The 72,089-nt window shown below is 37.9% G+C and overlaps 1 long non-coding RNA gene across 2 annotated transcripts; it reads left to right on the top strand.

Annotated features, from left to right (window-relative positions):
- The first annotated feature begins 16,993 nt into the window (after nucleotides 1-16,993).
- LOC126934192 (uncharacterized) lies at nucleotides 16,994-42,302 on the top strand. 2 transcript variants are annotated; one of them, XR_007718866.1, is made up of 4 exons: nucleotides 16,994-17,385; nucleotides 32,947-33,055; nucleotides 37,260-37,355; nucleotides 42,110-42,302. It is a non-coding gene; the product is annotated as an uncharacterized LOC126934192 (long non-coding RNA). The 2 variants fall into 2 exon arrangements; XR_007718867.1 differs by lacking the exon at nucleotides 42,110-42,302 and adding an exon at nucleotides 39,416-40,154.
- The last annotated feature ends 29,787 nt before the right edge of the window (nucleotides 42,303-72,089 follow it).

Here is a 72,089-nt window from a genome sequence, read left to right as displayed (position 1 = left end):
GCTAAAAACAGGTAGCAATAAGGAGAAAATATTAAAAGTTACTAGAAGAAAGTCATATAAAGTAAAGATGAACAAAACTGAAAACAATCACAGTCCTCTCACCAGAAACTAAATCTAGAAGACAATAGAATATTTCTGCTGAAAGAAAAATATATTTTCATCATAGAATTCAATACCTAGTGAATAATATTCTTCAAAAATAATGGTGAAAAATTATTTTCAGGAAAGGAAAAGGTTAGCAAATTCAACTGTAGCAGATATACATTATGGAAATATATAAGAAAATTTTTAGGAAGAAGAAATATGATATCAAAGGGAACTCTAATTTATATAAAAGAATAAAGAGTGCTAGAGATATTGAGTAGACTGATAAATATAAGAAATATTTTTCTCATTTAAAATTATTTAAAATATAATTGCTTAAAGTAAAAATAATAACAGTATATTACAGGGTTTAAAACATATGTAAAAGTAAACAAAATGACAATAATAGCACAGAAGATAAGGAAAGAGGAAAATGGAACTATATTGTGGTAATGCTCTTACATGGTAAGTGAAGTGGTAAAATATTATTAGAAGCTAGCATGTGATAAATTTTATATCAATTCTGTAATCCCTATAGCAACCACTAAATAATAAACAAGATATAGTTAATAAATCAAGACAGAGATACAATTGATTACAAAAATAATGTATTCAAAAGAAGTCAGAAAAGGGGAAAAAGGAGCAAAGAAGACATGGTTTAAATTTTAAAAATTTATATATGATAGATTTAAACCCAACCACATTGATAAGCACATTGAATATAAAAGGTCTGAACACTCCAATTAAAAGACAGAGATTGTCAGACTGAACAGGAAAAGTATGACCTCTGATTTTAACTTCAGCATGTAAACAGTTTGGAAGTCATCACTCTAGTCATCAAAAGAAGAAGGAAAGCCAAGCAAACTAAAAATCCATGTCATTTCTGTGATCTGTCAGAGGATTAAGATCACAGGGCAAACTACTACCCTGACATTTGGAGAGACTGGCACATACGAAGAACCACAGCCAAGATTAGCCCAAGAGCAGAAGGAACTGCACTCAGTAACTGGTAGGACCACCTAAACAATATTTTTCGTGAATTGCTAAAGGTAGAGTGTAGACTAGCTTGATACTTGAATGCTCCGAAAGAACCCAGTGTTAGGTGGTGCTCAATACCTAACAGGAATTGAGTGGTTAGTTTGACACCAGAACACCCACCAGGTTCTCAAGGTGAGGATCAGAGTAGTATCTCCTATGTTGCAGGCAGGAGAAGTGGGTAAAAAAACATTCTGAAATACATCCAAGAAAAAAGAAACCATTTTGAAATATTACCAGAGAATTCTGTGTAGCAATAGCCTGTCCTCTAGGGCAATATACTGCTTCACACCTTGGGGAAAGGCAATTAGACATTTTTGGACCTCTCCAGGCTTCTTGTCTCATGCAAGGCAGGGAAAAAACATGCCCAAGAAATGCTTCTAAAGCTCTCAGCCCAGGAACTCAGGCCCACTAAAAAAACTGAGATTTAATCATAAGAATATACAATGCTTCTCTTTCTCAGCAGCTTACCACAACATGAACAGGACTCCAGTATAATAAAAATGAATTACAACAGAGAACAGCAAGCCATTGACTGTATTTATGAAGAAGTTCTTAGGGAAACCCAAACAACAGAGGAGAAAAAAAATATATATATATATACAAGGAAGCTGGAGGATACCAAAATCTCTGGAGCCTGAAACTACAACAAATAAACACATTGTAGCTCCTTGCCAAATTAACATTACACTACAAAGCCTAATTCACCTCATTTCCTATTACCCAATATGGCATGTCCACTTACAATTAAAAATTGCAAGGTATGCTGAAAGACAAGGAAAAACACAAGAAGAGGGGAAGCAAGCAGCAGACTTAGAGATGAGACAGCTTTTGCTATCATTGTATAGGGAAATTATGATAACTATGTTTAATATGAGGGGACTTCAAAAAGCTCATGAAAAATGCATATTATGAGAAAACTATGCATGGATTTCTAAAACTGTCTGTACCAATTGTCTTGTAATGGCTTTGTACAACATGTCAGAACAGGATCTAGCCTGAGGCACTCCAAGAAGGATAAGATATCAGTTTGAAAAGAGATCCTATTAGAGCAACATGAATTCTACTAAAATTGAAGCAAGAATAAACATCAAATCTATGGTGAAGCTTTGGTGGAAGAACGGTGAAGTCACGAGTGCTTTACAAAAAGTTTATGGGGACAGTACTCCAAAGAAAACAGTTTACAAACAGACAACTCATTTTAAAGAGGGATGCGACAATGTTGAAGATGAAGCCCACAGCAGATCATCCACATCGGTTTGAGAGGAAGCAGTTAATCTTATTCATACCCTAATTGAAAAGGACTGACAACAGCAGAAACAATAGCTGACACTACAGACATCTCAATTGGTTCAGCTTACACAATTGGGATTGAAAAATTAAAGTTGAGCAAATTTTCCATTTGATGGTTGCCAAAACCACTGCACCCAAATTAGCTGCAGAGAAGAGCAGAACATGCAATGGATTTTTAAAAAATGAGATCAAGATCCTGGATCCTGAAGCATTTCTTTGAAGAACTGTAACAGGAGAAGAAACATGGCTTTACCAGTATGATCCTGAAGACCAAGGACTATCAGAGCAATAGCTACCAAGAGGTGGAAATTGTCCAGTCAAAACAAAAGTGGGCCAGTCAAGAGCAGAGGTCATGGCAACAATTTTTTGAGATACTACGGCATTTTGCTTGCTTACTTTCTCGAGGACCAAATACTGATAACATCTACTTATTATGAGAATGTTTTGAGAAAGCCAAAGCTTTAGCAAAAACAAAACAAAACAAAAAAAAACAAATAAAAAAAAAACTTTGGGAGAGCTTCACCAGACAGTCCTTCTCCACTATGACAATGTTACTGCTCATTCCTCTCATCAACAAGGGCAGTTTTGCAAGGGTTTTGATGAGAAATTTTTAGGCACCCACCTTATAGTTCCATTTGGCTCCTGACATATTTTTGCTTCCTAATCTTAAAATACCTGTAAAGGGCACCCACTTCTCTTCAATTAAAAAAGTAAATAGACTACATTGGCATGGTTAAATTCCAAAGGCCCTTATTGATAGACTAAATGGCTGGCATCATTGCTTACAAAAGTGTCTGGACCTTGATGGAGTTTATGTAGAAAACAAAGTTTATATTTTTTATTTTTATTGTTGAATTCAAATTTTCCATAAACTTTTTTTTTTTTTTTTTTTGGAGACGGAGTCTCGCTCTGTCGCCCAGCCCAGGCTGGAGTGCAGTGGCGCGATCTCGGCTCACTGCAAGCTCCGCCTCCCGGGTTCACGCCATTCTCCTGCCTCAGCCTCCCGAGTAGCTGGGACTACAGGCACCCACAACCGCGCCCGGCTAATTTTTTGTATTTTTAGTAGAGATGGGGTTTTTTTGAAGTCCCCTCATATGCTAAGGGCTTTAATGGAAAAGCAGACAATATGCAAGAACAGATGGTTAATCTAAGAAGCAAGATTGACACTTTAAGAAAGAATCAGAAGGAAATGCTAGAAATAAACACTAACAGAAGATTTTAAACATTTCTTTAATTGGCTCATCAGTAGGCTAGACATGGCTGAAGAAAGTCAGTGAGCTTGAAAAGATGCCAAACTGAAATGCAAAGAGAAAAAAGAAATGAAAAATGGGACAGAATATCCAATAACTGTGGGATAATTACAAAATGTATCACACGAATATAATGGGAATACCAGAAAGAGAAAAAGAAGCAGAAGAAATATTTGAGTTAATAATGCCCGAGAATTTTCCAAAATTAATGCCAGACACCCAACCCCTAATCTAGAATGTTCACGGACCACCAAGCAAGATAAATGCTGAAAGATCTATAGCTAGGTATACCATATACAAATTACAGAAAATCAAGGACAGAAAACAGTGAAAGTGGCCATAAAATAAAACACCTTATTTAAAAGAAACAAGGATACAAATTGCATAAGACTTGTATTCAAGAACCATGCAAGGAAGACAACTGTGATTTTTTTTTTTTTTTTTCCGAGATGGAGTCTCGCTCTGTTGCCCAGGCTGGAGTGCAGTGGCATGATCTCGGCTCACTGCAAGCTCCACCTCCCAGGTTCACGCCATTCTCCTGCCTCAGCCTCCTGAGAAGCTGGGACTACAGGCGCCTGCCGCCACGCCTGGCTCATTTTTTTGTATTTTTAGTAGAGACGGGGTTTCACCGTGTTAGCCAGGATGGTCTCAATCTCCTGACCTCGTGATCCGCCCGCCTTGACCTCCCAAAGTACTGTGATTACAGGCTTGAGCCACTGTGCTAGGCCTGGAGTGAAATATTTAAAGTGTGACAATAACCCACCAAGCTACAATTATTATCCATAGAAATTATCCTTCAAAAGTAAAGGAAAAACAAAGACTTTCTCAGACAAACAACAACTGAGAGAATTTGTTAGCAATAGACTTGCCTTGAAAGGAATGTTAAAAGAAGTTCTTCATAAAGAAGGGAAATTATGGAAGTTAGAAACCTGGGTCCACATAAAGAATGAAAAAAATCAGAGAAGGAATAAGTGAAGGTAAAATAAAATATTTTATTTTCCTTATTTTTAATTAATGTAACAGATAATTCTTTAGAGTATTAATAGCTATCAATGTGTTGTATCATTAGAGCATATGAATACCTGAGAGAAATGACAGCGAGGGTATTGGGGATGAAAGAGAGACACTGAGAATACTCTGTTACAAGGCACTGGCACTATCCAGCAAGTGCTATAGTGATGCTTGTAATGGACTAAGATTGGTTGTGAGTGTATCCTGGAAACTCTAGGGTAAACATGGAAGAAATAACTTAGGGCTCTACCCTTCACAGAGCTACTATACCAGTCCTGGAGAGTTTATGTTAATGTGAAGGAAAAATTAATTTCTATTTTATTTAAGCCTTATTTTTTTTATCGTGACAAGAACATTTAACATGAGATTTAGCCTATTAACAAATGTTTATGTGCACAATGCCGTGTTGTTAATTGTAGGCACAATATTGTGAGCAGAGCTCTAGAATTTATTTATCTTGCATAAGTGAAACTACATATATTGAGGAGCAGGGGCCTGTTTCTTAAAGTTGTTTTGTTTTGTCATTCACAGTCAAATAAAACTAATACTAATCATAAATAATAAAAACTGGCTTATGAATATATTAAAAAAAACTGAAGGGTTTTATAACTATTAAAAAATTGAATCGGTGCTTTAGATCTTCCCACAGGGATCAAACAGGGTGCAAATGAATACACAGGTGAATTCTACAAAACTTTGATAGAAGAAAGAATTGCAGTCCCATAGCAACAATTTTAGGATGTGTAACACAGAACACTCCCTAACTCTTTGAGATCAGGATAGCTTTAATAGAAACTTCTGAAAACAACAATATAAGGAAAGAAAGTGCCGGGCCACTTCTAATGATAGAGGAAAATCCAAAACAAACTCTTGGCAAACTGAATTGGACAATGTATAACAAATTGATCATTAATACTTTGTGATAAGCTGTCTTTATTCCAAGAGTGTAAGGTTGGTTCAAAATAGGAAATCTTTTCATGTGATATGCCATATGTATTAGTTTTCCATTACTGATGTAATAGATCCTCACAATTGATCATATTATAGTTCTGAAGCTCAGAAGTCAGATGCAGGCCTCACTGCACTAAAATGAGGGTGCCGACGAGGCTGAGTTCTTTTCTGGAGGCTGCAGTGGGCAATTTGTTTCCTTGGTCATTCGGATTGTTGGCAGAATCCAGTACCCTGTGGTTGTAGCACCGAGGTCTTTGTTCTCGTACTGGCCATAAACTGTGTGCCGATTCTAGCTTTGGGAGGCCATGGCATTCCTTGGCTCATGGTTTCCTTTCTCCATCTTCCCAGCCAACAATGGTGGGTGAGTCCAATACTACATCTCTCTGACCCACTCTTTTCCCCCTCTTCCATTTTTGAGGATCATGTAATTAGATGGGGCTCACCTCTATCACCCAGGATGATATCCCCACCTCAACATCTTTAAACTTAATCCCTTCTGCAGAGTTCCTTTTGCCATGTGGGCTAACAAACTCACAGGTGCCAGGGATGAGATCATGGACGACGTGCCTACTGCATCATACTAAGAGACAGAGGGAGGAAAACTGTGGAATCATCATAATGAATTTTAAAGTAACATTTGAAGACATTAAATATTTTATCATTATTAATATCTCTTACAAATGGATAAATGATGTATTTTAAAGAATTCCTTCAGAAAATATCATGCTTAATGATAAAACACTAAAAGTATTCCCCCAAAGATATGAGGAAAGACAAGGATACCAGCTATCCACTCTTAACCATTTACTGGTTGTTCTAGCCAATAAACTAGTATAAGACAAAGCAGGAGTATGAGGTTTGGAAAGGAGAAAGTAAACTATCATTAATTTCAAGTAATATAATTGTTTTCACAGAAAAGCCAAAAACACCTATAAAAATTGTTTAAGTTAATAATTTACATTATTTTTTCTAATATTAATAAAAGACAATTGTATTTTATACACCAACCATAGTTTTAAAACACGCAGTTTCAATAAAATACATCGTTTGCAAGTGAAGTAAGGAAATACAAGGTATTCAAATCTGTATAAATCTGTGCAAAGTATGTACAGAAAAGTTATCAAATATTTTTCAAATACTTTTTTTAAAATGCCAAATAAATTGGGAGACATATGTTTATGAATAGGAACACTTTCCTTCCTTCCTGAGGTCATTTGGAGCCATGGCTGTGATTTGTCACCTTTGCTTCCAAGTGGCCTTTGTCCAATCAGTTAGGGAGGAGCAAAAATGGACTGAATGGGAGGGGGATGGAAAGCTCATGGAGCCACAGCCTCACCTCAAATTCCTTTCACTCCTGGGCTCAGAGATTTCAGAAGATGAGGCCCTGAGGTTAGAGGATATCTTGAGTTTGATTTATCCTTGTGCTTTTGGGTTTATTCCAGGAGTCAGTATACTTAATATATGCAAATTTTGTTTTTTACTAATTCTTTGTAATCTTCACTCCAGAGTGATAATTTAATTAACTTTAATCTTCAGTAACAAAGTTCTTTGAAATTATTTGCCCTGAGACTGAAAATCCCCAGCAAAGAAATCTCTGTTGTCAGAATATAGGCTTTGCTGCCCTCTGCTGTTGGATGGGGGCAACTCTTCACCAAAGAAGACTGTGGAGCCAGGAGACCCTCAAAGGGAGGCAAAGGCCAAGGACGAGGAGTCAGGAAGAGGAGAATGGCTCTTATTCTGGACACTGGCATAGGTGATGCAGCCATGCACATCTCTTCCATGGAATGAGGAGGAATTTCTGCAAACTTTCAAGGACTTCATGGATGTTTGATAAGAAATTTTGCAAAAGAATATATTTCCAACTAGAAAGTGCAACATAATTTTAAAATCTGTAATACCAGTATGCTTATTAATAGTTGTGTTTTTTCTGTATTACAAACGACCACATGCTCCATCCATTTATCTTTGGTCCACATCTTAGATCCACCTCTGACACCAACTGGATTGACTGGATTATCTGGAGATCGTTATGAAACAAAGAATAGCATATCGATGGTTTATGGGTGATTACTCTCAGAAGATGCACCTATGAAGAAGTTACACGGACAGAATTGTGCAGAAACAGAAGCCGACCAACAACGAAGTTAGAACTGATGCCTCAGCCAGTCCTGTGGGGAGCTCTGGAGCTGGGATGGCCTTTTAGAATTGTCCCAAATTGAGGGAGACTGGGCCTTTGTGTCCCTGCATTGGCCAATTGTTGGCCATGGGCGGGCTCCTGTGAGGTATATAAGCTTGGACAAACCAGTTCCCTAAAGTCAAGCGCAATTTTCTGTCAGGGTCACATTATAAATTAGCAGCTGATATTTCCAGATGCTGAGACCCAGGGTATGTTGGCCCTTAAGTGGGGATCTGGACTGTGTAACACAGTATCTATTCAGTGAGTCTTGTTACGAAACTATGGAATCTAAAAATTAATGAAATGTCTAGTTGAAGGGTGTCTATATCCCAGCGTTAGGTTTGATTTAGTGTTACTTGAACTGAGCTTGGAGAAATGGAAGTCTTTGCACAAGAGGATGCATTAGAGAAGGTCAGGCATATGATGTAAATGACATAAGGGGGCAGAGGAAGAACATTACAGAAGTCTCTGCAACAGCAAAATTCTGAACAAACAGGTAACTCTTGTGAAAAGGAACGGGAAGATGTAAGGTTGGTAAGATTCAGCCAAATCAAAGATATAAAATAAGTTTTGGAGATTGTTCATAGCTGACTGGAGACCACCACCTCACCCTACCAGAGTATGACTAGCTGTGTGGTATTAGGCAAGTTACTTAATCACTGAGAGCTTCAGTTTGCTCATCAGTGTGAACAGGGAATAATAATAGTACCTTCCTCAGACAGTTTCAGTGAAAATTCAAGACCTACATAAAGCTGGAACCCCAAAGGCTACAATTTAGTGTTAGGGATGAAGAGCAAGTAAATCTCACTCTGTGTGTGTGTGTGTGTGTGTGTGAGATATGTGCACATATTTACATATGCATATATACATCTATGTAATGTTCATCTGTGTCTATATATCAGTGGTTTTCAGTTGCGAGTGATTTTTCTTGCATGGAGATATTTGGCAATGTCTCGAGACACATTTGGTTGTCGTGGAGTGGGAGTGTTGCTGGCATCTAGTGGGTAGAGACCACAGGGGATGCTGCTGAATACCTTATGGCACACAGGACAGTCCCTGTCAGGAAAAAAAAATGACCCAGCCCAAAATGTCAGTAGTGCTAATGTTGAAAGATTTTGACCTATCTCTATATCATCTGTCTGTATTTCACATCAGGGGTCTCTAACCCTCAGGTCACGGACCAGTACCAGTTTGTGGCCTGTTAGGAACCAGGCTGCACACAGGCAAGGGAGGGAAGCATAATCTGTATTTACAGTCACTCCCCATCGTTCACATGACCGCATGAGCTCCGCCTCCTGTCAGATCAGTGGAGGCATTGGTTTCTCAGAGGAGTGCAAACTCTTTTGCAAACTGCACATGCGAGGGATCTAGGTTACGTACTCCTTATGAGAATCTAACTAATAATGCCTGATGATCTGAGGTGGAACAGTTTCATCCTGAAACCACTCACCCCCCAATCTGTGGAAAAACTGTCTTCCACAAAATCAGTCCCTGGTGCCGAAAAGGGTGGGGACCACTGTTTTGCATCAGACCTCATTTGTCACTGTGTATAACCCAGAGTAAAAAAAAAAACTATATCTATAATAATTCTGATGATTCCAGGGAATAGAAGACACTTCCAGTTTCCTACTGCAATATCTACTCCCTAATTCTTCCTTATTAACAGAGCCCATTTTTCATAATGCAACATGTCCAGCTCATTTCTCAGTTTTCTTGCACCAAGGGTGGTCATGTTGCACAATTCTGGTGAATGAACTGTCAGTTGAAGTCTTCTAGAAATGCTAATATTTTCCTGACAAAAAGGAAGATACTAAAATAATACACGTTTTTTCTTTCCATTGTCCTTTCCATGCCTTCCTGCCTGCAATGCCCAAAAGACTGTTAGAGGTATAGCAGCCACCTAAAAATCATGCAGGTAAAAGCCAAACATAGGACCAATAGAGCAGAAAGAGAAAAAAGAACCATGTGGGGCAGGTGGGAGGTGGAGGTTGGATTCTGTTTCCTGCAATATTATGCACTAGTTATCCCAAAGGCAACACCCCAAGAAAAAATAACTTTTAAAAATCCATGTAATATGTTGGAAATAAAAATCTCTTCCTTTAGCTCATTCTGCAAGAAAGTAACGATTCCTTAGAAAACCAAAAATAAGTGAGATAAGTGAATGCTGATACTAGCTTTTATTTCAGGGAATCTGTCAAGCCTTGTTGCCTTTAAACTTCCCTTTTTGTGGTTACATGTGGTTCATAAAACAGGAAGTAAACCCAAAGCCTGTTCAAGGTGGTGAGTCAACTAGGAATTGCCCACATTAAGTTGAGACCCCAGAGAAACACATTTTTTTTGTGGTAAACAAAAACAAACCTAAAGCACAGAACAAGATGGCATGAAAACACACATATTTCAATGTTAGCATTGCAGGAAAATAATGTTTAACCTAAGAATTTATAATCATAAACTATTTCTCACAAGCAGATAATTTCCATTAAAGTTGGCTTTGATTGATAGTGTTCCAGGAAACTGGAAGAAACAAACACAAATTCCCTCTGGAAAAATGCAACTTCAACCCAAGCCTTAAAGTATTCCCAAAGATGAAGTTATAAAGAATGTGAACTCATGGTGAAAATAAAATAATCTATCATGAATAAGAGCCAGCAGTCACAGATAATAGTGTTAGATCCACAAGAATTCCAGAAGCCTGTTTACATTTGTTTAACAAAAATCTTTGGAACTAGATATGTTCCAAAATTCAAATCTTTTTGGGATTACAGAAATGTAATAGAGTTTATTTAGGGTAGGTTCCAAAAGAGCTTGCGTGGGGTCTGTAGCAATACTACATAATCAAAAACGTCAGAGCAGAAGTGGTTAGAAACAGAGCCTCTAAATAGCCTATGGCAATGCGGCTAGAATTTTGCTCATGAACAAATATTGTCCACCCTCCTGATGAAAATGAAATTGTATTTTCAGAACTTTTTAATGGAAGAATCTCACATAAGGGGTTGTGAAGCTGAATTGGAATATCAGATGCAGGATGTAAAATAAGTATATTTAATATGTTTTGGTAATAAAGAAGAGACTTGAAAATATGAGCAAGAAATGAGAATATTAAAGCAGATTTGTAAAACAACCAAATAGAACATCTAGAAAAAATATAAATGAAACTTAAAATATAATAGATTAATTAAACCAGAAGGTTAGTCAAAGACTAGTCAAAGAAAAAAAACTAGTAAACTGGTTTTACTCAGGAGGAAGGTCAACTAATTAAGAGTTTGTTAAGTATGCATATGAAATTATCTAAAAATAGTTACAAAAGCATAACTACCAAATTAGCTTAGGGAGTAAAAGTATAATTAGAAAAAGCAAAAATAAAAGAGAAATATAAAAGAAGGAAAAAAATTCCCTTTCCAAACAAAAGTGAAAACTTCAAAGAACAATTTTAATTACCACAAATGTAAATGCATCTTACTTTCGCTAAAAGAAAATTACTTTCAGACTGTATTTTTAAAACCTCAACTATGTGCTGTTTAAATAAAATACCCCTGAAATATAAGGACGGAGAAAGGTTTAAATTAAAAATTTAGAGAAACAAATATACTAAATAATACTAACCTAAGTAAAACTGGTGATCCTATATTAATATCGGGCAACTGGGAACTTCAGCTTTTGGCTCTGAGGGAGCGCCTGGTTCCAGACTTTCCCTCCGCTGCAAACAACCAGACAACTAAGCTTTTAAATATATGAAATAACTATATTCACACCTTAGACAACTGGCAGAATGAAACTGGGACCGCGGAGACCAGGGAAATAAGCAAAGTAAGCCCTGATGGCGCCACCTTTCGGTACGGAGGCACTTTCTGGGCAGCAGTCCAAGGTGAGAATGATTGCAGGAGCACAGCGGACTCGCTGAGATGAGGAGACAGGTATTTGAAATCTGGGAGGCTGAGTTGGTGGTAATTTCCAGGGCAGAATACAGGACAGGAGGAAGCTATGCAGAGAAAGAGGTCCAGATATCCGCAAAGGGGCTTCCTTGAGTTTGCTAAATATTAAGCTATAAACACATAGGCTAGGCAAAGAAGGAACACCAGGTTGTAAACTGAGTAAATTACTCCACACAGGACTGCTGGGAAATGTTTAAGGTGCCACCTCTCAGTAACTGATAGAACAAGTGGACACAAAATTGATGAGGTTCTCAGACACCTGAAGATCAGTATCAAACACTTTGTTTTTATCAACATTCAGAGGGTAATACACCAACAACGAGATACACGTTCTTTTTGAGAACATATAAAACAATTATGAGAAAGATCATATGCAAGTAACTATACATTTTAAATGGCCAAAATCAAAGGGAGTATTTTCTATGACTTCAATGGAACCTAATTAGAAACCAGTAACAAGAAGATATCTAGAAAATCTCCAAATACTATTTTTAAAAACACAATATGCTTCTAAACAATCTCTGGGTCAAAATGAAAATTATAAGGGAAACTAGAAACTGTTTTGATTTGAATACTCATGAAAACACACATATCAAAATTTGTGGAATAGAGAAAATGGTGTCTAGAGAGAAATTTGTACCATTAAATATTCACATTAGAAAAAAAAGAAAGGTCTGTAATCATTGATCTAAACTTCTACCTTAAGAAGCTAGTAACAGATAAGCAAATTAAACCCAAAATAATTAGAAAGAAATAAATGATACAGATTATAGGAAAATCAATGCAATTGAGTACAGAAATTTAATAGAGAAAAAACAATGAAACTCAAAACCTGGGCTGATCAGGAAAAAAGAGAGAAGACAGAAATTACCAATATCAGGAATAAAAGAGAGAGCATGACTACAGACCCTAAAGAGATTACTCAGACAACCAGACAATAGTATGAGCAAATATATTGTGTCACAAAAAAATCTGACAACTTAGATGAATTTGACAAATTCCTTAAATGATACACAATTTAGAAACTGGTGTAAGGATAAATAGAAAATTTGACTCACTTTTATATCTATTAAAAAACTTAATCTATAAATGTTCTCCTGCAGATAAATATTTTATTGTTTCAATTTTTGCATTAAATATTCAATGAATCTTTTTGTGCAACATCTGTACAGTTTGGCAAGTTATCTCTGAACATCCTAGAATTGTCAAGGTGATTAACATTTCACATATTGATACATATTATCAATGCTCCTCTAGAAAGCTGTACCAACTTACACTCCCACCAACACCTATTGGAAGAGGCAATTTCCAATATTTTAAATTTTTCTCAGCAGATGATAAATTATGACTTTTGTGTTCAATTATGTATCTTGGATTCATAATGAGATGTAACTTTTTAATTATATTTATCATAAATTTACCTTTTATAATTCTTTTTAGTATGGACTGAGTCTTCTCCTTTTCTATTGGGTGTTTGTTATTTTCTGAAAGCTCTTTGATTAGGGATATAACTCTTCTTTCATATGTACTGCAATTTTTTTTTAAAAAATGTATTTAAATGTCAACCTCACAGGGGTGTGTGTGTGTGTGTGTGTGTGTGTATGTGTGTAAGTATGTATGTGTGTATGCTACCATACAAAAGTTTAAAAAATACGTAGACAAGTTTATCAGCCTTTTTATTTATGATTTTGGTTTTCCTAATTTTGAGTCACTTTTGAAAAACACCAGATTCTTGGACAAAAATCAGGCCTGTCTTCCATATGTGCTGATAGTGTTATAGTATTTATTTTCATGTGTCTACTTTCATCTGATAACTTTCAGTTATTTTTCAAATCAGTTTTATTTATTTAATCTCAGTGTGGTAGATAAAAGGCCCAATTTTTCTTTTTTTTTTTTTTTTTTGAGACTGAGTCTGGCTCTGTCGCCCAGGCTGGAGTGCAGTGGCCGGATCTCAGCTCACTGCAAGCTCCGCCTCCCGGGTTTACGCCATTCTCCTGCCTCAGCCTCCGGAGTAGCTGGGACCACAGGCGCCCGTCACCTCGCCCGGCTAGTTTTTTGTATTTTTTAGTAGAGATGGGGTTTCACCGTGTTAGCCAGGATGGTCTCGATCTCCTGACCTTGTGATCCGCCCGTCTCGGCCTCCCAAAGTGCTGGGATTACAGGCTTGAGCCACCGCGCCCGGCCAAGGCCCAATTTTTCTTATTAGCTTCTTCTTTTTTGTGCTTCTTCTTTGATACCTAGATAAACAAAAGAAAAAAAACTTAAAACCAGGGTCCTGGATCCCTCCCAAACTGATCCTGTGGTGTTTTTAGCCAATATTTTTTGAGTGCTGCTTATTATGTGTTAGTCCATATGCTAAGTATCATACTGGTGAGATGTTTTCCCAAACACATTATTATGTTATACTAGGAAGGTGTGTTCTGTTCTCTATGTGGGGAGTAAGGCTCCAGCTCCAATGTGTCACTTCCTGTAGGAAGCCGAATCTAAGACTCTAATACCCACTGCTTGTGGTTTTTACTCTATTATTTCTTAAGATAACCTTCGGCAATTGTCTGTATCCCCCATGAGACTGTAAGAGTATAGAAAACTTGTGTAATTTACAATTGTATCTCCTGTGCCTCATGAGCTCCTCACACACAATCGGCCTCGGTTTGTGTTGAATGAATTAGTGAATAAGTAGGTGCAGAGCCTCCGGCTGACTCACAGGTGGATGAAGGATCAGCTTCTCCACAAACGCACGAACAACTGTAATGGTTGGATTATGTCCACCCCCACCAACATCATCTGTGGAAGCCCTAATGCAGTACCTCAGAATGTGACTATATTTGGACATAGAGCCTTTAACAAGGTGATTCGGTGAAAATGAGGCCAATAGAAGTCCTACTCCCATATGCTTGATGTCCTTATATGAGGACATTTGGACATACAGGGAAAGGACCAGGTGAGGACACAGCAAGCCGGCAGCCAGGCCTTAATCTTAAACCCTCAGACTTCAGAACTGTGAGAAAATCAACTTCTGTTGTTTAAGCCACCCAACCTGTGGTGTTGTGTTATGGAAACCCTAGCAAACTAACGCCCAAGACCATCTGAGATCAGCCCAGCCACAGCCTTGTGTCCCATGAGTAAATAAAGGCGGATCATTGTAGGCCAGCAAAGTTCTGTGGCTGTTATCCCACATTTTCGTGGCCACAGTTAGCTGATAGCTACTTTATCTCTAGGAGCCTCAGCTTCCTTACATATAAAGTGGGTCTTTTATGTGTGTTCTATTGGGTTTGGGGAGTATATTTAAGAAGCCATTAAATAAGCCATGTTTTGCTTAACACTTGGCACACAATAAGCATGAAAATATTCTTATTATGGCAATATTCTTTTTCCTAATATTAATCATATTCTGCCCAATGTTTTCCTGAACTTTATGGTGGGGTTAGTCCCCACTCGGAACTGTTGACTCCTTCATAGTCTTCCTATTTCCTCCAACCAACCACTGGAAAGCCACGAACAGTAGACTTTGCTTGGGTTGGATAAAGAAAATGTGATACATATGCACCATGGAATACTATGCAGCCATAAAAAAGAATGAAATAATGTCCATTGCAGCCACATGGATGCAGCTGGAGGCCACTATTGTATGTGAATTAATGCAGGAACAGTAAACCACATACCACATGTTTTCACTTATAACTGGGAGCTAGCCACTGAGTATTCATGGGCATAAAGATAGCAACAATAGAAACTGGAGGGAGTGGGAAGGAGGGGGCAAAGGTCAAAAAACTACTGGGTACTAAGTACCTCGGTGACAGGAATTCATACCCCAAATCTCAGCATCATGCAATATACTCAGGTAACAAACCTGCACATGTACCCCTTGAACCTAAAACAAAATTTAAAAAGAAATAAATAAGAGTAGAATTAGCACTAGCAACAATAGCAGCAGTGGTGGTAATAAAGTGACAATTGTTCTGAAGAAAGTCTCAGAACAAATAGGGAGATGGGAGGGAGGGAAACATCTCAGGCTAAAGCCTTAGGGAATAATGACGGTTTTGTGGAGCAGGAAGCATTTTAGTTGAACTTTGATGGATGACTAGAAGTTTGGGAAATTAAGAGGGTACAAGTAGACAGGGTGGTGGCTATCAGTGAAATGGGAAGCAGTGATTGGCTCCTTTGGGCTGGAGGTCTTGGAGTAAGTGCTGATAGTTCTGGGAAGATTTGTCTGGAAGTGTAGCCCAGGGTCATACTGCAGAGACGATGAGTTTCAGAGAAACAAAATTCTCCTCTTCTATTTCCTGTAGGATCCTAGGGTAAGGCTGCAAAAGGAGTCTGAGAAGAAGACTTACTGAAATCAAGTTACTTTCTTAGTCATTGTGATAGTTAATTGTAGGTGTCAGTTTGACTGGACTCAGGGACACCTAGGTAGCTGGTAGAGCTTTATTTCTGAGTGTGTCTCTGAGGATGTTTCTAGGAGAGACTGGCATTTGCATCAATGGATTGGATAAGGAAGAATCATCCTCACCTAATGTGGGGGCACCATTCAGTCCACTGAGGGCTCCAACAGAAAAAAAAAAAAAGGCGAAGTAACAGTGAATTTTTCTCTCTCTCTTCCAGAGCTTGGATGCCCTTCTTCTTCTGCCCTTGGACGTCAGAACTCCAGTTTCTCTGGGTTTTGGACTGTAGGACTCACACCAGCATTCCCTGTCCCCACCACCTCCACCACCCACCGGCTCTCAGGCCTTTGGCCTCAGACTGAGAGTTACATCGACTTCCTTGGTTCTGAGGCCTTCATACCCGGACTGAGCCATGCAACTGCCTTTCCTGGTTCTCCAGCTTGCAGACGGCCCGTCGTGACACCTCTCAGCCTCTCTTACAAAGTAAGTAAATTCCCTTAATAAATCCTTTCTCCTCTCTCCTTTCTGTCTCTTTCTAGCTTATTGGTTCTATCTCTGAAAAACCTTGACTGATTCAGTCATCTTCGTAAAAGAGTTCAGCATTTAAGAAAATCCCTCTTCCACAGGCCTAGTCCTCTAGGCTGGTTGCGTTAAGGGATAGAAAGTCTGGAGAAGACTTTCCAGTCGGGTTTTGGGGCGCGTCAGTTGCATGCGTGAGACTGAAATGAGCAGGAGAGGGCGCTGTACCCAAAGCTTCAGGGTCTGCGGATGCTCAGAAAGTGCTGTCAACCTGGCCCAGGCACAGGAGAGAAGAAACAGAATTCTGGGTGAGAGGACCCGGAAGTCTGGAAACAGCCAGTGTACCCTGGGAAGGGTGGGCAGGAGGCGCAACGGCAGTCCAGCGAGCACAGAGGGACTGTTGAGGAATAACTGGGTGGGGCAGTTACTGGGGGTAGGAGGTGAAGGAGAATTGTTTGTGATCCACGTTGCACAGTCTCCTTAGAGTTTTCCAGAAGCGAGTCCTGAGAGGAGGTACATGCAATGACCAGTCATAGCCACTAGGGGGAAGCATTTGCTCGGGAAACCAACGACCTGCCCGACCAGTAACAGACTGATTCCCATCACCATACCCTTGAACTATTTCAAGAAGCGGGGATTGAAATTTTCGAATGAATTATAAACTAAGAGACACTACTGCTGACTCCCCAGGCTAGGATTCTAGTTTAGCAGCAGGATGACCACAACAGACGACCCTCGCCTTCTATTTGCCCGTGAGTAGTCACACCCTGGTGATTTGAGGTGCTTCCCGGGCACGGTCTCAGAGGTCAAGGTCTCTGAGCCGTCCTCATTACTTATTGGCTAAGAGACTGTCATCCTCCTTTTCATCCCGTGGGGCAACAACATCCAGCTGCTGTTTGAGAAATCTGAAAGGAGACAGACATAGGCCCAACTACTGTTGGGACAGCTGTTTTTTTGTTTGTTGTTTGTTTTTGGTTTTTTTTGGGGGGGGGTAGCTGTTTAATGAATCTCAATGACAAACTTCAGCACTTCGATTTAGTCCCCATCTTGGCTCTTAGGGAGTAGGGTTCACGTTTCAGCTTTGCTATTTACTAGCTACATGAACTTGGATCCATCTCTTAACTCTCAAGCCTTTGGTGTACTCATTTAAAATATAACCACGGAGCTGCTGTGAAGATTACATTAGAACCATATATGTAAAGCATCAGCACATAAAAAGAGCTCCAATGTGAGTACCCTTCATTCTTTGAATGATTTTCTCAACCAATCAGCCTTCCCTTAATGGGCTCAGCCTGGTGCTGTTGCTTCCAGTTATCGAAAGAATTATTAGGTGCTTGTGCACGTTTCAAGTTTCCCTGTGGATGAAGATCCCATAATTTTCATTAGAGTATCACCTCTCAAACTTCAGATATTTTGATACCAACTTTATAATTGTTGCTATGTTTGCTATCCATTTGCACAATTATGTACTAAATATTGTTTTAAAATCAACTCTTTTTTAAAAAACTTAATTTTAAAAGGAAACATTATATCATTTTTGTAACTGGAAAACTAGTATCACACAAGCAGTAAATAAAAGGTTAGCATAAAAATAACCATTAAAAGAAACCAAGTGATTAAATAGTGCATTACGTAAATAATATATATACCAACCAATATCTTAAAATATTCCTGAGGCTCTGCAGTAAGCTGTGCCAGCCCTAGATAATTTTAATAAGTCATTTAATACATAGATACAACAATTAGTGCATTTCAGCAATCATAACAAGTCACAAATATACTTACAGTTGTAATTAAATAAATAAATTCAAATAAAATATATATTTACTGTTCTTTCATAGCTGATTTCATCTTTTGTTTATGCCCCTCTCTGGTCAATTCTGTTCATTTGCATAATTAAAGCTGCCTCTTCAAATAACTCTGTTTCTGGTCAATAATCCAAATAGACTCTCAACTTTTGGGTGTTTTCTTTCTTCCTCTGTTTTTCTCCAAGCTGGCAGCTGAGTTTATGGCAGAGGGCTGTGTCTTTGTGATTTTGTGTTTATGGCTATGGGAGCAGGATATGTGTGAGGTATGATATTGACTCTCTGCTCTTCCTGGTTGTAAAGTAGTTGCTTGGCTGGAGTCTGGGTCCGCACTGCTTGGCTCAAGCCTCAAAGGCCTGACCCTGGCCTTTGCTCTGACCCTATACCTTTGCTGGTTCACCAGCCCTTTCTTGATATGTCTGTGTTCCTTCTTCAGAACATCCAGTGCTTGATCACTTTGCTCTCCTTTCTCCCTTTTTTGCCCAATAATCACTGGCCACAAAAGGCAAGTTCTCACCTCTTCTTCTTCTAGGCCAATGAGTCTTCCTTATGTAAAACTCTACATTGGCCAGATGAGGTGGCTCACACCTGTAATCCCAGCACTTTGTGAGGCCGAGGTGGACAGATCACTTGAGGTCAGGAGTTCAAGACCAGCGTGCCCAACACAGTGAAACCCTGTCTCTACTGAAAATACAAAACTAGACAGATGTGGTTGCATGTACCTGTAGTCCCAGCTACTTGGGAGACTGAGGCAGGATAATCGCCTGAACCCAGAGGTGGAGGTTGCAATGAGCCAAGATTGTGCTACTGCACTACTACCTGGGTGACAAAGTGAGACCCTGTCTTAAAAAACAAAACAAAACAAAAAAATTCTATATTTAAGTCACCCAGGCCAAGTTAAAGATGGAGTTTGCCATTAAATTGTAGTTTTGAGATAGAGTCAGAAGTTACCTTTTCCTTTCACTTCACATTTTTACTATAATGGTTATAAACATCTTTGAGGCAAATGGATATCCTTTGCAGACTGAAGATTGATCAGTTCAAGAAACTGTTACCCAAGTGACACTGGAGAAAAGACCACTTTTATTAATTATACATCAAGAGCTGTCCAACTTTTAAGGAGCATATCTCAAAGATCCAAATAGAAGAATACACTAAATTATATGCACATGAAGACTTACATGTTTTGCTGGGTTTCTTCTGTTGTTGTTTTACTTGCTGTCCTGTGTGTTTGGGGTGGTTCAGAACACTGGATGTTCGTCAACACATTAAAAGGCGTAGAACATTTTCTGCTTATCCTGTGACACACAACTGTACAAGATCTTTGCAAAGAGTTTTGAGAATGCATAAATGAGGAAACAAACCTATGATCATGAGAGAGGAACCAGAAGATTTCAATGCTCAACCACAAATCAGCAGAACTATGCAGAAGCAGGGGAGCTTCTCTCTGGAGGCCCCACTTCATGTCAGTCAGACTTGTAGGAAGGGACTTTATTTCATGTAGTTATATGGGAAAGATTTGGTTTTCAATCCATCTTAATTTCATCAAAAAATGGCCTTTTAGGAAAAGCCATAACTCAGTTTGTGCTAAAACCAACTAATAGTTGAATCTGAGTGGAAAATAGAAGCCGTATAGAATGTGTTACCCTAAATCAAAATTCATTCTTCATCTGAAGCCTGCAGCTTGTAAATCAGGAATTAAACTCATGTCAGTAAATCCAGGCAAATGCACACAAACCTGAGAGTTAGCACATCTGAAACAGAAGCTTGAAAGGCAAACCTGCATAAATCAAATCTCTAAATCAAAGCGGGAAACAATGATTTTTCTTGTCCTACAGAGCAGGAGAAACGAACTCTCTAAACCCCTGTATGCAGATAAAAGTTCTGGTTTTTATACAGCTTGATGTATTTATGTACGGAGGAAGCACAGCCTGAAATTAAGCAAGAAGAATGAAATATTGTAATGACCACTCCAGAGCAGCAGCCCAGCAAGTAATTCCACAGTCGAGTCATTAACAAGCACTTTGAGAAAATATGCCTTTAGCATTCAGCTGTTCTTTGCCAAGAGATGGCAGGGGGTGAAATGTTCTCAGAATCCCTAAAAGGTGTTTGTCAAAGAAGCTGCCCAGTGGTCAAGAAGGGAAAGGGCTCCTGCAGGTTTGGCATGAAGCTACTATTCCTGATAGGTTTGACCATCCCCATCTTAAGAGTGATCTAAGTATTTGCTGTGCTCTGTATAGATCCCTACCTGACTCAGAGACTCTGCAGTCTCAAGGAGGTTCTGGTGCCTTGGAATGTTAATGTCACATTTATAATGTAATTTTCTCTCATTTTAGAAATTTTTTAAATCTAATTTACTGCCCGGGGTTTCCACAATCCCCTTATTAAGGGAGCCAGATGCTCAGATCACTCTAGTTTATTGATTAAATGTTAAAAAACTATGTGCACAGAGAACTCTGTTTTGGTAAAAGGGCAGTGGAATAAGCCAATAACGTTGCATAATTTATTTGCTTTAGTTAAATTGACATTAAAGAAAAGTCTTAGTATTCTCATGTAATACATGTTTGGAAGCTGGGTCCCCACCAGTGCTTCCCATGTTGCATTTAATTTCTGATTTTGAGCTGATCTGTGCACACAAGTGTTTCTAACTTAAAATAAGAAACCATGTGTAACAGAGTATGAGTGAACACATAAACCACAGACAGCATTTCTGTGGATGCAGGTTGCTTATGTAACTGTGAAAAGGAGAGAGTTGAACTTGGGCCTCTTGCTTACCCATCACAGAAAAAAACCTTTGCAGTACATGAAAACCAACTGCAGCTTGCTAATGATTCTTCTTTGTGAAGTGGCTTGTTTTGAAGCAAAGTATTCATCAAGTGCTGCAGGAACCTGCCCCAATTGTCTGCACTTAACACCTCTCCTAGAAACCTCTAAATTACCTAGAGTGTATGAAGAAAATGTTTGTTTAATTCATAAATTTAGTCAAAAGATTTAATGAATACCGTCTAGTGACAACCACTTTTCCAGGAGCTGGAGATACACCAATGAAAAAAAAAAAAAACTAGACAAGTTTAACACCAGATCAACTTGATTTCCTGACTGAATCACTTTGGGCTAAATATCTTCTTACTATGTAGATCAATAAACGTGATTCATCACATAACAGAACCAAAGACAAAATTCACATGATCCTCTCAATAGATACAAGAAAGGATTTCGATAAAATTCAATTTCTTCATATTAAAAACTCTCAACAAACTAGTGTTGAAGGAACAAACCTCAAAATAATAAGAACTATTTATGACAAATCCACAGCCAACACCATACTGAATGGGCAAAACCTGGAAACAGTCCCCTTGAAAATCAGCACAAGACAAGGATGCTGTCTCTTACCACTCCTATTCCACATAGTATTGGAAACCCTGGCCAGATCAATCAGAATAGGGAAAGAAATAAAATGCATCCAAATAGGAACAGAGGAAGTCAAACTGTCTCTGTTTGTAGATAACATGATTCTGTATCTAGAAAATATTACAGCCTCAGCTCCAAAGCTCCTTAAGCTGATAAACAACTTCAGCAAGGTTTCAGGATACAAAATCAACATATAAAAGTCACCACCATTTCTATATACCAACAACTGCCAAGCTGAGAGCCAAATTAGGAACACAAACCCATTCACGATTTCCACAAAAATAATAAGAACACAGCTAACTAGGGAGGTAAAAGATCTCTACAATGAGAATTACAAACCACTGCTCAAAGAAATCAGAGATGACACAAACACAAATGGAAAAACATTCCATGCTTATAGATAGGATGAATCAATATCGTTAAAATGGTCATACTGCCCAAAGCAACTTATAGATTAAATGCTATTCCTATCCAACTACCAATGATATTCTTCACAGAATTAGGAAAAAACTACTTCAAAATTCATATGAAACAAAAAGAGCCCAAATAACCCAGGCAATCCTAAGCAAAAAGAACCAAGCAGGAGGCATTATGTTACCCAATTTCAAACTATACTACAGGGCTACAGTACCCAAAGCAGCATGGTACTGGTACAAAAACAAACACATAAACCAATGGAACAGAATAGAGATCCCAAAAATAAAGCCACACAACTACAATAATCTGATCTTAGATGAAACTGACAAAAGCAATGGCGAAAGGACTCCCTATTTAATAAATGGTGCTGGGTTAACTGGCTAGCCATGTGCAGAAGATTGAAACTGGACCTCTTCCTTACATCATATGCAACATCAACTCAAGAAGCATTAAAGAATTAAATGTAAAACCAAAAGCTACAAAAGCCCTGGAAGACTAGGCAATATCATTCTGGACATAGGACCTAGCAAAGATTTTATGGCGAAGATGCCAAAAGCAATGGCAAAAAAGCAAAAATTGACAAATAGAGATCTAATTAAACTAAAGAGCTTCTGCACAGCAAAAGAAGCTAACAAAAGAGTAAACAGAAAACCTACAGAATGGGAGAAAATTTTCACAAACTGTGCATCTGACAAAGGTCTAGTATCCAGCATCTATAAGAAAAACAAATTTACAAGGGAAATAACCCCATTAAAAAGTGGGCAAAGGACATGAACAGAAACTTCTCAAAAGAAGACATACATGTGACCAAAAGTCATATGAATAAAAGCTCAACATCACTAATCATTAGAGACATGCAAATCAAAACCACAATGAGATATCATCTCACATCATTCAGAATGATTATTATTAAAAAGTCAAAAAAATAACAGATGCTGGAGAGGCTGTGGAGTAAAGAGAACACTTATACACTGTTGGTGGAAGTATAAATTAGTTCAACCATTGTGGAAAGCAGTGTTTTTATTCCTTAAAGAGCTAAAAACAGAACTACCATTCAACTCGGCATTCTCATTACTGGGTATATACCCAGAGGAATATAAACCATTCTACTATAAAGATGCATTCATGCATAAGTTCATTGCAGCACTATTCACAATAGCAAAGATATGGGATGAACCTAAATGCCCATCAATGACAGATTGGATAAAGCAAGTATTGTTCATATACACTATCGAATACGATGCAGTCATAAAAAAAGAATGAGATCATGTCCTTTGCAGAAACATGGATGGAGCTAGAGGCCGTTATTCTTGGCAAACTAATGCAAGAACAGAAAACCAAATACTGCATGTTCTCATAAGTGGGAGCTAAATGATGAGGACACATGGACACATAGAGGGGAACAACAGACACTGGTGCCTACCAGAAGATGAAGGGTGGGAGGAGAGAAAGGAGTAGAAGGAAAATAACTATTAGATACTAGGCTTAGTGTTTGGGTGACAAAATAATCTGTACATCAAACCTCTATGACACAAGTTTACCTATATAACAAAACCTGCACATGTACCCGTCCCTGAACCTAAAAGTTAAAAAAAAAAACTTCTTAATAATGCTCCACCTTGTAGAAGAGTTAAGTAATTGTTATTGTGCCTCTTAGGACATCTTATCCCCAAACTCCAACAGGTCCTTTTATTTGGTGATAGGGAGTAGACTCTTTATAATTCAGAAAAATAATTAAAATGCACAAATTTCATATACTAGGATAATAACTTTGGAAAACGATAACATGCAGACAAATACTTGGGGAAAATACTTTAAAGTAAAAGTGTTAGGATAGGGCAGAGATTTTCAAAGTGTAAGCAGCAGCATCCTTATTGCCTGGAGACTCATTAGAAATACGAATTATCAGGCCCCATCTGAGAAATACTGAGTCCAAAACTGGAGTGGGGGATGAACACCAATGCTTTCACAAGTCCTCCAGGTGATTCAGATTCACCCTGGAGTTTGAAAGCCACTGTTGTGAAGAAATGCTGAAAATTCTTTAACTTTTAAAAAATTACATAGTTATAAGTACAATTTTTGTTTTGTTTTGTTTTAACAATGCTTGCGGAGTTACAGACATAAAAAAGACCCATCTATTATTTAAGGCAGATCTATACAGGCAAAATGGAATTGTTGGCAAAACCAGAAATTTGAAATGTTTTTGGTTTAGAAAGTTGCTCTTTCTGCATCAGAAATGCCTGATTCAGGAAGTCATTGATCAGCATTGACCTAGGAGTTCAGACATAGGTGTTCCTATATCACGTTCTTGGGCTGGTAAAACATAGTCTCATCTTAGGGTGATCAAGGCTTAAACTATGAAATCTGGTCCTCTGCCAGCTTGCTGATGGAATTAGAGAGAACCACTGAAAGAATCAATCAGCTAATGAAATTTTATACAACAACTTCCATGTGCTGGGCACCCAGCCTGGTGTGGTTGGCCGGGAGGGGATGGATAGGATACAGTTCCTCTGCCCCTAGAAGTCACAGACAATTTAAGACTTTCATCTATGAACAAAAGCACTCTGCACCCCAGGCTTTGTGCAGCTGGTGCAGGGTGACCCCTCAAAGGACACATCACAGTGGCCTGGGGCAGTCAGAGATTGCTTCCCAGAGAAGGTCTCATAGTTGGGCAAGGCGTTGGTAGGAATAAACCATTTGAATATGGTGTGAAGGTAGAAAAATCCATGGCATGTTTGGGAGAGAGAGTTCTGCCTGCATGTGGGAGAGAAGGCTGGAATTGTCTAAGCCAGATGGAAGTGAATATTAGATCATATCCCAAGCACAAGAAAGAATCATTGTAGGTTTTTTTTTCACAGGGGCATGGTAAGATGAAGATGGAGGTTTAAGATGTCAAGTTAAAAATAATTGTCTTCATTTTCCTCCTATGCCACACTAGGTTAATCTAGACTTCCTAAAGCAGTCATGAGTCACTAAGGCTGTGAAATGGGTCCATTTGTCAGGAAAGAGGGAAGGTGACAACAGCTAAGAAAACATAGAACTGCAGGCATCCCAGTCAGAACCTGGCCCCAGAGTGAAAATGCACACGTGTACTGCTTGAGGATAAAAAATGCTTTCCTTGGCCCATCCATCATCATCATCAGCCTCGGAGACAGTTCTCCTGTCCAGGAAACATTTCTCTTGAAGGGAGAGGCTGGGCCCTGGGGAGGCTGTGGTGCCCAGCCCTAGCCTCTGGGTGATGGATGGTCCTGGACTTCCCTAGGATGAGTGTGCAGAATGGCTGGAGGAGCGCAGGGCAGAGAGTCTTCGCTTCTCAGCCAGCAGCAGAGAAATGCAGGCACAGCCTCCAAGTCACAATGAACATGTTTGCCTCATTCCATTGGGAGCTTCTGGAAGGTGGAATCAGCATCCTAACCTTGTTAACGGTACTGTCTACAAGCCCAGCACACATTTGGCTCTCGGTTAATGTTTGTTGGATGAATGTATGAGTCTAATAGTTGGAACACAGAATGATCCCCCCTCTCCCCCCCAGTGCTTAAACCGGAAACTTTAAGGGCCAGAAGTGTCCTCAGACATCATCTAGTCCAAACCCTTATGCGAAGATGGGGAAACTATCAGAGAATGCATACAGTCCTCAGCAAACTAATAAAATTGCAAATTAGTATCATATGAGTAATACCTTGTTTTCTGTAACACCTGGACGTCTAAAAGACATTTTTTAAAAAACTGAGGTTCCAATAAGAATTGCCTCTTCCAGATCTCTGTGTAATTATCACCTTATCACTGAGACCTTCTGTGACCATGCTATTTAAGTAACACAGCCCTCCTATACTCCTAACTCCTGCCTCCCAACATGGCATTTCTTAGCTCCCTTCCTGATCTGCCCTCCTCCATTTTTCTCCATAGCACTAATCACTTTGTTACATTCTGAATATTTTATGTGTTCACCTTTCTGCTGTCTGCTCCAGACCCCAAGAATGTGAGCTCCATGAGGGCAGAGGTTTTGGCCATTTTTATCACTGTTCTGTCTCACTTATAACATGCCTGGTATGTAGCTGGCCTTCCAAACACATTTACTGAGTGAATGAAGAAAGTAAATTAGTTTTCTAGAATGCAAACCATCCCCTAAGAATCATGGTTAATGATGATTTATTTATTTAATGTGGTGATTGTACCATTACATTGATTCCTAGAGACTCTGGCTAAGAGCCCTACCCTGCAGGCTGTTCTCATGATAATGAGAGAGTTCTCATGAGACATGGTTGTTTAAAAGTGTGTAACACCTTCCTCTTCACCCTATTCCTCCTTCTCCAGCCACATAAGACTTGTCTGCTTCCTCTTCGCCTTCTGCCATGATTGTAAGTTTCCTGAGGCCCCCCTCAACCGTGCTTCCTGTAGAGCCTGTGTAACTGTGAGTCAATTAAACCTCTTCTCTTTTCTTTTTTTTTTTTTGAGATGGAGTCTCGCTCTGTCGCCCAGGCTGGAGTGCAGTGGCACGATCTCGGCTCACTGCAAGCTCCGCCTCCCGGGTTCACGCCATTCTCCTGCCTAAACCTCTTTTCTTTATAAATTACCCAGTCTCAGGTAGTTCCTTCTAGCAATGTGAGAATGGACTAATACAGTCCTGTATATTCTTCTGAGTTATGATTCTAATGAGTGCTGAGTATCGCACTTTAAAAATAGATCACATTTATTTAATCATGTCATTGCACGTTGTTAGGTGTATATGTTGATTTCAGATTTTTTGCTAATAAAAACAACAGTGTAATGCCCTTTTATGTACTCTTTGTGTACAACTCTGGTTTATTATTTGGGCTTAAATAATGTAAGTGTAGCAAAGGATATGAATGTTATTAAGTTTTCAAAAATTCCAACATCCTCTCCAACTTTCCTTGAAGAAATTATAAAACAAGGTTTTCATGGAAGGCCTTTAATTGCTGGTTCCTATGTTTATTGGCTCTTTAAGGCTCTTGCAGGAACCTCTCTTACCACTGTCCCTTCAGGATTTGCAGATGCTGTTTCTCCTATGCCTGGGTTGGATGGGTGAGAGGATAAGTTAGGGTACAGATAAGGAACACAAAATTTTAAGAAAAAGTTATAAGAAAATCTAAAACTACAGAGATTTAAATAAGAGAGAAGGATGTTTCCTTTTCATGTAAAAACCTGAAAATAAACAGGAGGCATTGCCATTCTGTAAATGTGCCTTCTAAGATTGCCCTAGCTGCTACAAAATTGTAGATAGTAGAAAGGGCTAGAGAACCTAGGATAGAAATCCTTCAGAAGATTATTTGAAAGTTACACACATTGCTTCTGCTTTCTTTTCACTGGCCTGAAATTAATTCATGGCTGCATCTGGAAACAAGGAAAAAATTATCAAGTCCTATTAATCAGATGTACTGAGTATGGTTATACCTCAAATCTATCCACTTACCTCTATTTCTACTGCCATTTCTCCCTTCACACCCTCTTATCTCTTGCTTAGATCAGTATAACTACTTTCTAGTTGGCCCCCTCATTGTCAGTCTTATCTTCCTCCAATCCATCCTCCACAAATATAGCCAGAGTAATCCTTTTGAAATATAGACCTGATCACATCTCTTCTGCTTTAATTTTTAAATGGCAGACTGCTGACTTCACAGAAAAGAAATTCAAAATGCCAAACACCTTCTATTGACATTCAAGGCTTTTCTTTTTGACCCTAACTCTCCAGCCTTATATTGCTCAATTGTCTGGGATGCAGCCAGGTTGGCACATGTTTGGTCTTTTAAGGTGGAAGAAATGGAAACTAAAAGCTCAGTCTTAGACAGATAACTTCCCTGGGACATGAAGCAAGACAACACATGTGTTTTCGATCACTCTGACGAAGTTCAGCATTTGTCCTCTCTTGACATAAATGTGGAATCTACCCATTTTGAGACCTACAGTTTCCCAGGGCTTCCAGAAGCCTGGCTTTTTATTGTTTAGGCCTTTTTGGAATTTTAGAGATTACCTATTAGGAGACATGCCTCCCATCAGAGTTCATTGCTGAGACCAGGATGTAGACCTGACATGTCCCATGAGGCACTTTCACAGAAAATGGAATAGGGTTTGTGTGTATTATTTTACATACAGAGCTCTGGTATTATTTCAAATAAAGAGGATTCTAATGGCATCAACCGGAAAGAGCCTTCATATTGCCCACAAGTGATTCTGAGTAAACAACTATTCTTCTTTAGGCCTCAGTTTCCTCATTTGTAAAATGAGGTTATGGGGCTGAGTTGATCTCAGAGGTCCATTCTAGCACCCTAAGAAACTCAGTTGACTCATTCAATACTTATTTCTGAGTCCCCACTATGTGCTCAGAACTGTTCTATGTGTTGAAGATACATAATTGTAAAAGGATGGACAAAAAACCTAGGTGAGAGTTGGGTGGTCAGATAAACATAAATACAGGCAAATAACATGAGGCTGCCATGTAGAGAATTATTAGAGGATGGTGTGATCAACACAATGGGCTATCTCTGAGTGACATCTAGGCTAAGAGGTAGCCTTGTCAAGGTCCAGGCATGCAGAAAAAGCACGAGGAACACTGAGCTTTTTGTGTTTCATGAAATGAAAGAGACTTAGAGTATGAGGTAAGGTTGCAAATAGTCCTAAAGGAGGAAAGAAGTTGGTCCAGGGCCAGATGAAGTAAGATATTTACATCAGGCTACAAGATTGATCCTAAGTGCTATTGAATGTCTCTAAAGAACTTTACAGTTGGGACAGACATAGCTTATTTAAGTTTTGAAAATAACACTCTTGGAATTGTATAGAGTATGGATTATGAGGGAGTGGGAGTAGTTGGGGATGCTATTTAGGAGGTTATTACAGTGGTCCAGGAGAGAGATGGAGGGACATGAACAAGAATGGCATCTTTGGATGGAGAAAAAAATGAACAAATATGGAACCTGCTCATGGAATGTTTGCAGAGATGAGTAGAAGAATGGTCAAGGATACCAACTAGATATGGAGGAGTCATTTACTGAGATAATAAGGATTGGGTTTAAAAGAAGGAATAAAGAGTTCTTTCTTTTTTAACATGCAAATTTTGAGATACCCATTCCACCTTTAAGTACAAAAGTCAAGTAGGAAATTCAGAGATTTCATTGCTGGAGAGGTAAGCGTAGAAGCCATCAGCAAAGGGATAGTTTTGCAAACTGTTGACTGGATACTATAGGCTGGATATAATCAACAGAACTCAAATAGAGAAGAGAACCAGTCGGTTAGCGTTGGGTATTCTTTCATTTAAAGATTTGGTAGAGGAGAATATTTCAGCAAAGGTCACTGACAAGGAGCAAGGTATGGGGTGGGGGCAAAATCAGCAAAGAGTGGCTTTACGGAAGTAAGAACAGGAAAGAGTTTCAAAAATTTATTTATTCTGAATGTTTCTGAGAGGTCAAGGCAAAAACTAAAGAAGCTGTTGGATTTGACAGCTCAGAGGGCATTGGTGATGGAAAAATGCAACTTCAGTGGTATGGCAAGACAGGATCCCAGTTAGAAGAAATAAAGGACAGAAAGTGAGGTGAGAAGGAATGAGGAGAGAGAAGTTAAGAAAACTTTCAAGAACGACAGCAGATATGAGGTGTTAGCTCCATGGGGATTTGAAGAAAAAAGACAGTTTTGTTTTGTTTTTGAAGATGGAGATATTATAGTATGACTGTAGGATGATGTAAATGATGCTATAGAGAAAGAAAAGCTGATGGTGCAGGAAAGAGATTAATTATAGGACTCTCAAGTATTCAATGGAGATGAGATCCAGTACACAAGTCAGGGTGTTGCCCTCAGACAGAGACAAGCACACTTCTTCCCAGGTGACGGGATGAAGACAGGGAGTATGGACATTGATACAGGAGGTTGGGTGGTTTGGCTTGTGGGAAGATAAATGAGTTCTGCTGTAATAACTTTCATATTTTAGTAAATCTGGAAACAAGTCATTACCTGTGGAGAAGTAGATGGGAAAGCAGGGCTAGTAGAGGAAGAGAGTCGAGGAGAGCCCATTTCAGAAACTGAGAGACTAAAGGGATTGATCATCTCTTCTCATTGTTTATTTACAAGTAAAATCAACAACATATTCAGGATCTAAAAACCTGCCTTGTCCTTTTCATATATTACATCTAATTATCCAATCACGAACCAGAAAAGTAGATGTTACCTTCACTTCAGCAGGATCAAATAACAGCCAGATCTTGTCAAGGCTTTTCTGAAGCCTCATTATCAAGTGAGAATGCCAGAGAGAGTTATCAATTCACTTCAGCAGGCGTTTCCAAACACCTATTATGTGCACAGCCTTCCTCTATTCCTCCTGTAACTTCTGCTTCTCCTATTGCTAATTACTCTTGAAGACTCTAAGCTCCAGAAACAAAGCAGCCACTATGGCACAGTTCCTCCTTTCAAGGAGCTCAACTTAAATGAACAGGCAATGTGTGTGCTATAATCATAATGAGCTCAAGGAGAGTCAGTGGGAGGGTCCAGAGGAAAATACTGCTAAGCTCCAAATCCTATGGATGCTTGGGCCCCACTAACTTTCTACTAACTTTGTAGCCCATATGTAGAGGCTCAGCACCAACCTTCCCTGGTCTTCCCCACTGATATTCTTACCCCACCCTTTAGGGAGAGACTTTCCTGAAAGCTAATTCAATCAACATACTCCCCTGCCAAAGACCTTCCAATACAATTTCAAACCCTAATTCTTTAACTGAGCATGACACTCAGGGCCCTTTGTGGGATTTCATCTCTTCCCATCTGTCTCTTCTATTTACTTTATCTTCACACCTCTTCTCTCATCTACTGCCCCCACCATCACCCCTTCCCACATAATCCAACCTCCAACCAGGACTACTTGTAATTTTTACATCCCACCAATTTTTGCTAGCTTTGGGTCATTTCTTCATATTGATCCTCTACCTGGGAGACCCTTTCCTCCCAGTTTCCACATAGCTACATTTTCTTTGTTCTTCAGGACACAGTTCAGATGCTGCATTTTCCTGGGAAGACTTTTCTTGCTGATACCAACCCCTTTCCCCTCTCCTTTCTCTTTTTTCCACCACTGAGAAAAGGACTCATTCTTTTCTCTGTCTAAATCTTAACCTACTATATTCAAATTATTTGTATGTCCATCTCTTCCGCTGTATTAACTATTGCTTGATGCCAGTTATGTAATGTATCAATTACCTGGTATGGTACCCAGCATGTAGTAGGAGCTCAAAATATGCATGAAGAATAAAGAATAAGTTAGCAAATTAATTAATTAATTAATGCTTATGGTTCTTCCAAACTAGCTCTGTGTTCAGAACCTTCATGTCTTTGAATTTGCTCGTCCATCTAATAAATTACTCTTTTTCCTTCTGAATCTTTTTCCAAGTTCACCTGGCAAACTCCTGTACTTCCTCAGACCCAAAAAATTTGTGATGTACCACAACAAAGCCTGCTCAAAAAAACAAAACAAAAACAAAAAACCACAAAAAACAAAACAAACCAAAACAGGTTTCTTAAAAAAAAAATTGCCTTATTATAAACTAATTATCCCCTGGATCATTTGGTTTGGGATCCTTGGAGAAACCTGGCTTTATTAAAAGTGGTTTTTGAACACTGAGTTTCAGTCCTTTTGGGCTACTGTTGCAGAAGTTTAGATGTGCATTCCAGAAGGTCAAGGATCTTTTAAGTGTCAGTACATACTTCCCTCCCCCCAATCAATCACTCCCTTGAGAATAGTCTACTTTACAAAGCATTTTTTTTTTTAAAGCAAACCTACACTTCTGGACCAATTCATCTGCAATTTGCTATACTTCATAGGGCTCAAAGCCCCCGCGTGCCTAAACTACTAGGAAAGATTTCTGGACACGTCAATAAAAGTATCCTAATGAATAACAGCTGCAAAGAACATGTCTTTAAATAAATTGATTCCAAATTTTCCTGCATGTTTCTGTGATTTTGCTTCTTAAATGGGCATCACTGACTTTTAACTTGGCTATCTAAAAAAAACTGAAGGAAAATAATTATCCATTGTTGCAAAAAAAAAAAAATCATTGTCTTGCATTTCTTCAGCGTTCTTTGAGGAAGCCAATGTACATTCACACCAATTACTTCACCTCTGCTTGTAATAGCTCTTTGGAGCAAACTTAATATATCTTTCCTATTTTGCATTTGGGGAATTGCATGGGTTAAAGAAAGTTACAGACTCATCCAGATTTGGGATTGGGATTAGAACTCAGGTCTCCTAATTTTGAGGATTACATTTAGAGTGTGGGCTTTCTTTTCTTTGAAAACAAAACTAACAATTTCTTCCACCAGCAGAGAATGTTTATAAAGAGAATGTCTGTGTTATACCCCGTTTAGTCTCAATCAACTTTGTGTTTAAGATATATTAATAGTATTTGGTTCAAAGTTTGCGTTCAGTTATAAAATGAAATGAGATCTGAATTTTTTTCTCTAAGAAGTACAAACTCACCAATTTCTTTTAATACATCAAAATTTTATATAAGTTACTTACCGTCTGAAATCAAATTGAAACTTTCAGTGATATTTAAACTTTATAAGGAATAAACTTGTTTTACTAGTCATCAGAAAATAAGGAAGTAGCACTTGGAAGAGGATTGTGAGAGATGCTCCCATATTGGGTTTTAATAGCCTCACAGATGGCCGGTTTTTTTACTTACACAGGAGGCTAGAAATCAAAATTTGGCTCTACAGACCCATGATATTCCCTCTCTGATCTACTTCTCTGGACATCTGGGTTTCCTGTGGATTGTGTTCAATCAGCAATGTTGAGGTAATAAATATTTCACCTTCCAGTTCCCCTTTTTTATTCTTAGTATATAAAAGGAGAGAGAGCATGGTAGATTCCTGTCTCCAAAATCTTCCTCCTGTCACCTCGCACATACTGTCCTTGCTGTTAGAAGAAGCAGCTTGTGACATTGTTTTGCTAGTACAAATTCATGGTAGTGGGAGCTAGGATGGAGGGAGGGAAGGGTTGAATTAGGACCCAGAAATTGTTGAACAGAACAAAATGAAAAGCTGTTCTCAATTTGAAAAGTGAGTTGACGTCTGCTACTCTGGTATGCAGTAAAACATGTTTCCCATCTAAGACATAATAAAAGCTGCAAGCATTTTACACTGCGCATTAAGAGCAGCATCTTTAAGGGAACATCTTTTCATATAGAGCACGTACAGAGTTCTCTATCTGATGATACTTCTGAACATTTTATCATTACAGTAGAAGAAATACACCACAATCATGGCAAGTCCCAAATGAACTGACAAAGCACCTTTGTTGAAATGACTGTTAGGGGTATATTGACATTTCATTTTTCAACTGTTTCCATAAATATAGCATTTCTGTACAAACTGTATGCAGAACTGGGCTGCATCATCAGGAAAGCATTAATAGAGTAGTTGGCTTCCATGATATGCAGAGGACCTAAAGAAACCTCTTTAAAGTGGCTGAAGAGTTTGAGGTGATAGTGGGAGGGAAGTGGGAGCAGAAAGCTTGTTCTTAATGTCTATAAATTAAAACAAATGCTTGTTCATGAGCATGAAGTCGAATGGTAAAGGGGTTGGGGGAAATACACCATCATAGAGCTGCCCAACTCCTTGAAGGGGCCGTTTACATTGCATTCTATGTAAATGGCACCCCCTAGAGGTGTACAAATGTAGTGTCCTTGTTGAGAAGAATGCAAACAATTTTAAACATCCATTGAATGGAATAAAAAAGATGAATGTCGAGGAAGACATCTTTTTCCTGCTTCTGCCACTGTTTGTTTTTCAAGTTCCTACTTAGTTTCTTTCTCTGACAATTCTTTCTTTACCTGTTCTTTAAATATTGGTGTTCTCTTGGGTCCCTTACCAGACTCACTTTTCTTTGGTCCTTCATAATTGCTCTGCACAATCTAATCCACCTGTACAGTTTTAACTGCTAACTGTATATTGATGACTTCAAACCTTTATTTCAGGCTTGCCACTCCAAAGAAGTTCAACTCTACAAGCATCAAGCCTATCTAAGTATCTGGATATTCCTTAGGTCCTATCCTCAGTATTTCCTAAATTAAACTAATGGTCAATCCCATTAGTCCTGCTTTTTACCTGTACTTCATCATCAGTTTAGTTTTGTCTAGAGACCCAGATTGCAAACTTAGGGGTTTTCCTAAGCTGTTTTCTGCCCTGTACTCTGACTATCTGATCAGTCATTAGGCCTAGGAAATTCTTCATGTTTCTGCTTTCTTCTCTACCCTTCTGCCTACTGCCTTAGTTCAGGCCTGCATTGTGTTTTGCCTAGCTTGGAAAACTGCTTGGAATTCTCCAGTCTTCTTATGACTTATATATAGCAGCATCTATGCTTATTGGCTGGCACATCACTGGAATTCAATTATTGTTATGAACCAGTGACTAAATTAATGCTGTATGCATTGACTGTTGTGCCCTTGATGATTTCACAACCCAGAATATTCACCAATAATTAGATAATATTCATTCAACATTTTTTTATTGAGCACCTGAGTAAATACAGTCCCTCTTGGCTCCCCCTATGTTATATGCTTCCTAGTAGAAGATGTAGGACATTTCATACAGTGTCCAGTCCTGCACACATTTAAATATATAATCCACATTAAGAATACAAAATGGAAAAAGATAGAATAATGACTAATATAAGCAATAATTTGAATCAAAAATTAAATTTTGGGTAAAATAAAACCAAGGCAGTCCAGAGATAAGAGTTAAGTATAGTTTAATGTATTCAAGGAAGGAGGCAGGATGTAAAGAAAAGATGGGCCTTGGTGAAGAGTGGTAGAAACGGGGTGCTTTGAGGAAATTGGCTTCAGCCAGAGCATGAAGACAGAGGATTTACTGCTGGCACCATTAGTAAAATGGGGCAGTAGAAATATGTATGTTGAGTGTTGGAATAGAAAGATTAAGGAAAGAAGAGGCAAGAAGGCAGCTCTACAGTTGAGACAGGTTTATTGAGAGTAAACCTGAGAAGGGCTTCTGACTGGCAGGGTCAGGAGCAAACTTTTCTTACAGCCTGAGGCTTTTTTAAAGGGCCAGGTGGAGAAGTGTGCTTTGAAGCAAGATTCTGTTAGGGAGGGGTTGGGAAAGTGCTGGCTGTTCTGTTACAGTTAGGGCCCTTATGCTCTGTTGAAACTGTGGTCAGGGTTGACATTTGCAGTTTGGCCAAATGTCAACGGACAGTTCTGAGAACTGGAAACTTGAAACTTTAAGATGGTGCAGTCTCGTTAAGATAGCGATACTCTTGTTCTACCATTGAGAATATTATAAAAATAATGATGATGCTGTTGTGTTTGGGAAAAGCACTATGGTAAAGCTAAAGGGCTCTGGTATTGGATTAATTTGGCTTCTAATCCAAGCCCAATACTTACTAACTATGTGACTGAAAAACCTCCCTAATCTCTCTGAATTTTCATTTTCTTATTTGTTTTTACAATTGATCATAAATGGCATTTAAAATTGCCTCTAATTTACACTCTTCAAATTAATAAAGTGATTTTATGCACAAGGATGCATACGTATAAGGGTATTCAGTAAAACTTCACTAATTAAAGTTGTGCCAACAATAGTGTTTTCAACACACTAACAGATTTGGTTATTTAAAGAAAACCTGAGTATGCTATAAAGCTAAGAATCTGTTTTAAAATTAAATAATTTGATGAAAATTTTGTTTTTTTAAAATTTAAATGTTTTGTTGTTTCTCTAAATTACCTATTAAGGAAAAACTCTTTGCATATTAAAGTATACTTCCACCCAAACTATGCTTTCATCTACATGGAAATATATAACTTTTTTTTCTCACAATTGCTTGGTCACAGGAAATTTTGCATCTCTTTTCTTTGGAATTCATTTTTTAATTGAGATTTTTTCGCTTTAGAGAATGTAAGAGTTGTATGGTATAAAGGGAATGGGCCTTACATCTAACAAAATTGCATTGAAATCCCTGCTCAATACTTTTAAGTTCTGTGACCATGGCATGTATTATTTTTTTTCTCATCTCAGTCTTTCATTTATAAGATAGCAATAACACTGTCATTCACATAAGACTGTTATGGGAAATTATTGAGGCTGCACATGGGATGGTGCCTGCTGCAGGCACTCTTTTATGTGCTCATCCTCTCCTCTTCTAAACAGTTGTGGACCCTCTGGACACCCAGATGCAGGGAAGAACCCCAGTGCAGCTCATCCCAAAACAGGCCGGATGTTCACTTAACATTCACACACCCTTTCTGGAGAACCCACCGACAGCCTGTGTGAATGATGTGATGTTGGTGGGAAGAGAGTAGATCCCTTTAATATGCTGTGTTTGTGAGTTTGTTTATTTTCTTAAATACAAGGCAAATCACAAATTCTTCTGGATACCAAGCAATTTTTATTGAAAGACTATACAACAAAAATTATACAGTTTTCTCTTTAAGATGATCTTTGGCTCCCCAAAAAATAAAATAAAGTCCACCAATGCAGGTAATTTCCAACATAAAAGTGCAAATAGATGAGAGTGTTCTATTTAACGTAACAATACCAGCATTTGAACATTTTGAAAACCATATTTTATTAAAAAATTAATTCAAACAGATTGTTTCCTATGTTAAACCCATGAAAAGATAAATTTTTAAGGAGATCTACTACTTGACCAGGGCCTGTGCACCAACAGAGAGGATGTAATACCTTATGGATGAAGCTTATTTATCCTTGATCAATTTTTAATTCCAGAAGGAAGGATAAACAAAAGAAGAAATTCTAAAGGCTAATCCAGAAGGACAGCAAAGTGTAGGCTAATTGTTTCCTTGTTGTCTTAAGACTTTAGAGTCTTCATTTATTTGATTTGCCTCATTAGGTAATTTTTGGCATATTTTCAGGAGAAATATCCATGAGAAATGTATATGAGAAAACTACCTTCCATGTGTTCTGAAGAGCCAGAATATGTTGGTCAGAATTTGAATTCTTTCTTTCACTTTCTTTTATGGTATTAGTACTTATATGGAAAAACAAGCAAACAAACATAAAACAACAGCAACAAGTCGAAGCAGGAATTCAGGTTACAAGACAAAGACTTCAATTTTTGCTCAGTAAGTACAAAAATCCCTGTATTACATCAGCTATTACAGGCTTAAGATTTATTTTAAAATTTAACTTATATAACAACTCTGCAACAAGTATTGCTATTTATTGAGTGCAATATTAGTCAGGAAATGGGTGTCCTGGAGTTGGCACTCATCAGCTCATGAGGACCAATTATGCACATCTTTTTGCAACTCCACATTCAGTAATGTCAGATTGGTAACTTGAAATTGGCCATAGTGGGAGTATTTACACCATGGAAACTGGCAAATATTACAAATCAGGAATCATTTTTCAGAGTGCTGATTCTTAAACATTTTCCAGATTGTCATTGATTATTGCTCTAAGAAAGAATCCCAAAACCTAAGTAGCTTAATACAGTAGAGTTCTATGTACTCACTCAAATGATTTTCAATGTGGGGATTTGGCAGGCAGCCTTCATGCAGTGATTCGGAACCCAGCATCTTTCCATCTGTATATCTACCAATCCCAGGGCCTTGGAGTCCTCTGCTGGATGTCCAGCATCTCCAGCTAGCAGATGGAGGAAGAGAATGGAAAATCACACAAGAGGTTTTCACAAGTCAGTGCTGGATGTGTTATACATTACTTCTGTCCATTTTGAATTTTCAGTCCTTGGCCACACATAAAGGAAGACTGGAATGGTAGTTTAGATTTATACTCCAGAGGAGAAAAATAGTTTGTAAAATAACTAGCTGGCCTCTATCATGAGTACTTTGCAATGGTCTAGGCACAGTTGCAAATATCTGTGAATGTAGTTTATAAATCTTTGTCCACAAAACCCTTTAAGGTAGTTGCTATTATTATTCATATATTATAAACAAACGAGGCTCAGAGTGATTAAGTAACCCCTTTGGCTAGACATCTGCTAAGTGGCAGAGATAGGACACATCTCCATGAATTGATATACTGAACCTAGAGCTTTAATAGTAACAAGATTTACTGGAACCAGCCATTTTGAAAGCTGATCATATTGACATTACAGGATAATTCCTGCCAAAGGCAGATCTGAGAATTGTGCTTAACCTTTCTGCCAATAATAAACTTTCAAACTAGAAACCTCAACTTATTTGTTGCATGGAGTAAGAAAGAGAAGGAGACAAATGCAGCCAATGGTTTGAACTGTCTCATTATTCCTGGAAAGGCAGTGGGCTTCTCAGAACATCTTTTATTTACTATCAGTTCTAATCTCACTGTTCCTGTCTCCAAGATCATAAGCTTGGCTCTTACCAGTCATGAGACCCACAGCCTAACGAGAGCCTGAGAGCTGGTTTAAAGATGGAGCATGTATTGGAGATGAGAGGAGAGAACAGGAATATATTAGAATACAGACTCCGTTGACGTGACAATTTCTTACGATATCTATTTCTGAAATGCTTATCCTAGTAGAATTAAAGCAGTTTTCTCATAACATCCATCCACTGAGTCCTTTATGTGCTTCAGACCTCTGGAATTAGAGCCACACTCTGTAGAAACGGATTGTGTGAAAAAGGAAAAAATGGTTAGCAGTAATGCATGAGAAAAGGATCATGAGCTTCAGAGGTCTACAGATCTGGCCCTGAATACTATTGCAACTTATATCACTGCCACCGTTAATACTATACTTCCTTATGTTTATTGAGCTCATATAATGTGCAATGCATAGTTTTGAGGACTTTGGACCATTATCTAATTTAATCCTTGCAACAATGGTATGAGGTCAATATTACCCTTATCTCTACTATACAAACAAGGAAGCTGAGGCATTAAAGGTCTAAGTACCTTTACAAAACTTACATAGTTTATAAGTGGATAATTAAATTCATATAAAACATTAAGCATATAGTTAATAGCTGATTAACCTGAACCGTGTTAATGAACCTCTATTAAATGGAGTTGAAATACCTACATTCTTTAAAGATTAAAACAAGACAGAGAAGTACCTTTGAGAGTGCCTAACACATAATAGGAGCATGATACATGTACACTGTTTCTCCCTCAATTGAAATAAATCTAGACAGAATAGAGGGTTTTTTGTTTTTGTTTTTGTTTTTGTTTTTGTTTTATACAGTGGCAGACATTGGACACTTTATTCCTGATAGAGGTTCGAGCATTTATGTAAAAGGAGGAAAGAAGAAGCCTAGGAACATAAGAATAACTCAGTGGCACATGGGGAAGAGAGGAGTCTCAGAGCATCAACTATTGAGGCTTCAACCAGGATATAGAAAGGATTTCACACCCAAAGTGACGGTGACCTGGCTCTCAGCATAACATCAGAAGGTGCTGCTTCTCAGAGGTTCTTTGTCAGTTATCAATTTATTACCTGTCAGCTTCAAATTTACCCTTTGTTATCTGTTTTGCAAAAATATAAATAGGTCTTTTAAATAATTATTTCCCCTGCTGTCTGGCATGATGTTAAATTTTGTCAGTAGGAGACACTGAAAAGTCCCTCTAGGAGGAAGCAATAGTCCTTTCTAGTTCTGGTGTGCTCTCTTGGCAGACTCCTGCAGCATGCCTAGGTCATGTAGTATACACAGCTTCCTTAGTGCCTGGCTTCTGCAGTGCATGGATTCTCCAGCAACAGGCTCCTGAGTATGCACAGCTTCCCCAGCACCAGGCTCTTGCAGTGCACAGCGTCCCCAGCATCAGGGTCCTGGAGCACATACAGGTTGCCCAGCACCAGGCTCCTGCTGTGCACAGCTTCCCCAGCACCAGGCTCCTGGAGTGTGACAACTTCCCCAGCACTTGCGCGCTATCCTCAGTACTCAGCAGCAAGTGATTTTGTGACACAGTGTCTCAGGCAAGCCACCTTTTCCCAGTACCCTAGAAGATAGATGAGTATGCATGGCAGAACTTTTCTGCCATCCTGCGAGCCATCCATACCATGACCTCCGCCAAGGTCTGGATTTCAGCCCTGGGACAATGGGTGAGAAACTCTTGATAGGGTTCTCTATTTCAGCCCTGGGGAGAGTGGTTGCTCCTTAGCTCTTCTACACCTGTGTTCTGTAGTGCACTCTTTACCTCTTATTAGCTAATCCCTTACTACTTTAGTGCTCTGTTATAGCTAGTAACTTTTATATTAAACTTTCTCTGTTCAAATTTCTACATAGTTCCTGTCTTGTGATTGGACCCTGACTTATGCAGGTACTCACAATTGTCCTTAGCTAGGTGGTGGCTAAAGGGGCTCAGGACTGATTCCTAGGCCAGTAGCAAAGGCTTTAGGCTCAAAGCAAAGCCACAAAGCAAGTTAATCCATGACATCACTGGAAGCATCTATAACTTCCTGAGTTCAAACACTGACATTCTGTCTTCCCCAGAAGAAGGGGTGAATTTAGTTCTATTTCTCAGGGTGATTGGAATGTTCTTTGTCTAACGTATGTTTCAATACTAACTTAGATTCATCTATTTCTTTGTTAGAAGGAAGATCCAGAGAAAGCTAGCTTTATAGATGAGGAAACTTTCTAAACAAGATCTCTGTGGCCGAATGGTATTAAAGTGTCCTCTATGGGCTCTATAATTCCAGCTGGCCGTGTCTTTTGGCCACTGAGAAAATCTGGCTTTGTATTTCAGTAAAATGTTGAAATTAGGTTACTTTTAACTAAGCTTGAATTTGGAAAATATGATCATACTGAGTAAGTAAATCATTCTAAATAATGCTCTAAATACCTTCTAGTTTTTCATTTCTATGGCACTGAGATAATCCATATAGGATTTCTTGGCTTTTGCAGTAGTGAATATGCCAATGTACTCTGATTAAATTATTGGAAAATGTAGAGAAAATTTCTCCTTTTGGAAATAATTGTATTAGGTCAGATTCTCATCATAAGAAATTTCTTGCTAAGAAATTTAGAAAAGCAAAACAGAAAAATCAAAAAAGTTGTTTTGCTCTGTCCTTAAACTCTAAGTACATTATTCTATGTAATCTTAAGGAATGGTTACATAGAAAACATGAGAAAATATTTTCCAGATAGAAAGTTGATAGCGCTAAATAGAATAAGAACTTAGTGTATTGTTTATAAACATGCACGTTAATGTAAAATATTGTCACTATTGGAGGAATATATATGGTAACTCAATTAGGGAAATTACCATTTTCTTATAATCTTTTTCTTTAAATTGAAATATTGGAGTGTAATTTAAACTTTGGAAACTTTAAATTCTAGCTGTTCTATCACTACATACAGAACAGTTTCCCCCCAAAATATTTTCAATTAGAACATTTTAAAATTTCATCTTACAATAATATCTAGGCTTTTCCCTATGCCCATTTAATTCTCTCAAAGAAAGATTGTCTGCTTTAGGAATAAAAATAGCTCTTTCAGGCCTCATTAGCACTAATAACAATTTTTAAAAATAATGTTAAACAAACACAACGCTACATTTCAATGTAATGTTATTTAGTGCAAGGGCAATGCCTTGCAAACCTCAGAAGAGCCTAGAAAACAGCAGAATCTAAAATTTTAAGTTGTTAAGAAAATACTAGATTATAACGAATGAGATTATTCTAATGAAGGGAGAAACATATATAAAGCAATTTTAGAAAGATTTATATTTGAAATAATGATTTTTTTAAAGTTTGAACCCTATAACACAACTCATTCCCTAATGGGTTTCTGTACCTGAGATCTTCCCAATTAGCTTAAAACATGACATTTTTAACTATCAGTATAAGTCAAAATAGTTACTGTTTATTGAGTATTTGCTTTAAAATAAGTTCTTTATACATATTATCTCACTAAATATAATTTCTGGTTTCTTGGTTTAGAACTTGAGGCACAGAGAGGTTAAAACATTTCCCCAAAAGCACATAGTTGGTAAGTGGTAGAAATGGAATTTGATGTAGAAATATATGAAAATATGTACCTTTTCACTATCTTCACTATCCTACATTGCTTCTTCCTGATTCTATGGTTAATATGAGTCATTGTGGAACATAGTGAGTAACTTGGTACTATAAAGGAATTTGCTTGTTTTTGAAAAAAAAAAAAAAGGTAATTACGTTTCAAAGCAACGAAATTAGAAATATTTTTTTAAGCTTCTTTTTTAAAGCAGAACTTTCGGTTCATTATTTGAGAGACTTAATGCATGTTTTCACTTTAAGTCAAAAAATATTCCGATTTCAAGATGTATTGCCTTGTCTAATGTAGCTATGAGCCCTTCTTGAAACTGTGTGGAAGCCTGAAGAAACTGTAATGCAACTTCCAAAAGTGTCTAACCCTACTAGGGAGTAGCTTTGGCAGTAGGAGAATTTGGCTCTGCAGATTTCAGCCAAGTCCCAGCCCAAGAAGTTCAATTAGCTAGGAAAGATTAAACATCTGAAAATGTAAATTATTAGTTCAGTTGCAACTCTATGTGTTACATGTGTAGAAATGCAAAAACACATTTGTTCGAAGGATTTATCATTAACTGCCACATTGGACAGTATGAATACTTAGATATGCTTGCATAAACACATGAGTCACCTTTTATAAAATACGATTTTCCATGTAAGCAAACTATTGATGAATGTGGAGTCTAGGACATTTTCTCTTTGGCTGTTGTAAAAATTTTCTATGAACGATAAGAGAACATCTTTGAATGCAGTAAGTTCAAGAGGATAGCTTGTCACTGAGGGGAAGGGAAGCCAAGGGGTCCCAACATCTCTCACTCCCATGTTCTAATGCAAGCGTGCTTGCCAGGAAGCTTTCACTGTCTGAGATGAGTCATGGGTCTTGTGAGTTTCCTCCAGTTTAGGAAAAGAGAGACACAGCTTCCTCCTGATGTCTTCTGAGGTTGACACTGTTTAAATGTGTCTTATCATGGAATTCTGAGGTCTTTTCTTTCTTTCTTTCCTTCCTTTCTTCCTTCCTTCCTTCTTTCTTTCTTTTTTTCTTTCTTTCTCTCTCTTTCTCTCTCTCTTTTTCTCTCTCTCTCTCTTTCTCTCTCTCTCTCTTAATTAGAACAGAGAATGAAATGCAAAGGGACATTGAGGGTATGTCCACTCTGTGGATCTTATTCCAGGTGACTCATGTTTCTGTATCTCTTTCAAAATAAGTGCTTAGCTGTCTTAGTGGAATTAAGAAAGATGAGAAAATTCTGTTGTTTTTCAAACTCTTTTTTATTTTGAGGTCTAGTTCTGGAAATAATGACTGTCCAACAAATACCACCCAAACACTGATACCAGTTGCAGCTTTAACAAAAAGCAGCTTCCAGTCCCACCCTAACTTCAGCCCCCTGAAAGTAGTTATTTAATAGCTCTTCTTCTCCCCTCAAAATTTCCCTGCACTCTCTTGCTGCCTCTTTAGTTAGGATATATTTGTGTTTGATCATACTAGGTGGTACTCATTTTCCAATTTGTCTGTCTCTCTCCTCTGAACTATGAGACTCCTAAAAATGCAAGCTATTTTATACATATTTTTAATAAACTAATCCTCTGTACTACTGGAACTGCCATAGAGACAGTGCTTAACATTGGAGCAACATTAAAAATTTGAATTCGTTAATTAGACACTTATTAATAATGATAGGATAATTTATTATATTAATTTGATTCTAGACTTCTGGTATTGAATTCTAAATTCTGTTAGGATGGAAAATTTATTATAAACATTATCTTCATGTTAAATGCTATTTACCTTTTAAAATACTATCATTTTTCTATTCTAATAAAATATGACTTGTTATAAATGCAATGGCAACATATAATACGATTTTTTAAATAGAGAAAACATACATAATTCAACATCTTAATAGCATTTCTACCTCTGTTCTTATGGGGTATTTTCCTGCAATTTTTGTAAAAATATTTATATTGAATTACTACAGACACAAACAATTGTAACCACAATTAAACTAATGGTGAGAAAATTGTTGAGCAGTAATTTATAACATTGCAAAAAACATATTCTGTACCACATGGAAAGCAACAGTGAAATGTCCAACTTAACTCGTGTGTGTGTGCACACATGATACATATTATTAGATCTTCTTAGATTACTTTAAGTGTTAAATTTTTTTATTATAAAAGAAATGCATTATTAAAAATGTGAAATGTGAAAAACTAGTTTAAAAGAAATGAAACAAAACCCAAATAGAAATTAGTAAGCATATAGACATAGAGAAAATTACTATTATTATTGAATACATTTTCTTCCATACTTTGTTTTACATGTTAAATTAAAATTAATGTTATATATAAAACTCCATCCTAAGCCAGGCACAGTGGCTCATGCCTGTAATCCCAGCACTTTGGGAGGCCCAGGCAGGCGGATCACGAGGTCAGGAGTTCGAGACCAGCCTGGCCAACATGATGAAACCCCATCTCTACTAAAGATACAAAAAATTAGTTGGGCGTGGTGACATGCGCCTGTAATCCCAGCTACTCGGGATGCTGAAGCAGGAGAATCTGGCAGGCGGAGGTTGCAGTTAGCCGAGATTGCGTCATTGCACTCCGGCCTGGGCAACAGGGCAAAACTCTGTCTCAAACAAACAAACAAACAAAAAAAACCTCCACTCTGGATATTTTGTCAGTTAGTGTTAAATACTGAATGTTTTACCATGTCCTCAAAGGGTCTTAGAAAAAGCTATGATTTCATACTGTGTTATTATTTAGAGATAGCATTGGTAGTTTAACCACCTTCTTAGTTTAAACTTTTTGGTCAGATCTGACTTTTATTATATGTAAATAGCTTTAAAATATATATTTCATTTGACATATTTGTATGAATTTATGACTATTTCCATTAATTAGATGCTTAGGAACACTGTTAATATTCTTTCTACATATCACAAATTGAACTTCAGGGGACTGGATAAAAGTCTTTATTTCCACCACGAGAGAGAGCACCTTAAAGCTTAAAGCTTCATACCTTTAAACTTAAAACGTTTTTAAAAGAAAGAAAACAAAACCCAAATAGAAATGAATAAGCATATAGACATAGAGAAAATTACTATGATTATTTAAAAATTTTTTTAAGCTTAAAAGTTTGAAGATATACCATACTTTCTTGTAATTAGAAGAAAACCTTCATAACTATGGTTATAAATAGACTTTTGGTTCCCATGTTGTTTATTTGTATTTTTTCTATTTTTTCTTAAAATTAGTTTAGTTAAAATGCAAAATATAGCATCAAACAAAATTTATGCACACTAGAAAATGTACACATAAAAAGAAAATATCTCCGTTTTATCATTGCCTTGTCACTATTTCTTCATCCCCATAGTAATCACTGCTAACAGTTTCTTAAATATCCTTTGGAAAAAAAAGAACATAGCTGCATGTATATGGAGATCCCTTTTCAAAACTTATACAAGTATGTTCTTATGATACAAACTTCTCTGTACTTCACTCGGTTCATGTAATATCTTGGACCTCTTTTCATATCATCATATATATAAGTCTTCCCCACTGTTTTTAATAACCACTAGAAATGTTATAGCTTTCAAAAATGTATTAGCTTAATAGACAAAGCAGTATTTCATTGTTTAAAATGTATATTACTTGTAATACTTATATCACTTTGATTTTTAGTATTTTTTTAGATATTTATTTCTCCTTTATATTTTATTACTTTATGATCTTTATCCATTATACCTGGTGTAAATGACTTTAAAAGCCATTTTAGACGAATTATTACATTTCGGAGATTCTGGAAGGATGCCTTGCCTCTATTCTAATCCCAAATCCAGCCCAATCTTTTCTTCTTTACTAAATAGATCTTCTAGTGGTAACCAGGAAGATAAGCAGCTATAGCAATGTTTCTGTGCAGTCCACAGGTTAAAGCACTCCAATAACATCCATGAGCACTTCTTTTGGAGTTAAAACTCAATTTACACATCCACTTGTATCCTAATGAATGAAAATAAACAAATACACAAATGCCTTGTATTCAACATGGGACTAGACAAACCAAGCTACCAAGGAAAGTATTAAAATTTTCAAATACAAAAATGAAATAACTATGTATAAAAAATATGAAGTGATGGAGTCATAAAATAGTAACTATCGAAAGACTAACAAAATATTAGATATATCTGGAAATGAACTAATTAGAATTTGAAAATATATAATACTTGTGAATATATATTACATGATATATATCACCATGTATGTAATATAATAAATAAATGCAATGAATCTCTACCTCTACCTATTTATCTATGGTGAAAGTTAAAAACTTGGTGGGTTAATCAAAGTAAAGATTAGAAATAAAGAATTAGTGAAATGAAGACAATCTGATAATATTAATCTGATATAGTTAGATGAGGAAATGAAAAATATAAACAGGATATTTTTAAAAATCTAAAATGTACCTACTGCGAGTCCCAGAAATACAGATTAGAAATGTCAAAAAATAGGTAATATATGAATGTTTAAAAGCCAAGAATTATCCATAAATGATTAAGTGTATGAGTCCATAGATGTAGGAAATATTATATGGCAAGCAACATAAATTTTAAAATTTACATAAGACACATTTTGGTAAACCTTCACCCCCCCAAACCTAAAAGACAAAGAGAAGATCTTAAAACCAGTGAGAAAGATAAAACAAACCAGTTACAACTCTCAGCAATGAGAACATCATACTCAATGCTGAAAGACTGGAAGCTTTACTCTAAGATCAGAAACCAGACACATAGACCCACTTTCACTACATCTATTCAACGTAGCACTGGAACTCTTAGCCAGAGAAATTAGGCCTTAAAAAGAAATAAAATATATCTAGCTTGGAAAGAAAGCAGTAAAATTATTTCCCTTCACAGAAAATATAATCTTGTATGTGAAAAATCCTGAAGATCACATACACACCCATATACATACACATGCATACACAATACTGTTAAGACTAATAAGTGAATTCAGCAGTGTGCAGTATACAAAGCTAACAGACAAAAATTAATTTCTTTCTATACAGTAATACTGAAAAATCTAAAAAGAAAATTAAGAAAACAATTCCATTTACAAAAGCATCAAAAAGTATCAAATACTTAGTAATTAAATTAACCAAGGAGGTGAATAACTTTTATAATTAAGACTACAAAACATTTTGGAAAGAAATTAGAGTAAACATAAGTAAATGGAAAGAAAGCCCATGGTCATGGATTGGAAGACATAATTAATATTGGCAAGATGTCAATACTACCCAAAGCAATCTACAGGTTTAGTGCAATTTCTATCAAAATTCCAGTGATTTTTTTTTCAGAAATAGAAAAATACATTTTAAATGGGATGAAATAGTATCTCATTATAGTTTTGATATGCAGTTCTCTAATGACTACTGATGTTAAGCATTTTTTCGTGTACCTTATGGTCTTTGTATGTTTTCTTTTAAGAAACGTTTGTTCAGATCATTTACCCATTTTTAAATTAGAATATTTTTCCTGCCAAGTTGTTTAAATTCCTTATATATCCTGGTTATTAATCCCTTATCAGAAGGGTAGTTTGCAAATCTTTTCTCCCATTCTGTGGGTTGTCTCTTCATTTTGTTGATTGTTTCCTTTGCTGTGCAGAAGCTTTTTAGATTGATGTGATCCTATTTGTCTATATGTGCTTTGGTTGCCTGTGCTTTGGTCGCTGTGAAGTCTTACTAAAAAAAAAATTGTTGCCCATACAAATGTCCTGGAGAGTTTTGCCAGTGTTTTCTTCTGGTGGTTTTATATTTAGTTTTATAGCTTCTGGTTTTAGATTTAAGTCTTTAGTCCATTTTGATTTTATTTGTTTGCATATGGTGAGAGATAGGGGTCTAGTTATATTATGCATGTGAATATCCAGTTTCTCCAGCAGTGTTTATTAAAGAGATTGCCTTTTCCCCAATGTATGTTATGGGTGCCTTTCTTGAAAATGAGATGACTGTAAATGCGTGAGTTTATTTCTGGATTATCTATTCTGTTCCCTTGGTCTGTGTGGTGTGTTGTGTTTTGTTTTGTTTTGTTGCCAGTACATGCTGTTTTGGTTACCCTAGCTTTGTAGTATAATTTGAAGTCTGGTAATATGATACCCACAGCTTTGTTCAGTTTTCTCAAGATTGTTTGTTCAGCCATTATAAAGAATAGTATAGAGGTTCCTCAAAAGCTAAAAATATAACTACCGTATGATCCAGCCATCCCACTGCTGGACATGTATTCAAAAGAAAAGAAATCTATATTGAGGAGACATCTGCACTCCCATGTTTATTGCAGCACTATTCACAATAACCAAAATGTGGAATCAATCTTAGGAGTCCATCGTAAAGAAAATGTGGTACATATACACAGGAATATTATTCAACCTGAAAAAGAATGAAATCCTGTCATTTTCAACAACATATATGGAACCAAAGGACATTATGTTAAGTGAAATAAGCCAGGCACAGGAAGACAAATATTGCATGTTCTCACCCATATGCGACAGCTAAATAAAGAACACATGGAAATACAGAGTAAAATAATGTTTACCAACAGCTAGGAAGAGTAGTGGGGGGCGAGATATAGAATGGATGGTTAACTGGTACAAAAACATAGTTAGATAGACAGAATAAGATCTAGTGCTTGGTAGCACAATAGGGCAACTACAGTTAACAATAATTTATTTTATATTTCAAAATAACTAAAAGGGTGGAACTGGAATGATCCTAACACAAAGAAATTATAAATGCTTGAAGTGATGGATATCCCAATTACCCTGACTTGACCATTACACATTATATGCTTGTATCAAAATATCACATGTAACTCATGAGTATATACAGCTATCATGTATTCATGATAATTAAAAAATTAAAATATTTAAAAATAGCCAATAGTAAATTTAATGTTATATATATTTTACCACAATAAAAAGTAGAAATGAAAAAAGCAAAATACCCAGCATGGATATGATACCATTTATATAAAATGTAAGTATAAGTATAAAACTTCAGAAAAAAGTCAGTTTCCTGATACAAACTTATAGGAATATCTATGATATATTTCCAAGTATAAAAAGTAATTTGTAGGCTAATATGTATGGTATTATATTTTAATAAAAAGCAACTGGGAATATTTCAATATATCTGTAAATATAAAGGTGGTAGAAGGGATAATTTATGTTGAATATGCTTATATATTATAGCAATTGTTTCAACAATCATACATTACTATCATAATTTTTAAAATTAAATACAGAAAATATAAAAGAAATCATTTTGGTAAGGTTACATTATATAGTAAGCTTTGTAAACCATTGTCTTTCACATTGGGTGAATGTATATTCCAAGTTTGAAGTATGCCTTTTACTTGTGTAACAGTACGTAAGGTATTCTCTGTCATCTATTTATTCAACCCTGTTTACAGAAGTTTTGCCACGGTACATCAAGAGTGTAAATATGGCAGACAAGCTTTGCATAATCAGGATCAGCAGCTTTGAGTAAGAAATTTATATATATATATGTGTGTGTGTATATATGTGTGTGTATATACATATGTGTGCATATATATATGGCACAAACTAATTCATATAATCTGTGATATTCAGGATTGGGGCTTTTCTGGTTTTCTAAAAAGAAACAAGAAATTAAAGACTCTTGTTAAGTCACTCAAGTGAAGAACTACTTGGTTGTCCTTTTCTGGTGTGCAGATTGTAGTTATTACCCAAATTGTTCTCATTTCTCAATATTCATGCCTTTTGGTAGTTCTCTCTCATACTGGCAACAGGCCTACATCATATGATTTTCTTTGGTTAATGGTGCAATTAGCCTCAAGCATCATGTTGATAGGCTTGAAACACACTAGTGGATTAGGGTTTGCAAGCTTGCTATTCTTAGAACTCTGAAACCTCTATGTGAAAACTTGGGCCTGTTTTCAGCCTGTGGAGGATAAAAGATCATGTGGAGAGAGACCACATGATCTCAGCCAACCCACTAGCTTATTGTAGACATGTTAGGAAGCCCGCCCACCTAAGATCAGCAAAACCTGACCCAGAAAGAATTGCTGCTTAGCACAACCCAAATTACTGATTTGCAGAATAATCAAGAAAATAAATAGTTATTGCTTTAAACCATAACTATTTTTGTTGGTTAGTTACTCAGCAAAAGAGGGCTAATACACCTGCCCTGCCCCCACAATCTTTTATATTTGCTTTGTTCCTTCTCCATTGAACTGAAATTTATTTTTAGTAGCTCACCTTTATCTACTTTTCATTTAAACAATAATTCTTTTGCATTCATATTTTATCACTTAGATAACTTTCAATCTTACTATATAAATACAATGGCAAATAAAACTATCATAAGCAGGTTTGAGAATAAAAACAACTGATTCCAGGTAATCTTAGAACACATTAATGGAGAACAGAAGTATATGGGTGACCTACAGAGTGACCTGCAATCATGAGCATTTATCACGTTGTTGACATCGGCAAGAGAATGTAGCATGGGCTATGACAACACTTTAGGAGCTCTATTACACTAAGGTCGCATTTCCTGTCTGACTTTACTACACTACTAACAGTTAAAAAATCCTAACATCACTGCATCTCCTGTTTCAGCCAGTAAATGAGTTTTCTTAATAATTTTAAAATAATCAGGATCCCATGCATACTTAATCTAAAATTTCATATGCATTTATAAATATAAAAATATTTAACATATTAAATTTTTGAGAGTACATACTTTTATTATATTCCAAGACATTTATTATGTTACTATTACTCATGGTAGGAAGACACTTGCATTGGACTTCCAATGGATTTTTAATACAGATTGAAATAAAAACATACATAATTCCTGATGTTAAATTGAATCAACCTAAGCAATTCTGTTAAGACCATTGTATTAGTAAAAAGAAATATCGCAAAGCTGACATAGCAAATAATACCAAAATATCAAAGGCTTAAAATAATGTTTTCTTGCTGGTGTATTATAGTCCAAGGCTTGTAGGCTGTAATTTCTGTTCCTTCAAATTGGGGCCCAGACCTATTCTATCTGATAGAACTAATGTCATTTTCACTTGACCTCTATGATCTCCATAGAAAAAGAAGTGAGAAAGAGAATATTGTGAAGCTCTTATCTTAGTTGAGAAGTGACACCTGACAGTTATAATCATATTCTTTGCTCAAAAACTATCATATGACCTAATTATCTTTAGACTACAACTAGAAATATGATTTAGCCCAGAAAAGGGAAACAGGATTGGCAACCATCTATCTAGTCTCTGCCACAGCCATTAAACCTGGTTTTTCATACCACACACCTGAGTACATAAAAATTGTATCTAAATATAAAAGGGGTTTAAACAACAATTGAAGTTAGTAGCAACTAAGTGATTCTCATAGAAGTTAAAGTGGCTGAGTGATATGGATACAGTCAAGAAGTCAGCCATGTGTTCTTGTGTTCATGGTGCTTTAAGATATGTGAACATAATGATGGCCTTCTCTAGAGTTCAGATTCCTTTTTTATACTAGAAATAAGGAATTAATCAATTTCCAATTTTAAAGAGAGATTGGCAAATTGTTCTAGGAATATTCTGAGATGATGCTGGTGACTAGGAAAGGGCTGAGACAGGCTCCCTGACCTGCCTGATCACTTCCTCACTCCACATCTACTGACACTCTAGGCAAAAATTCAATATTGTAGTTTATTAAGAACAGATTTTTCCTTTCTGTACATATTTCTTTCTGACTTCAAAGCCTAAAAGGAAGAGACTTATAAGCATGCTATATGTGTGTGTGTGTGTGTATGTACATGAAACATCTTCATTCATTCAACATTCATGCAATGTTTTTAGTGACTTCATTTAATTTATTTTGCTTTTATTGAGAACTTACTATGTGACAGGTTTTATGTTGGGAAATGGGAATACAAAGATAAATAAGCTACAAATATGCCTTTGAGGAACTTAGAGCCCAATCCAGGAAAACCCATTTAGTCATTCAACAAAGATTCAATGAGCGGCTACATAGGAGTCAGGCACTGCTCTTATGAAACTGTTCAGGGGAGACAGTAAAGCAAATAAACACATCAATCACATTGGCAGGTGACAAGCACTAGGAAGAAAGTCAAGCATAAAACAGTGGTGGGAGGGTGACTGAGGATGGGCAGGAAGACTCTCTAGTACTTGAGTTAAAAGCAAAAGACACCCTTGCCAAGCTGTGTAGTCAGAGTGGCCATCCAGTTAAAAGACAGGCAGAAATGGATTAAGTTCAAGAAAAGAATGTAGTCCAGGAAGGCAGGACATTCATGGCTGAGGGAAGGGTTCTGTCAGCGAGGGTTCTCGTCCTCATCATTGCTTCCCACCCACTTAGACCAGGTCCCTATGGAGATCTGAGTGCTCCTGGTAAAAACTGAGTTAACAGTTTTTAACACTGTATTAGTTTGCAAGGGTTGCCATAAACAAGTGCAACAGATGAGGTGGCTTAAACAATAGAAGTTTATTTTCTCACAGTTCTGGAGACTAGAAATTCAACATTAAAGTGTCAGCAGGGTTGGTTTCTTCTGAGGCCTCTCTCCTTGGTTTGCGGATGGCTCCCTTCTCCCTGTGTCCCCACACAGCCATTCCTCTGTCTATGTTGTCTGTATCCTCATTTCCTCTTCTTATAAGAAAACCAGCCATATTGGACTAGGGAATGCCAACATGGCGTCATTTTGCCTTAATTACCCCGTTAAAAGCCTTATGTCCAAATAAGGGTCACATGCTAAAGTATTAAGGGTTAGGACTTCAACATGAATTTTAAGGAGGCACAATTCAGCCCATAACACATCCCTTAAGTTAAATGTGCAGGCTGAGAGCAGGAAGATTGTTTACTATTATAATATGATACATTTAGCCAAGGGCTGGGTCATGAGGACATGATAGGCTATGAGAAAATATACATTTTAAGAGAAATGGCAAACTCTTGGGTTTTTGTCATGTTATGTTTCTTTAAAGATCAGCTTGGTTGCTGTGTGGAGAATGAATTCTCTGAATAATCAAGAAATATAGGTGATTTGAATTAGGGTGTTAGAGAAGATGGCAAGAATTGCTCAGATGCAGGATCTATTTTGAGGCAGAGTCAGCAGAATTAGCTGATGAAGTAGATGTAAAGATTAGTAGGAATAAAAGAATTAAGAAGGACACAAATGGTTTTAGCTACTGAGTGTAGTCAGTGGATTCCAGCATCTACTCTTTCTAGCTATGATCTCCAGCAAGTGACTAAATCTCTATGAGTCTCTGTTCCTCACATGTAAGATGGAGCTAATAATATTTTCTTCCCAAGTTAGTTGTAAGGATCAACTAAAATAATGCCTGTAAAATGCCTTGCAGAGGGCTTGGAAAAATAAATTGTCAGTGAGCATATTAAGTGCCAGTCACATCTAGTTAAAGATATGTTCATGAAGCAGCTAGGTAGTATCTGATTAAATGTTCAAATGAGGCCGGGCGCGGTGGCTCAAGCCTGTAATCCCAGCACTTTGGGAGGCCGAGACGGGCGGATCACGAGGTCAGGAGATCGAGACCATCCTGGCTAACACGGTGAAACCCCGTCTCTATTAAGAAATACAAAAAACTAGCCGGGCGAGGTGGCGGGCGCCTGTAGTCCCAGCTACTCGGGAGGCTGAGGCTGGAGAATGGCGTAAACCCGGGAGGCGGAGCTTGCAGTGAGCTGAGATCCGGCCACTGCACTCCAGCCTGGGTGACAGAGCGAGACTCCGTCTCAAAAAAAAAAAAAAAAAAAAATGTTCAAATGAGAGGTGCCCACCTCATGTTTGAAATAAGGGAAAGCAACATGGACCAGCAGGAGAAGCTCCCTCAGTGGGGTGAATGTTGGAGTGATTGTGGAGTACTATAATAGGACTTCATTTCATTGAAGAACAAGAAGACCTGAAGTTTTAACTGGCTTATCCAAGTCAGAAAGTAGTTTGTCCTAAATTAAAGAATCCCAACTCTGCTACCCCCAGCAGAGCATGGACTTGTGAAGTGACCACTCTCAGCTACAGTTTCTTCTAAGTAAAATAGATCTGTAACCTGGAACTGTATCTTCAATTTATTTTTAAAATCTCAGAAAAATTCAATCTTACTTTATAAGGTTAAAAAACATAGATTGATGATCCTAAAAAATATTTAAAATATATATTTATTTCTTGGAGCATTGTTAATGATTCATTTACATTTTTGAAGAATATTAAACATGATCTAGAGAAATATTACCATATTAATACCCTCCAAATATCATATCACTGTATCTGATGGACTTTGTGATTTTAGCTCTTGTATAATTATCTACTCACCTGGAAACCACTGTTGGGAAATGGTGTAATATTGATCACAAATATCTAAAAAAATGAAATCATTGAATGAGGATCCAGAATTACTAAAGATGAAAACTTTACCTACTGCATATATCAGTCAGCCAGCTCTTTTGTTACTTTGTCCTTTTGAAAAATAATATAATTCTAGCTTCTCCAATAGCTGTCAAAGATGGGTATCTGTGAGTGCTGGTCTACTGCCTCCAAGGACTAATCCTGACCAGGTCCCCCGGTCCTTGCCAGCCCATGGTCTGGTGATAGTATCAACCTCTAGAGGGAGCACTGCAGATTTCTAAATTCCAGGTCCACAGAGGAACTGCCCCTCTACTCAGTTCCCCTTGGTTCCAGGCCAAGTATGAACTGAAACTTCTGGGCACCAGGGTGAGGCAGAAACAAGCACTATGAGCAAGACTGGAGGTCAAGTATTGTTTTCCTTTGACTACGTGCTTGCTGCTCCCCTGGAAACTGCTGCAGGGAGTGTTCTCTCCCTCACCTAATCATTGCCCTCCACCTCCTTAGCCCATATCCCCATGGAGACCTGAATGCTCTTGGCTGAAGCTGGGAAAGCATTTTTCACACCTTAAATAAAATGTGCAGATTGAGGGTAGAAAGATTATTTTCCATTACAATATGAAACATCCTGGCCCTTTTCCCAGAGCTTATAATAACCCCTGGAAAAGCTTTTTCCCCTGAAGTATAGTCCTAGAAACCAGCTAGAAATAAACTGGGAAGCCTGGACGACAGATTTGCTAGTGAGGGAGAGCCCATGCTGTTGGAAAGGTTGGAGCACTGGCCTTGCTACTTGCCTTGATCAAGATGATAAATAGCTAAGTCCCTCCATACCTTTGTCCCCACTCTCAGAGTCATACAGAAGTAAATATGTTTAACTGTAGGATACTAGAGATCTCAAAGATAGCTAAACACAATGAAAAAGACTTTACCCATTGATTCCATCCCTTTAATTATCTTTGATACCAGTTGAAATTAACTGGTATCCCCTACTGTATAACTGCTGTAGAAAACAACTCAAATCCCAGTGGGTTGATGCTATAAATGTTTATTTCTTGCTCATACTGTAAGATGATTATATGATGGGCATGCTTCCACAAAGAGGTTTAGGAACCCAGGGTCCTTCCATTTCCAGGGCCATGAAGTCTTCCACCACATCCTCTTCACTTGGTGTGAAGGACCTTGTGTGAGAGTTGAGGAACCAGGCACAAACATAGTGCACCTTACTGTACCAAAATAATATTGTCTGGAACTCAATCACATACCACCACACAACTTAAGAAAGTCTACAAAATTTACTATACTGAATGCCAAAGGATAGGAAACTCACAGAGGTTGATGAACACATTCTCTGCTATATCTCACAAAGAACAAAAGGGTCAGTTTGAGTCATTAGTCATGGCCTATCAGTGGGAATGAAGAATTTAAGAGAAAGTTGAAATAAAAAGAAAGGAGACTTTGGGGGCTGGAGAGAGAAGAAGGAACTACTGGTAGAAAACTTTCTCACATCATCTTTCCTGTCCACTGTCACAAACTTTTATACAAAAGCTTATAGAATTTATTACTGTACATTATAACTATATAATGTTTACCTATTTATCTCTTCTGCCCCCAACTTGAGGGTAAAGGAAATCTGCTATTGATTTTTGAATCTCCAACACCCACCCCAGGACCTGAGTTATAATAGAGGTTATGTTATTTTTCTATGCTAAGTTAACAAGTTACCACACACATAGCATCTTAGAACAACATCCATTCACTCTCTCACAATTGCAGTGGGTCAAGTGAAGACACAGCTTAACTGGATTCTCTGCTACAGGCTTAATTTAATATGTAGGTCGGGTTGCGTTGCCATGTGAAGGCTCAACTGGAGAAGAATCTGCTTTTCAGCTCACTCAAGGTGTTAGCAACATTCATCTTGTATGGTTGTGGGAGTATGGTCTTGGCCTCTTGTTGGCTGTCACCCAGGGACCACTCTCAGCTCTAAGAAGCCACCCGCAGTTTCTTGTCATGTGGCCTTCTTCATAGACCCTCTACAACATGACAGTTTACGTTTTTAAAGTCAGTAAGGGAGAAAGTTTCTAGAACCAGTCTTCCAGCAAGACAGTCATATAATGTGACATAATCACATCACATGATTGAGTGATATCCCATCACTTTGACCATATTCTGCTGGTTACAAGCAAGTCACAGATCCCACCCATACTCAGTGAAGGGAACTATGCAAGGTGTGAATATCAGAGGGCAGGAATCATAGTTTGTCTTCTACAGAAGATGTTTTAATTTAATGAATAAATGAACAGATGAGGAAAGGACCACATATAGGGGGCTGGAAATGAGGCAAGATAATACTTTCCAAACTTTCCAAACCTGGAATCTTATTATTGAATATCACCTATAACATGATAATAATTATATTCACCTCACAAGACTATCAGGAGATTTAAATAGAAAATACAGATAAAATATTGAATAAAATGCTAGCAAAAGAAGTTGTGCAGCAAGTCTTCCTTTTCTCTAATTTTCTGAAGACTTTCACAGGTCTTTACTTCATGCTGGGGCTCAGCCGGCTCATCTGTAAATGAGTGCACTAGCTCCAGAAGATATTCTGTTGGTCACTACCAACTTGAAAACTCACATCACTGGACAGCAATGACTTAACCCAACAGTGACTTGTACACAGTCTCCTCATGAAAAAAAGAACTTGAAAAAATAAACTGAAGACGAAAGATAAGGGTCTTCCCTCCTGCCACATAATCATGGACTTAAGGACAAAAAAATATAATTCTCCTTGGTCAGCCTGTTGGAGAATGTGAAAAGATTAGCCATTTAAAACTTTGTATGGAACACTTAGAGATTAGATCATCTGGCTCATTTCACATGTTGCTGTCTTCCTAACTGGTTGGAATCTTCAGGGAGAGAAGTTTGGCTTTCTTTTTCCTTTGAGTAGCTGTTTACAAAACATAACTTTGATGTAAACAACAACTCTAACTCCATTACAACTGAGAGACAGGAATTTCTAACATTTTAAAATCTAGAAATAGAAACTTACATTTCTGGTTAATTGGCTTAAAATGAGAGTCAGTTACTCTATGTTATCAAGGAGCAGATGGGGAGAAAAACAAAGGAGGATCAAGTCACACTTGGACTGATAACCACGCTGGCTGAGGATGCTCTCAACTTCCTGGGCTCCATCTGTGATTTTTCTCTCTCTCTATGATTTTCTCTCTTGGGTTTCTATTTGTCTCATTCAGAAATCCCTGCTTTCTCTCCAACTCTCTTCCTTGCCATGTATGTCCGGCACACCCAAAAGAATTAGGGGGTAATAGTAACAGACTTCAGGTTGAGACTGTTTCCTTTTTTTTCTTCGCAAAATGAGGTGTCCGAGTGTTTGAAAAATTTGGCCAACTGTTTGGATAGACAGTCTTGCAGTTTATTGTCCCTCACGAGGCCACCATGAACATTTCTGGGACATTCTGAGGTACTCGGACTGCAATCAGAATGTCTTACATCTATCAGCTTGAAAATAGACCTGTAGATGTAGCTTGAACTTAGAATTCAAGACAGAGTTACACTTACAGGTGTATTTTCTTTGTCTTGATTTCTTAAAGCCTGCATAGATAATCACGGATACTGCAGGAGTAGGAGACATGATTGTGCTTGAGTGTCTCCTGAGATGTTTCACCGCAGGTGCCTCACCCATTTTGCCCCCGTTCTCTTCCTGCTAAATGAGGCAGGAAGCTCCTCACTGAGATCTAAAATGAGCTGGACATGAAGATTGTATATTAGCTTCCTAGGACTGCCATAACAAATTCCTACAGATTTGGAGGCTTCAACAACAGAAATTCATCGTTCAATTGTTCTGAAGGCTAGAAGTTCAAAATCAAGGTGTTGGCAGGGCCATGCTTCCCCAAAAGACTCTAGGACAGAATTTTTCCTTGCCTATTTCAGCATCGTGTTCTTTGGTTTGTGGCAATGTAAGTCCAACATCTGCCTCAGATTCCAAATGACCTTCACTGTCTGTGTCTTCTCCTCTTCTCATAAGGACAACATTGTATTAGATTGGTACAAAATAATTGTGGCCATTGAAAGCAATGGCAAAGACCACAATTACTTTTGAACCAACACAATATTTAGGGCCCACCTAGGTAATCCAGGATCTCATCTCAAGATCTTTAATTATATCTGCAAGGCCCTTTTAATAAAGCAGGTCACACAGACTTCAGGTGAACACAGCTTTTGGGGACTCACCATTCACCTCAAGACAGATTGGAATCAAAATATTGAAATCCAGAACTTCAGACCATAAGATGATCTGTGTAGGATTATTTATTCAACGTGCCTTTGCCCAGTGCTAGCTCTGTCCCCAATACTATGGTCTTGTTACAATAGGTAGCTAGTCAGACATGAACAGAGCAGGAGAGGGCTCCCCTCACCCCCACCGCCACACACACCAGGAATATCAGGTGACCATCAGGTGATGGTCAGGCGGTTGTTAACTGCCTCTCTAAAATAATATTTGGTTGCAGTTGGCACCAGGGAAAGACAATCTCTTAACAGGTAGGAAAAACCTGAAACTGGCAATCAGTACTTCCCAATAAGATCTCAGGAGCTGGGTGAGTGGGCTCACACATGTGTGCTAAGAGGCAAAATGACAGAGTTTAACTGGTATATCACCTCCTAGAAACATTTGACTTGTCAGGAAAGAAAGCCTCGATGGAGCATGTGTACAACTCCAATAAGCACACTGAGCATGTTCCCCTCCCAAGTGCTAGCAGGCCCCTGTGCATGCAGACAGCCCACCCCAACAAAAGACCACGGAAGTATGCCAACGTATAAAACCCCAAGTCAAAGGTCAAACAGAGCACTTTATCTCTCAAGTTGCCCGCTTGGCCCTCCTCCAAGCATACTTTACTTCCTTTCCTTCCGGATCTAAAGCTTTCTAATAAACTTTCATTCCTGTTCGGAAACTTGCCTACTCTCTTTCTGCCTTATCCCCCTCTGTCCAATTCTTTCTTCTGAGGAGGCAAGAACTGAGATTCCTGCAGGCCCCTATGGATCCACTGCTGGTAACAGCCACCAAGTGAGACAAGGTGGAAGATGGCAGTGATGAAACTGACATGGTTTCGTCTCACATCTCCTTAAAACAATACAAAAACAAAAATATTTTAGCCACACTCTCTCAAGAAACTTAAAATCTATTGGGAGAGAAAGACAAAGACCAGTCAACAGAATGTTTGATTCGGGGTGGTGAGTGCTAACGAAGGCACACAGTATTGGTTTTAAGAATAGGGTGGCTGATGGCATTTAACTCAGTGCAGTGTTTAAGGAGCTCCAGCCCAATCAGTGCCTTGGTATGATGTGTATTTTAAAAATATATATTATTTAATAACAAAAAGAGAATGCTTCAATTTTTAAAAATATGTTAAGTAAAAGTACGCTTGATGTGGCCAAATAAGTCACTAATGACTGAAGTTGGTGAAGTAATGAAGCAATAAATTTTAGTTACTCGAAAATCAGTCTCAGTAACATGTCGCTAAGTATTCAAATTCTACCCATTCTGACAGGTCAAACTCAGGTTTACATTTTAGAAACTCTTCCAAACAACCAGCACTGGTAAGAGTCACACAATTCTGATTTCATAAGACTCCCAAAATTATGTTGGCATTTCTAAGCCAGTTCCTGCCTGGGCGTCTTGTCTCAGTATAAGGTACCACTATTCAATTCCACAGCAAGTTCTGCAGGCCCAACTGCCAAACATATCTGGATTCTTTCCACATCACTGGTAGCACCTTGTCCAAAACACCATGATTTATTGCTTGAAGAATTGTGATGTATCTTAACTAGTCCTCCTCCTTCTATCCCATTCCTTCCATCATCTATTTTCAGCAGAGCAGTAATTATGATCTCTTGCAAACATGAAGTATGTTAATCATCTGCTTAAAACTCTCCAATGTCTTCCCATTGCACTTGAAATGAAATTGAGGCACTTTGCCTTGACCTAAAAGGCTTTATATGACCATGTCCCTATGGACCTCTCTGAAAATGTCTTCTGTCCTTCTCCTCCTTGCAACTGATAAGCCCCAACCACAGTGGCTTTCTTTGTGTTTTCTGAACAAAGTTGTTTGTAGCCTTCGGGCTCTTGCATATGGGTTTCCTGCCTGTAAACATTCTCGTTTATCTTAACAGGTCTATCTTTGTAGTCTTATCTCAAACATCACTTTCTCAGTGAGAATTCCTCCAATCCTTTAGTCTAAATTACTCCATCCTCACTCATCCTCTATCATTCACCCACAGTCATGCCTCTCTGCTCCATTTTCTTTATTGCTCTTAACAACTAAAATCATCTTCATTTATTGTTACTTGTTTATTATGTATCTCTTCCCCACACAGACACTAGAATATAAATGTCAGGAGAACTGGGACCTTGTCCATGTTTTCACCATTGTGTCCCATTGTCTAGATCAATACGAAGCACACAATAGATGCTTTACAAATATTTGTTCAAGGACTGGATAACAAATGCAGTGTTCTCTCTCTCTCTCTCTCTCTCTCTTTATCTTTATCTTTTTGGAAACAGCATCTCATTCTCTGTCATCCAATCTAGAGTGTAGTGGTGTAATCAATTATAGCTCACCACAGCTTTTTTTGAACTCCTGGACTCAAGTGATCCTCCAGCCTCAGTCTCTTGAGTAGCTAGGACTACAGGCACGTGCCACCATGCCTGGCTAATTTTCATATATATATATATATGTACAGGTATATGTGTATGTATATATTTGTAGAGACAGGGTCTCAATTTCTTGCCCAACTTGGCCTCAAACTCCAGCTTCAAGTGATCTTCTTGCCTTGGCCTCCTAAAGTGCTGGGATTACAGGTGTGAGCCACCATGCCCAGATGCAGTGTTGTCTCTTGTTCTCAATTGCTTAAATAAAATATTGTGGTCTTTTAACACCATAAGCTCCATGAAAGAAGACATCATTGTATTGTTCTCCACACATGTAGTTGCCTTCAGCAAATACATATTTAGCTGCTTTGGAAAGAGGAACAAGGAATGGTGTTCTAGGATTTCTGTTGAATACCCTTTGGGTCCCTTTTGTGTTTTAGAGGCTCTGTCCTTGGTCGGCTTTCCTTTGTTGTTTATTTGAAGAGATGAAGGCCATTTCTTGTGAGTGGTTTCTATTTCTCCTTTGGTAAACTCATATTGGACCATCTAAGAAATCTAGTATGAGCAGGTCTTCCCCTTCTTTTGGCTCTCTGGTCCTGTGGCTCTACTTCCTCTTCTAAGTGTCTTACATACCACAGGAAACTCCATCCCACAACAGCTTCCAAGCTCTTATCTATAGAAATAAGAAACAAGTAAAAAAAAAAAAATGTAGCATCAATGACTAGCATATGCAAGCACTAGCATGTGCTTTACCAAAACTTCAACTTTGAACTTCTAGAAATACTTGCCAACTTTCCTTAATAGCCATCATCATTGCATTTATGGCACTTTGGTCCTGTCTCCTTATGGCCAAAGGAAGTTCTCTCTGTATCTCTTTTACTGTCAGTGTATGCCTGAAACCAGCAAGATTTGTGAATGATGTGCCTCAGGAGATTGTGTTAGGGTAGCCTGGGTCAGACAGACTCTGCTCTCTGTATGAAGTAATCCTATCTGTGTGTGCTCTGGTTTTAAAGTTGACCCTCATTAATCATGGCCTTGGTTCCCTTAGACGTTCCAGAGCTGATCTATTCTCATTTTCCCGTGAGCAACAATCTATATAGACCCCCAAATACGTTATTTATTCCTGAAATGACTTGGTCTGGCATCACCCAGCCCTTCTATAACCTCCTGTGTATGAAAGAGAAATGAATGACTTGGGCAACATCAAAGTGTTGTTTTACTTTCCATATAGTTATTAACTTTAAATGTTCCCAAACTAATAGTCCAAGACATTGTAAAGAGGTAATAAGTTCAAAGGAATATGAAACATAAAGCAGAACTCCAGAGTCATTTGAAAGTATTTTCTCTAAATGTGTGCAAGCTTTCAAGGCTGCTCGGCAAAGAAGCCTGGGTCGGCATGTTGGCTAGTGCTGAAAAGAATTTTCCCCAAGTGGAGTGTGTAAATGAGTTGCCAGGCCAACCTCCTTGAGAGAGAAGCCACGTCCTTAGAGGATCTGCTGTTCCAGAGAATGCGGCACTGAGCTGGCTCATTCTTCCTTCTATTAAAGGCTAATTAGTCTCTTTCTTTCAATCTCTTTCCTTGTTTGGATCTGGATGCCCTGGGTCACTTAGGGAGGGTTTGTCCATTGCTCTCCAAAATAGGGTGTCTCTGTATAAGAGAAAATTACAAAGGGATTAAGTTATATAAACTGAAGATCCAAGTTCCTGCTATAAAATTTCTAGTCATTGAGTCCATTCAGGTGTAGAATAAAGGTTAGAGCCCTATATATTGTTTGGTGGCATCAGAGTTATAAAACAGTTTGTTTGAGCAGACAAATCTCATCCTTTGAAAAACCCACCAGAGAATGGAGTTTTTCCTCGAGCAGACTTGTTTAGGAAGCTGTCGTGGACACAATGTTTCTGCTGTTGCTCAAACCTTCAGATTCTCATAATTTTTCATAGCACTGAGCAACTGTGGATTTTCATTCTAGCCACTCATTTGAGGCAGGGATTCAGAGCCTAAAAAGAGCATAGCTGCCTTTCATTTCAAGAAAAAAACAATGAAATTCAAGACAATTTTGATTGTTATGTCTTCTATTTATGTATTTTCATCTCCCCTTTCTTTGCATGCAGACTTATTTTTATGTACTCATACTCATAGGAAGCCAACTGCATTTTGTTCTACTTATTTTCACTTAACATTATGCCATGGGCATATATCGTCCTGCTATGTCATTTCCATAAGAGTTATTTTAATTAGTACTTCAGTTTCCATTGAATCTACTTAATCATTTACCTATTACTGGATATTTAGATTGTTTCCAAATTTTTCATTATTAATGATAACTCAGCAATAAATATTTTTGAGCATGGATATTTGTCTTATTTCAAGGTAATTATGTCAGAATGGAATCCCCTTATAGTGGAATTATCAGGTGCAAATATATAACTATTTTCTGGCTCTTTATATAAGCATATATGTTGCCTTGCAGAAGGCTTTGTTCAGTTACAGGGTTTACTTGCTATTGTTCAGGTACCATTTCACCACACCCACACCCACACCCACATTGGATATAGTGAAGAAGGAAATATTAGGTATCCCAGAGACTTTGAGCTGTGGTAGGCACTGACCAAAACCAAAAATCAAGAAAAGTGGAATTCAGTCAAATTGAATATTATATACAGATACCACTTAATAGACATCTTCCTTTTATTGGTTTTTTATTGTCATTTTCTTTCTTAAAACTAGTATGATGGTTATAAAAGAAATATATGATTTATTATAATACATTTTAAAATTTGAGAAAGAATAAAACAAAAATAATTTATACTGCTGCCACCTGAATAAGACACCACTGATCTTGTGTAGTAATTCTGATTATCATTCTATGCACACATTTTAAAAACAAAAATGGAGTCAGACACAGAATACATTGGATTTTAATCTGTTTTTCATTTAATAGCATAGTGTGAACAATAGACATGTAATATACACTTTTGCCATAATAGTTTTAATGACTTTTTAAATTTATTATATGAATATATTAAATCTCCTATGGTTAGCCATGCAACTTATTTCAATGTTTTCTCTATAATAATTGATGTTGCAGTGATAATTACCATTCCAGTAGACATTTCTTAGTATAAAACTGTGATAATATCCTAAAGTAAAGTTTTAAAATTGAATTTCAAGATTATAATGTAAGGACAATTCTCAGCTTGTGCTGAATATTTGCAAATTGCCCTCCAGCAGTGCTGCCTTGCAAAAGTCGATGAGGTTGCCTATTTCCTGGGCCCTTACCAATATGGCATCACTATCAGTGTGAAAAGAATCTTTTCAAGTTTGATGGACAAACATAATATTGCTTGACTTTACCATGCATTTTTGATCATCTGTGAATTTAGCTATCTGTTTCTTTATATTTATTTTATTATGTGCATTTTGTGTGTGTACTTATATCCTTTAATCTGTTTTTTTCTATGGCTAACTTTGCTTCTATTTCAACTTCTAAATAGCCACAGAGAAGAGCTGTCTTCAGGTTGCTGTGAGCACTGAGTGACCTGCATAGTGTAGGTATGGGGACATCCCATACATGCTAGCCATTTTCATTCATACTGAGACTCTGACCCTGAATCCCCTAAACTGCTTTGTGTTTCTCTCTGGCTTATTGCATTGAATAAATGCTGGATTTGAACATTAGAATGCAGACAATTCTGAATTTATTCTGGGGAGTGGCACAGATTACCCATGTAGAATGTCAGTAGATGAGACCTGAACATAAACTTGTGCTAGATTATAAAAGGCCTTGAATGCTAAAGATTTTAGACTCTTCTGTCAACAATAGGGAGCCATTGAGGAATTTTGAGTGGGAGAAAAATACAAAGAAAATATGTGTTTTGGGGAGTATCCAGAAGGTGGCGCCATTGTAACATATCTTCTGCCTAGAGTTTCAAGAATTTGAAGTTTGTAGGTAAAGCCCATGTGTGAAAACACATCTATTTAGAAGTATCCACTGTGGATGGGACTGGAATGGTTCCTCCTCAAGGCTAAAAGAACTCTAACACAGCAGCTCTGTCCTTTGTTATATTATTCACTTCTCCCCATAGCCTGTTTTTTATTTATGTACATCTCTTGTGTCTCCTTGAAGACCTGGCATTTGGAGGGGAAGTTTGCACAAATGCTCACACCAGGGCTGAAATCTATAAATCCTTGAATAAGAACAAGTTTTCTGAGTTCCAATTTAGTGCCTTCATATACGTTAGGCTATTTCTACTTATATTAAAAACTATTTCTAGCAAATTATTTTGGGCCTATTTAATGAAGACTAGAGTAATAACTTCCAATTCTGCAAAGCTGTGAAACCATCAATGCAGGAGGAGAACTGGGTAGTGCACAACACACTAAAGTATGGTTGACTTCTTCCTTATTACTGTAAGTAATAGTGATAAGTTCAAATGATTATTTTCTTAACAATGAACATCTTCTTACCAATTAAATGATGGCAGAGTATTAACTATTGGGTATCTTAGGATATATGAGCAAATTCAAGAATCCCTGCATTAAAGGTATTTAAAATTTTATTATGTTTTATAGTTTGACTTAATTTGTTTGAAACATCTCCATTGACATAAAAATGAAGATTCAGGACAAAATATGAGTTCAAAATGTTTTTCACCGAAACCCTCGATAGATCCACTCTGAAAGACAGAAAGGCACATGTTTGTAGTTGGGAATCTGGCAGGAAGGAGCTTGAGTTCTGATGGTCAAGATGTTTTGTTCAGAAGTTAGAAAATAAATAATTCCTGAGAGGAAGGATTCTTCAGCTCTGGGCAGCTGATACGGCAGTAAAATAAATAGGCAGTAAAGCACACTTCCTGTTTTGAGAGTTCACATTTCATATTGGCAAAGAGCATCTCTTAAATTCAATCTCATGCTTCCATAAATAAACCTGGCACCTTTTTAAACGCTTTTCCATCTGCTTCAGAATGAGGAGTGCATTATTGAATACACCTCAGGGAGTCCGAGAAATGGGGAAAGACTACTTGTGAGGAACACACCATTGCAGTTGGCCTTGGCCCAGAGAAGCCATTGTGAGATTGCTTGAGTTCAAACCATTGTAACAAGACCCCGATGGCATTTCCCCACCCCCCTTTTCTTCTACTTGAAGTTGTCATAGTTGGAGCTTTGCACCAGGAACCAGGAATGATCTTGGGTTGAGTCAGAGTTAGGCATCTTTGCAGATGATTTGCTATATTACCTGGGTAGTTCTCATCCAGCTTCTGAGATTTTGCTCCAATATATTAATCCAGTTTCCTAGGCTGGATAGAAAAGTCCATTATCCACACATAGGAGAGCCCAGAGGAAGAGGTCTGCTATACTGACTATAGAATAATTCCTGGAGTTTTCAGGGCTTGCAGTAATCAACTTGTGTTCATCGAGTTGATAGTGAAAAGCATGAATTTGGTGTCATGAAGAAACAATTCAAGATCGAGTGTTCCTATTAACTGTGTGATCTTAGACAGGTAAGTAGATAATTGTATCCTAAGAGGTTTGTGAAGAGAAAGTGAAATAAAGCTCATAAAGTCAATTGGCACACTGTCTGGCAACAAATAAGCAATCGTGAATAGTAGCTATTTTTATTATTCTACTTTCCCAGGTAATCCTTGTAAGCTAAGAACTGGGGACAATCCTGCCTGGGTCAGGTGGCCAAAAGGGGCAGTTATTTAATATCTACATTTATCATTTGAGACAATTCTCATATATCTGATACTTTTCTAAGTTTTTAAAAATGTTATCTAATTTAACCTTTGCAGTAAACTTCTGAGCAGGTTTCTATATGTCCATCTAAACAAAATATCACAAATACCAATAATGTTGCCAAACCTAAATTGCCATTGGTTGTGTTAACAGAAAAGCTTTAGCAAATGAAATTCATTTATGTTCCTTTGAGACAGGATTTTACTCTATTGCCCAGGATGTAATTTGGTGCCATGATGATGGCTCACTGCAGCTTCGACCTCCCAGACTCCAGCAATCCTCCCCACGTGTCACTATACCTGGCTAATTCTTGTATTATTTGTAGAGATGGGGTCTCCCTACGTTGCCCAGGCTACTGTCAAACTCCTGGCCTCAAGTAATCCTCTTGCCTCAACCTCCCAGTGTTAGGATTACAGTTGTGAACCACTGCACTCAGCTAGGAAATTAAATTTAGCAGTCTTTTATTTGAGCAAAGAATGATTTATGAACTGTGCAGCACTCAGAACCAGAAGAGGTTGAGAGACCTCTGCCCAGCAATGTGAACAGGGAGCTTTTTGCAGGGTACGCAGAGAAGCCAAGTAGAGAAATCACTGGATTGGCTACTACTAGGTATCTGCCTTATTTGGGGATGGTGTGATGAGCTGACTGCCTATGATTGGCTGAAACTGAGCTGTTTGTTTTACTCCTAAATAACATTGCAGTTTGTTATGCAGGGACCAAGTTATGGAGGAAGCCTCAGGCTAAACTTAAATGAATTTAATAGTTGTAAGGAATGTGCTATGGACTGAATGTATGTTTTCCCCAAAAATTCATATGTTGAAATTCCAATCCCAATCTGATGGGAGATAGGAATCTCCAGCAGGTAATTAGGTCGAAAGGGTGTAACCCTGATAAATGGGATTAGTGCCCTTATAAGAAGAGGCTGGAGAGCTAGCTAGTGCTCTTTCTATCATGTGAGGATACAAGCAGAAGTCAGCTGCGTGCGATCTGGAGTAGAGCCCTCACCAGAACCCAACCATGTTGACACCCTGATCTCAGATTTCCAGCCTTTAGAACGATGAAAAGTAAATTCCTATTGTTTATAAGCCTTTCAGTTTATGACATTTTGTTATAGTAACTTGAGTTGACTAAGATGGTACTGCTACCTAAGGAAATAAGAAAAAAAACCTGCCAATTATAACTGTAAGATGCTACTGTTAATAAGGCATATCAGAATTTCAGATATTTTAAAATATAGGGAAAAGAATGTGCCTTTAAAGTCAATGAAATAGAGTAAGGAGTTTCCTTGACCTCATATGGAGTTAGTGGCAGAACCAGAATTTTATTTTATTTATTTATTTATTTTATTATACTTTAAGTTCTAGGGTACATGTGCACAATGTGCAGGTTTGTTACATATGTATACATGTGCCATGTTGATGTGCTGCACCCATCAACTCATCATTTACATTAGGTATATCTCCTAATGCTATCCCTCCTTCCCCTCCCCTGACCTCACAACAGGCCCCGGTGTGTGATGTTCCCCTTCCTGTGTCCAAATGTTCTCATTGTTCAATTCCCACCTATGAGTGAGAACATGCGGTGTTTGGTTTTCTGTTCTTGCGATAGTTTGCTGAGAATGATGGTTTCCAGCTGCATCCATGTCCCTACAAAGGACATGAACTCATCATTTTTTATGGCTGCATAGTATTCCATGGTGTATATGTGCCACATTTTCTTAATCCAGTCTGTCACTGATGGACATTTGGGTTGGTTTCAAGTCTTTGCTATTGTGAATAGTGCCGCGGGGAACTCTGTTTCAAAGTCAATGCACATTAGTTATATCAGCCTCTGCCAAACACCAAGTTCCACTCTCTGGGGCAGCTCTGATCTCCTCTGGAAGTCCTGCTGTGCTACCTGAGGCAGCCCTTATTGTCTTCTTATTTGTATCACAGCCCACCCCACTCCCATCACATCCTGATGAGTTCTAGGAACTCATCAGTTCTGAGCTCCTGGAACATGAAAAGCCAGGTGCATTCAAGCCTCGCTCACCAGCACTGGTGCCCAGCTCTAGTTCTTGCACCTAGTCACTGGTCATCTCAGAGGAGAGTAGAAGGCAGAGGCTGCTGAGTGTTAGAGCTGACTGTAGTCCTCAAGGGATGGTGAGTATTCAACAAATGCTCATGATAACATTGGTGATATCATCAGGTCATGTGCCTGCAATTAGATTGGATTTTGATTTAAGTTGGTTTTCAGCATGATAAGATCCCCTTTCCTCTCACAGACATAGGATTGTCTGTCTCTTTTTTCCTTGAGTATCTGGAGTTTTCAGTACTCTCAAATTCAACTTGACTCTCAGTCGTCTGTCTCAGATACTGGTTTTCTTTCTTGACTTTTGTTCTTCTATGAAACAAGTTGCTCAACTCTCTCTTTGCTTTTGATAAAATGACACAAAGACAATTAGAACTTGGGTTGCACATTCCAAACTAGGATGTCCGAAGGTAAAAAAATATAGATTTTCTTACTCCAAAATCATGTGCTTACAGTAGCAGAACAAGTTGTACAGTTAAATTTCATCTAACATGTGCAAATTTTACTGATGTTGAAAAGTAAGTATAAAATTATACTGCCTCTCAGAGAAAATAAAACTAGATTATATCTAACTTCCCATTCTACCATTGGCCAACACCAGGATCTTGGTAAGCTGGTTCTCCTTGCTGAGCCTCAATTTGTAATCAGGAGAGTTGAATTGGCTATTCTTCCTAATCTTTCTTGGCCAGACATTCTGATTCTGAGACATTTTTTACCTTACTGGTATGGATATAGTGGTTACTTATTGTACATATTTTAACCATGAGGTTTACCTAGCACTCTTGCCTCCAGGTTTCTATGAGCCCGTATAGTGACCACTCTAGAATTCATTAGCCTTTGTGGTATTTATGTTACTATTCAGTATTTGCCTATTATTTTACTAAGTATTGACATCGTTTCCTGGGGAGGAATTATGACTCTCTTTGAGAAGTTGCAGCAATGGCTCCTTTATTTGTACCCCATGGATTCCCTTTTATTGCCCTTCAATTTGCTTCTGGAATGAAGCTCCAGTTATCCCAGTATCTCTCTCAGCTCTCTGAACTTGCCATTGCTTAATTTTCATTTTAGATTTTTTTCTGAGGATAAGGAAGCACCTCACTTTTTAGTTATGTTCTTTAGAAGACTTTTCTTGATGAACATGGTTATTTCAGTATTTGAGTCATCTTGGCGATTTCATCAGCTATCCACGTTGCAAGTCCCTTTGATTTATTATGAGGCTTCATCAGGCACATTTTCCCTTGCTCCCTACCTCAGTAGATTAATCCAAACTCATCTGCAAGGCTTGTTCGAGAGGCCAAATCATTCCCACTTTTTTGCTCCCTTTCAGGGCTGCAGAGATAAAGCTCTGGTACCGTGCCAGCCACGTCTAACAGGGTCAATCAGCCTATTTTAGCCTTTCTCAAAAGTTCACCCTGCCAGATGTGAGATTTGGGAGGGGTGGAAAAAGTGAGTCTCCTGGAGAACATTCGTCTTTTCCTAGGACCTGAGTTCGGGCAAGTCTCGGAGGGTCAGAGGCACATCTCAGGCCATTGGATGCAACGCATGTATTAGGAAAGCATCTGCCCCATTTTTGAAGCAACCTCTGCCCGCAGCCTGTAACACGCAGAGAGCATCAGTCCTTTTGATCCAAGAACTGCATCAAATAATTTTGACCCTTTGAGAAGATATGTAACCTGGGCCAAGTGGAGCCAGATGACTTTTTTTTATTATTACCACAGCATAAAGTAATATTAAGTGATTTCATGAGTTGTAGCCGGAACATCTGTTATTAAACATCAGAAATCTGATTTATTCAATTTATTCAGAAACTGGCACTCAGCCCTCTCTAAAGTAATGCCTCGCCTTTGGGGCAAGAAGGTGTTACTGACCAGTTTTCCTTTGAGCTTACAATCCTTTCCATGTGCCACGAGACTATGCTTCTGCTCTCTGAGAGATGTTGTCCTTGTAGCAGAAAAGGAAAGACTTCCCTGGACAGAGAGCTGACTGGAATGTGCCACATACTCTGCTCTCTCCAGGGCAGTTCATCGACCCAGAGCCACATCCCTCTGGAAAGGTAGCTGGAGTGTCATGAGTGGGGAGCAGGACATCAAGGAGGAAAGGTTTATATGTAGACCTCTGAGGGCAGATGGGTCCATATTTTAATGACCAATTCCCCACAATTGGCCTGTTTTATCCTTAAGCTACCACTTCTGCAGCTGTATGTGGCATGTGGGATATCTATCCCATATGCAACTTTAAGAAAAATTTTCCCTTTTCAGATCCTTTATTTATCATAGATGACAGAGCATTTCTTTCAGAAAAGTAGGCCGTTGATCCTTGCGACATCAACATTTTGCAAAAATTAAAGTAACAAATGGAAACTATGACATTCTACTGGTGGGATTTCAGGCTTTGATCTCCTTCTGGGTGTGTGTTGGTGGCACTGGAATAAGCAACAGAAATAAAAGGATAAAATATTTTGGAAAATGGAGGCTTCCCCAAAGAATCAAGTTAGCCACTCATTTTATTCTTTCATTCCATCATTCTTTTATTTACACATTTGTTCATTAATTACTATATTTTTCAAATATTTACCTGTGCCAGTCATTGTTCTAAGCATTGAGAAATGGGAGATAAAAATATAAAGAAGCGGCAATCCATCAACTCAAGAAGTTGACGGTTTGATAAGGAAAGTAAGACACTGGCACCAACTATAAAGTAGAAAGTTATGAGTCATAAGAGAGTCACAGAGAAAGGTCTATGGAAAGTTAAAGGGGAAAAGGAATAAAATGTTGACTGGAAGTTTCCAGGAAGGGTGTAATGAAGGATGTAGAATTTGGGCTGTGCCTTAAGGGATCGAGTGTTGGAAGAAAGAAAGGAGAGGCAGTGGTGATTGTAAAAGGAAGCAGTGGCTGGAAACAAGGCATGGCTATAGAACAGCATGGGGCATGCTTGAGTGTTGGCAAATCGTCAGCTTTCCTAAAAGACACAGTTCATATAGAGGAATAATGGAGAAGGTGAAAGATATGCTGAAGCCACATCCTGAATGTTTCCAGTGCAAGGCAAGGCC

The sequence above is a fragment of the Macaca thibetana genome, chromosome 13 (genome assembly GCF_024542745.1).
Source record: "Macaca thibetana thibetana isolate TM-01 chromosome 13, ASM2454274v1, whole genome shotgun sequence".
Taxonomy (NCBI): domain Eukaryota; kingdom Metazoa; phylum Chordata; class Mammalia; order Primates; family Cercopithecidae; genus Macaca; species Macaca thibetana.
The sequence above is the reverse complement of the archived record's forward strand: the minus strand, read 5'-3'. Positions and strand labels throughout refer to the sequence as shown.